The sequence below is a fragment of the Lycium barbarum genome, chromosome 7, assembly GCF_019175385.1.
Source record: "Lycium barbarum isolate Lr01 chromosome 7, ASM1917538v2, whole genome shotgun sequence".
Classification (NCBI taxonomy): Eukaryota; Viridiplantae; Streptophyta; class Magnoliopsida; order Solanales; family Solanaceae; genus Lycium; species Lycium barbarum.
This window is the reverse complement of record NC_083343.1, coordinates 9,617,929-9,690,017: the sequence shown is the minus strand read 5'-3', so window position 1 is coordinate 9,690,017 and position 72,089 is coordinate 9,617,929. Positions and strand designations below refer to the sequence as shown.

The following is a 72,089-nucleotide window of genomic DNA, read 5'->3' as shown; positions in this document are numbered from 1 at the left end:
CAAAAAAGTAGTGAAATTAAATATTGGGATTAAAACAGAAGAAATTGTACGCGTTAACGGATATAACGTGTGAAGGTATATGCGTAATATATTTGTGTTTAATTAATGTGGCATAGCTATGGAACATATAGTGCATCTTGATGTGGTATATTGTGGGAACGAATCGTCGTTGTACGAGAAGTCGTTTTTGTACGTACGTATATCTTTTGAAACTCAAGAATGATCAAATTCGATATTCGAGGAGGAATGTGACTTAAGCAGAGGCGAATTCAGGATTTGAAGCTTATGGGTTCTCAGCTGACAGTGTATGTTGTTAGTGGGTTCTCAGCTCAAATTTCTTATATATTTGAAGGGTTTCACATTATAAATACAAGGTTCGGATAAAAGTTGGGTTCCGGCGAACCCACACCCAATGGTGTGGATCCGCCCCTGGACATAAGGGGAAAAAATGTAACACGTCGTAATGTATTGTAGCTAGTTAAGAATCAGTTGAGGATAACACAGTGCTTGGAATGTGTTTATGGACGTACGATATGATATGGGACTTAATGGAGCAATAGAATAGATTAAAAAAATACTTAAAACTGACAAAATATATAGAATGTCTCAAGATCGGAGCTGCAACCATGTAGACCTTGAAAAAGTCCGGTTAGCTTAGCCTGGCCCGATGATTGTGCGTCGCACATCACCTCTGTAGCATAAAATTTATATGATTTCCTGTGATCATATTACATGTTTTCAGACTTTAAATGAACTATATGATTTCCTATCATCTTTCTTTCTCTTGTACTATGATATTAAGAAAGTCTCGCCCTACCTTTATAGGAGGTAGTCTATAAAACTTGTCAGGTATCTTGTTGTGTATTTAGCCCGCAAGGTCTTGTTTTAGTTTCCTTGAATGCAGATATTGCTAACTACATTCCAAGCAATGCCGATTAAGATTCGCCTTCAGCTCAGCATTTTCCCCTCTTCTCTTCTCTGTGGAGACTCAGACACAGTAGTATTTATTTTCTTTGCATTAGTTCTTTCGGGAAATGCCGGAGGAACATTTGCATGCAATATATCTTAGAGACTCATAATTTAGCCTTATTATGGATTTATAGTCTCAGTTCTTGGTACTTAGTGATTAGACTTGAATGATTTAGAGTTTATTATAAATGACGTTACTACAAGAAAGTATAGAAATGGCAACAAAAAATTTAATATTTAGAAACAATTTAGTTTTATTGTTGGCAAAGAACTTTTTTGTTGCCAAAGAATTTAATTTTGTTGTCATAGTATTGATTATTGTTGCAAAAAGTACTTTTGGCAATAAAAAAAAAAGTTGTTGCACGTTGTTGCAATAACAGCCGTTGGGAAAAGTCAATGCAACAACAACAAAAAAAAAATATTGCCAAAAGTACTTTTTACAACAATAATCAATATATGACAATAAAAATAATTTTGTTACCAAATATATTTTTTCTTGTAGCGTTGGTTTTTTTTTTTTTTTTTGAAACAGTTTTTTCATCATGTATTATTCAAGTCAAACGCGAGTACATCGGTAATGAGAGACAGAGGGATAGTATTCCACTCCATCGAACCAGACATAGAAGCAGATGCTCTAGTAAGACAATGAGCAACCTGATTCGCTAATTTCTTAACAGACGAACGTTGTACCGAATCGTTCCTTTAACCAAGTAAGAGTCTCCCGTACTCCTATGATCTCAGCCAATAAGGGGCTAGCAACACGGCCAATGAATATAGTTTTTCCAGCAATAAATTGTCCCAAGTGATCGCGTAGTACCATGCCTACTCCCACCAAACCTGTATGTATATCGTAAGAGGCATCAGTATTACATTTGATTGTGTCAAGTGGAGGCAGTTCCCACTTAGTATTCTTAGAATTCACTGCACCACCAGTAAGCGTCTCGTCCACCAAATTGGCATTCCTCCAGCTCCTTCTTTGCACGGTACAAAATTGCAGAGGGCGCACTTTGCTTGTTGTTCCAACATATATTATTTCTGGCTTCCCAAAGGCTCCACAAAATCATGACTGCTTCCTCCATTTTTGTTTTTAAATTCTTTTTTTTCTGTTCTTCAAACCACTGCACAAAATTTCCTATTAAACCATTCCAACCAAAATTTGATTGAATCCAACATAGCTTTGCACAGTGACATTCGACCAGACAATGTTTCACGGTCTCCGTCGCTTGCAAACATTGAGGGCAAACTGAACTAGCGACACATTTTTTCTTCGAAAGGTTCTCACATGTAGGTAGAATATTTCTCAAGCGTTGGCTTATTTGATTAAGTTGGACAATTCAATTTAGTTATCTGTGATTAAGAGTTAGCTTGAAGATCAGTTAGGGTCGGGTGTTAATCACGCCTTATCTTGTTTTGGGACGTGATTATCATTAACTATAGAATTGTATCTACAGTACCTTATACGATGACATTATTTTATATAAAAAAATTATTATGCATAAAACTTTAACTCGATTAGATGATTAGACTGTAGAAATAGTGGCTGTCAGTTGACTGGTCAATAATAAACACTAATGTGATAAATTAAACAACGTAGCTCTATTCCCGAACCTCCGTATGTTTTTTCTTTTTTACCTTTTCCCTTTCTTCTTTGTTCTTTCATAAACTTTAAACATTAATTCTCTTTGTCTTATTTCTTTAACTTCTTTTTTTCAGGTTACTTTTTCCTCCTTTTCTTATAATTTTCTGTTTGTTAGGGTCAAAGTCAAAGAAATGCTACTAGAGTACACAAATATATTGTACATGGTCCAATTTTCAAGCATTAGCACTAGAGGGTGACAAAGATCATCCTTAGACATGACAGTTTTACAATATTTTAAGTGCTTTTCAAACTTCAAAACTTAAATCTCTCTCAATACCAACATTACTAATTGTGCTAGCTAGGCATTGAATGAAAAACGACTGATTATTATTACTCCTTTAATATGCTAGTGGCATATCTTATTATGATAAAGTGAGCGTTGGTGATTATCTAAGTAAATGATTGTTGCTTATAGTTAGGTTTAAATGCAACACATCACATCATATATATATATATATATATATATATATATATATATATATGCAGGACAAAGGCATGCTGATGTGGCATCCTAAAAAAATAGGAATCATATTTATATTTTTTTTATTTTTTTGCTTTTTTACTCTTTTTTGCCTCTTTTTTATCTTAAGAAAATTCAAGGGTCACGTCTCTTTATTTGTCCATTTTTAACCTCCCTCTCTTAATTATATCTCTTCCTCTTTTCCTTTTTCAAGTAAAACTCCTTTTTACCACATCTTTCTCCTTTTCCTCGCTTCCTCCCACTAGCCAGCAGTAAAATTTTCGTTACGTCTTCAACATATTTATTTTTTCCTTCATTTTAATTTTGTTGAACTACTCAAGTTTCTACCTTTTAGTTGATTTGTTGTCCACTTAATCAAACAAGTTTTTCTTGTTACATTAGTATGTTCTTCTTAATTTTGCAGAATCCATCAAACGCGGATACGTCAACCAACTCTGGTGATGGTAACAACTTTGTGAAGAGATCGGGTCACAATGGAAGCGACGACACCGATCATGGCAGAAACAAAGTTTCCAATTTAAATGCAATAAGGAATTTGGAGTTCTTCCAAAATAGCGATCATCACATCACAGACGTATATGATCTATATGAAATACTGTATTAATAGGACACTTTGATGTTCCTATTCGTTCTAATATAATATTTGTAATTTAGAGCCACTCCAAGTTGGTTTTCGAAACCAATTTATTTAGTTTTAAAACTATACATGTACAAGTAATTGATTTTTATGGTTTAAGGTAAGTCATTATGCACTTCTTTTGACTTTCTCCGTGGGGAAGGAGAAGTGAAAAAAAGATGATATAACTATGTAGAGTTAGTAGATGAGTAATTATGTTAATAAACAAACCTGCACAAACTCGCGTTTTGCAAACTGCTTTCACTATTCCAGTAATCCAATATTTTAACTTTTGTTTCCCACCCGATGTCCCGTATTCGCATTGAGGGCCGACTAATCCGAATCCAAATCAGCACAGTAATACAATATTAATCATGCATTTTAAATGTTGAGTTAGCAACAATTAGATTTCTTCTACTCAAAGATAAGGAATTGTTTTCTAACTAGCATTTGCTTATGAAAATAATAATAATAATATGTTTTTACGCATATGATTGTTTTTGTTCCACTCTTTGTGTGAAACTACAACCGTCCTACCTTGGTAGGAGTAAGGTCTGCGTACACTCTACCCTTCCCAGACCCCACGTTGTGGGATTTCACTGGGTTGTTGTTGTTGTCGTCTTTGTGTGAAACTGCTTATATGAAAAGTGTTGGAGCTAACTTAAAAAAAATGAGTATGCATCATAGAATTAATATTTATATGTATATACCAGAAAAGTTATTTTTGTATCGATAAAATGTATAAGTAAAAAAAAATTCATAATTTAATCTATATGCATAGAATGAATTGTTATATGCACATACATGAAAAGTTATTTTTATATGAGTCATGTTTTTTCCAATTGAGAGGACTATTTCTTGAGAACTCTATCATTGTATACTTACAAAAAACATATGGGATGCTTCTATTTGGAATTTGTTTTTCATTAATTTGTATCACTTCTCTTATATATTAATTTTTCTCAATAAATTCGTATGCATATCTTGCATATATTTGTTACTTTCAATTTTTCGTTTGCATGTATTGAAAGAAGTGTCACGACTGCGCGAAGCGGGTGAATTTACTAGTCTAACTAATATGTTTCGTTGTTTGAAAATAAATTCTTAAACAATTATCAGTACTAACTGTCTAACAAAAATCAGTAATTAAATCATGTGAGATGACAGAACTAGAGCAGTCTCTATTATTTTCTTGAAAGTTTTATCATTTGAAAAAAGAAAGATATTTTGTTAATTCCTTCCCCATTTTTTTCTCTTCTTGACGGAACAAAAAACTATTTGATGCCAACTTCAAGTGGTACTGGTACAACCAGGGCTAAGCCACTGAAGCGGGGGCTTTAGGCCCCAAAAATTTGGGGGTCAATTTTTTTTCATCCGGTGTTCGGTACCTATACTGAATTTCCCGATTAATTATATCTCGAGACACACAAGGCCGATTAAAGAGGAAAGCACTCTCTAGCAAGATTATTTTATTTTGAGGCTCGAACCCAAGACTTCTAGTTAAGGGAGAATGAGGCCTAATTTTTACCTACAATTGACTTTATAGGTTAATCTTTCTTTTAAAAAATATTGAACAGAAAAAATAATGTCTCCCGCTAAAGTTGGCTTTAGATCAACAACCTTTGAGCCGTCCCCTGGGTACAACAACTTGCATGTAAACAAATCAAGCTAGAAAAAATAATCCATTCGAATTCCTAAACTCTTACTATTATTATGTCATGGTAGAAATTCGAAATCATGTTGTACAAAATAAAAAACCACATAATAACCTAGAGTCACGTGATGCCATTAAGACAAAACACCCCGACCAAGTAATTAATTAATCCCAAAAATTGTGTGTGTTTGTGTGTGTGAAAGAGGGGTGGTCATGAGCAGTGAGCCAAGAATATTAAAAAATTCTAATTGAAAGTGGTCAAAGTAAAATGTGAATAATTCTACTAAATTAATTCTAACACAAAGGAGACCTATGAGGAATGCCTTTTCTTCTACTCATGCTAGTAGCGATGTCCTCATCCGTTATGTTCTTATAGCTATTGAGTGTTCTTCCACACACGTATAATCCACTTCTCTTCTTCCTCACAAACTCAGTGCATGGGAAAACACTCATCATGTTGTTCTCCGATCCCGACGAGCCGGACATCGATGAGCCCCATGGCCCGTCACTGTCCACGATCGTTGAGTGGGCCGTCTCATCGTCGGCCATGTCCTGAGGGATAAAGAAGTCTGGGCTAAGTTGTAAAGTTGTGCATCTCCTTAGGAATGGAAAAACGTCTTGGTAGTGCTTTAGTACAAAATCCACCTGTTCATCATAAAATTCAAAATTTATCATCATACTACTGGAGAATTATCGTCACCAGACAAAATTTATATTATTTCTTATATTAGATTTAAATGGTTAAATTCCTATGATGCTTCTTTCTTAACCAATTTCATGAAAATTTATTTTACTTCATATTCTAGAGATAGTAATAAACACTTTTTCTCTTGATTGAATAAATAGATCATTTTGAGGCTTGTATTACATGGACCCAATTATTCTAACTTAGGAGGAATAAGAATTATGGTTGGGGATCAAAAATATGTAAAACATGTACAAGTTAAAGAGAAATTAATTACCTTGCACCCTAGAGAGCAATGGATAAAAGGTTCTTGAAGGCTTCTATCACAAGAAGTGCAATAGTTTCCAGATCCTTTGAATTGCCTGTTTTGAGGTCTTTTCTTGATGAAAATCACCTTAGCACTGTTTATTGTGTAGGCCTAGTTGAATTATGAACCAAATTATTAGAAAAATCCAAACATCATGAAATATGTGGAGCAAACCTATTTAAAGAAAATGATTCATATCTGTGTTGCTCGTTAAAGACAATTAAATAGATGATAGTATGCTTTCAGATGAACTGATCACATACTTTAATACTGTTAAATCAATCAATTACCTGAACATTTGAGCAATCTATGAGTTTCTCTAGGTCTTCAAGTCGAACAACATCATGGTAGACATAACGTCGAATTTGAATCAATCTGTGGAAACGATGAGCCATCACACAGTGAGGGCAAATACTTATGCAACAATCCAAACAACAAATATTCTTCTCGTTCTTCTTTGCACTCTCGTGAATTGAGCACGGGGCAAAGAATTTCTCTCTGAAGAGAGCTTCCAACCATGCTGGCTTCGGAATTCCCTAAAAATCAACATACAATAAGACAATTTAGGAACTAATGTACAAAGCTCTTGCTCAATGGGCTTTTGAAAGAGCTTAAGTTTGCAGTGATGACATAAAAAATAATATTTGCACAATCAGGTGATCACTTCCTTAATTACACCTAAATCTCAATGATAAACATTATTTGTAACTTGATAAGCACTAAACAATTCCTCTGTCCTGCTTCCTATTCTCTTTCTTTCACTATTTTCACCTAGCTCCCAAGCTTTGATTGCTTGGCCAGGATAGAATTGTCTAATGACTACTTTGTATGGTTGAAGTTACCTTATTTTTAGAAAAATAGAAAGATAACTAATATGCTAGAATAGGTTACTGTGTAAAACTTAAAACTTTTTTTCAAAGGAACTCAATTACATGAAGAGTGACAAGAAACATGATGAAAGTGGAATTGATGAATGAAATAGACGAAAAACTTACCATGATCACATAAAAACACTACCCTCAAGACGCACAAAGTACTAAAGAAGCTAAGCAATGAGATAATGGCTTGATTGGAGAAAGAGAGGGACTAGGGTATGGATGTTAGTGTATTTATGGAGAATCACAAGAGAGGAAAGGATATATTATTCCTCGGGCACCTACACAAGACATTTTGTCAAGAGGCTCACTTGCAAAATATATATATATAATCAGAGTCACAAGCAAAATTTTGAGTTTATGAATTCTAAATTCTAAAAAGAGATAACTTGTTCGGTTTTTAATAAATTATTTATACATATGAAGTGAATTTCTTTAACATAAATATAGGATTTTAACCAAAACTTTTGGGTTCTGTCAAAAACTATTTTGAGTTTATGAGTTCTGAATTCTAAAAAAGACAGCTTGTTGGGTTCTAAATAAATTATTTATACGTGAAAGTTTTTTAACACAAAAATAAAATTTTAATCAAAGTTACTAAATACTACTAAGTTGTAGTTTTCTCCCTAACTCTGCCCTGATATAAATAGATTACTATACAAAAAAAAAAAAAAAAAAAAAAACATATATATATAGAGAGAAAGAAAAGGAGAAATTAGATAAAGAGAAAAAGGGTAAGATATGAGGAGAACGTGGGCACTGTTCCCATGTCTCCCATAACATTTTCTTCCTACATAAACTAATTTTCTCTATCTCCTTGTGTTGAGAGCTTATACCCTAAACAAAAGGAGCTCTTCTTGAACAAGATGCCTTAATAAATTTAATTTTCATTTGTTTACAAATTTTAACTTTATTATAACTTCTACATACTTATTATGTCACTTAAAAGGTAAAATATTATTATTAACTTCGATAAATAGTAAGTAACCTGTTATAACATGCTAAATTATGCGAATGGTGTAAAAAGTTTTATAATATCGATATATGTAATCTTAATCTTTTTTACTATGCTTTTTGATTCACATATCTCGGTAAATAGGATTGGAGCTAGCTAGTTTCTTGTCTTCAACTAGGCAAGTCAATAAACAAATATTTGTTCAATTATTTACTGTAAATTTATTACTTAATTCACAGTTGTTGGTTCAAAATTTTTTTGACTAACACAAACTGGTTGACAGTTGCATGATTAATGTTTATTGAATCATACCTTGTGCAATTGTGGTGGAATCATAGCCACTCAAGGTGTCTTTGATATTATAAAAAAGTTACTGATGTTTATATATTAACAAAATAAAATTATTTTATATTATTGTGTCACCTAAAAGATAACTACAGGTAACAATTCATTCAAGATGAGATTAGGATCTGGAAAATAGGAGTTTAACTTCTATATAAGAACGATTAAATAGAATTTATTAGCCTAAAGCCAAATTTTAATAAAAGACCTTAAATTTTTTAAATATTATTTACATATGTGTACGCATAAGTGCAAAAAGTTAGTGTCTACGTGTTTTTTGTAGCTGTTTTGCAATGTAGTATTATGACATTTAACTTCGCAAAGTAATATTAACAAGCTAATAAGATGTTAACCATATGTTTATAATATGTTAACTTGGATTTTATTGTACAAAAATTTATTTACTAATATGAAGATTTGAGTAGTTTAATTCAAAGGTCTAAAATATTTCTATTGGTAAAAAGTGGACATCCTTTCTTTCATCATCTTTTTATATTTTTTTTACGTTTTCTTTTTTCTACAAACTTCAATTTTGTCTGAGCGAAAATTAAATCATAAAATTCACTATTAAGAATATTTTGAGCCTCAGAATTTTGGGGGCTTAAAGTAAAGGTTTTAGTCGTTTTACTAGCCTCCACGTTGAGACGCCCATGCTTCTGATAATGACAATAAAATATAACTACAAGTAACTACTCATATCAAGTTTGAAAATAAGGAGAGCACCCTGCTACAATATGTTAAATCACACTGAATTTACATTGTTCGTATATATAAACTAGTTTCAGAAAATAATAAAGTAGATCCTTTGCTATAAGAGATTAAAATATATGAATATTATAAATATTTATTCAGTCAGTATGTGTGTGTATATATGTATAAGTTATAATATCCTAGAAATTATTTTGTTTTTGGTACAAACGGCATATAAATTTGTCTCCAAACGAAAAATTTGATGCGGAACTCCAATTTACTTGGTAATGCTAAATGTTACACTTATTTTTATGATATATTCCACATCAAATTAACTGAATAAAAGCATTTGGATTTTTAACTTGTAATCTATGTTGCTCGAACTCTTTACAAATGTCGATGAGTAAGAATTGGATCCAAACAATGCATTTTTTGAGAATCCGACTGATGCGACAACATATTTGAAGAATCCGAGCAACATAGCTTGTAATTACTTGGTGAGAATTGGTCAATATTGATTCAAAGGAGAACTTGCTACGATTTTTAGAGTCTGTGCTTTTATATACTTTTTAATTAATAGTTTACATTATGTTGACTTTTTAACTGTCCAAAAAGTTCAAAAATAAATAAAATATATTTATGTATCTACTGTTCTAAGAATTCTCTCAACAAAGTAATTGTTCTGAAATCTATCAATTTTGGAAAAGCTCCAGAACGCTTCTTCCAATATCAAATTTTTAAGTGTCCATCCAAAATATCTACAAAAGATGTTAATTTAGTGTACTCCCTTTTTCGATTTACATCCTTCTATTCTTTGGAATCTTCTACTCTATGATTATGATGATTAATTATTAATTTTTGTAGCTGAAAATTTGTAACATTACCAAGACAGAAAATCAAGAAAATGCTCTTTTTATTTCCTTTTGTTATTCAATAAGTCATTTAGACAGTTGGAATTTATCTAGTCAATCTTAACTTGCTAATTATTTCCTTCATTTCACTTTGTTTGTAATGGTTTGTACTACGAAGGTGAAAAAAAAAAAAAAAAATTGTGCGAGTTCGTACATCGATTCTTCAAGTCTTTTAATATAGAACTTTGCATATTTATAAACTACATGAATTATATTATAAATAAAATAGTAAATAATTCAAAAAAAATAATTAAAAAAGCATTGTTAAAAAAAAAATACACTTTTACTCTCCAAATAACAGTATACTCACTGCGGCGACAAGAGCAAACTTTACCCTAAAATTACTCATTATTTTCTTAATGTTTTTGCCTCATTTATTTGACTTTAGTACCACTTTAGCACTCGTAAAGCCAAGACAAGACATTAGACATGTATGAGGAAACTGGGATTCTGGGAAACTAAAAACATGGCAAACAACAATCCTTAACTACTCCACTTATGAAAAAGAAATTAAATAAATTAAAATTTAATTAGCCTTTCTTTCAAACAAATATTCCCTCCGGTCCATTTTACTTGTCATGTTTATGTTTGGCATTCCCCTTAAAAAAGTTAACTAAAAAGGCAATTTGACTAAATTATCCTTATTTATTTAGATCTCAATTTAATTGTACTCTTTCTCACAACTTTAATTTTTTTCCACATTTATTTAGTAAAGATTAAGGTGAAAACTAATACTACTAATGAATTATATCTTGATTTTATAAAATAACCACTATTCCCTCTGTCTATTCTTAGTTGTCATGTATTAACTTGACACACCCCTTGAGAAGCCATAAATAGAATAACTATTTCACTATATAACCCCTAATTATTATTAACTCATCTAATGATTGAAATCAATCAAACATACTTTAAAAATTGTACAGCCACTAACAATTCCTTGAAGTTTTCAATTCAATAATTAATAATAAGGGTAAAATAGACATGAATTGGTAAATAGACTAATAGTTATGGGCTTAATTAGAGATTTTGTTGGGCAGACAAAAGACAACTCATTAAGCACTATAGCTAAATTAATGACCTGATTAATTAATGTGTACTCTCCTTTGCTAGTTTTGAGGAAAGCCCTTGTTTCTTGCACCCTTATGCTTTAACCCATAGGTGATCTTGGAATTTGAAACTTTGACACAAAATAAAACAAAAAAAAAAAAAAACTTATAATATTGATAATTGTACATTAGTCTGCTGTAACTTTTGTCTTTAATTTTTTTAGGCGTTTGTCTCCGATTAAGCCTGGTGATTAGTACCGCCTTAACCACGTGTAATGTTAAACCTTTCTAATACAACATCGTTTGTTTGAATATTATAGAACATATAAGATACATAACATGAAAAATCGATTCAAAAAAAATTTAGCTATTATAGTCAATCATTATTATACAAGATGATTGTTATAGAGAGATCTATTGTATTACAATCGTTATATGATAAAAATAATATGGCGCATCATTTTTAATTTTCTCTTGAAAGTTAAACATAACAGTTAGAAATGTTAACTGAATTCTGAAGACAGAAATGTGGCATTAGCTCAAGGATTGGTTAACATTTAATCTGAGCAGGGTGTGGGCATGAGAGGTGATAATATTAAAAATTTTGCTTAACGATTTAATCATCATGATGATCATCATTTGCAATTGTTAATTAGTTGTGCTTAACGGTTAACTAATATGTACTTTTGATTCTACGATATTTCTTCATTAATTGCTCTAAATTCTTTTTTTATGTGAAGATCATTGTAGGCATTGAAATTTAGTCAAACTTAAATTCACAAATTAATTGGGATCATATTCCAAATTCGAGATGTATTGGTCCAAACAAATATTATGGGCTAATATAATTGGATTAATTGATTTAATCCAATTGGTATGGATTTAATTGAAGGTCCAATTCAATTGGGCTAGTCTATCTTGTCGAATTTCACATGATGAGCCCACTCTATTAGCCCAAGGTCTATGTCACGTATCAAATGACGTGGCGTGCCAAGTCAAGTCAAGGACCAATAAAATCATGTCACGTGCATAAGTGACGCAGCATGCCAAGACAATGGAAGAACCAATCAAATGTCGCCAAGTGTTGAAATGACATGGTTCAACCAATCATATACAAACCCTAGCTCTCCCCTGCAACTATAAATAGGGGTCTTCACCAAGCCAAAAAGGAGGAAGAAGAAAAATACATAGGGAAGCTCTCAGCCGCAAGTCTTCCGCATACTAAGAAGTCTTCGCTCCAAGTGGCGAGCCGCAAGTTTCCATACCTCTACGTTTGTGATTAAAGCTCGGCTCCGCAATCGTAGTGAAGTCTCAACAACAAGTAATTCGTCCATTCAAGAACAAGCAAAGCCCTTGATTGACGGCCGTATCGTGAGGAGAAGAATCAGAGGATTACATCTTTTTATTTAAGATTTCATAAAGATTGTAACCCCCGCACAAATTCTTGAAATCAAATATTATTCTTTGTCGCTATTTTTCTTGTCTTGATTATTATTTTCAGGAACGAAAGATTAGTCGTTACAATCCTTTCCCATTCCACCAAATGCGAATACGCCCCCCTCATATTTAGCAATATTTTTAATTAATTACATACAACAACAACAACAACAAGCCCAGTATAATCTCACTATGTGGGGTCTGGAGAGGGTAGAGTGTACGCAGACCTAACCCCCACCTTGAAAGGTAGGGCGGCTATTTCCGAAAGACCCTCGGCTCAAGAGAGGAGAGAAAGAAAGACAAGACAAGACAAAAGGTTAGATATGCTAAACGTATCGAAAACAATATGAAATGAGTAGCATAATTACATAATGAGTAGCATTATTTTATACCCACTTCAGCTCCCCTGAATTTGCACTACATAGCAACCATTTGTTCTTATATTTTTATGGGAACAAAAGAAAAAGGAACCTCTTTTGAATGTATTTAATTAAGGGAAAAGGGCCTGATTTACCCCTCTACTTTGGGAAAAGGTTCATATTTACCCCTCGTTATACTATCAGGCCATTTATACCCCTACCGTTACAATAGTTGAAATATTTGCCCCTATTTTTAACGGAGGGGTAAATATGAACCTTTTCCAAAGTAGAGGGGTAAATCAGGCCCTAAAAAATAAAACACCCTAAAGTTTCCAAACAAAACTTACTTCGGGTACCTTTTCAACCCCTAAAATGACTATCCGAACGTCTACATATCCTTGATGTATTGAGCCTACATTATTGTACGCAGAACAAATATCAGGTTCTATATAAAATATTGACGTTTCGGAGTCTTGACACACCACTAATCATTGGTCAAAGTATGAAAAAAAAACTAAATTTTTTCAACCAAAACTTACTTCGGGTACCTTTTCAACCCCTAAAATGACGATCCGAACGTCTACGAATCCTTGATGTATTGAGCCTACATTATTGTACGCAGAAAAAAATATCAGGTTCTATATAAAATATTGACGTTTCGGAGTCTTGACACACCACTAATCATTGGTCAAAGTATGAATAAAAAACAAAAATTGGCCAACTTTATTTTTTGCAACACTTAGTGTTATTTTCCATACTTTGACTAATAATTAGTCGTGTGTCAAGGCTCCGAAACGTCAATATTTTATATAGTACCTGATATTTTTTTCTGCGTACAATAATGTAGGCTCAATACATCAAGGATTCGTAGACGTTCGGATCGTCATTTTAGGGGTTGAAAAGGTACCCGAAGTAAGTTTTGGTTGAAAAAATTTAGTTTTTTTTTTCATACTTTGACCAATGATTAGTGGTGTGTCAAGACTCCGAAATGTCAATATTTTATATAGAACCTGATATTTTTTCTGCGTACAATAATGTAGGCTCAATACATCAAGGATATGTAGACGTTCGGATAGTCATTTTAGGGGTTGAAAAGGTACCCGAAGTAAGTTTTGTTTGGAAACTTTAGGGTGTTTTATTTTTTAGGGCCTGATTTACCCCTCTACTTTGGAAAAGGTTCATATTTACCCCTCCGTTAAAAATAGGGGCAAATATTTCAACTATTGTAACGGTAGGGGTATAAATGGCCTGATAGTATAACGAGGGGTAAATATGAACCTTTTCCCAAAGTAGAGGGGTAAATTAGGCCCTTTTCCCTTTAATTAATATGCCTGAAGTCGTTTTTCATGGAAAATGTTTTTTTAATACAAATGTTTGCTTCTTTGTAAAGACACCTGAAAATCATGTTTCTGCTTCATTGTTGAGTTTTATCTAATCGAATTCTGCCATTTTTTACTCCTAATTTATTGCTAGAAAAACTTATCAAATTCTTACGAATATGTAACCATACAAAATATCCCTAACGACAGTGGCCTCATCCGCTGCATCTATTCAACACTCGATTATGCACCAAATTTCTTGGGGTAAAAGGAGAAATGCATGAAGGAGATGGAGGGTAAGCAAATAAGGTAAATTGGATAGGTACTTAGGGGTGTCAAATGAGTGGGCTGAGTTGAATTAAAATGGGTTGTGAAGTTATTTCGATTGATTAAATGGTTAAGTTTGGCTAAAAGCAGGTCATAACCACACCCCCCCCCCCCGCCCCACCCACACACACATACCCTTTCTTACTAAGTTTTGATTTTTTTGTTTGTTCTTTTATAATTTTTAAGTACCTAATAATTTTTTTCTTTATTATGTTTATATATATAACATATCAAACAAAAAAAAAAATTAAGAATATTTTGATAAGGTTTCTCATGGATCCATTTGTGCTACATATATCAGCTTAATATTTAGAGACGTTTGCACTTTTGTCCCTATTTTGTGCTGGTCTTTAATTTTTTCCCTTCAAATGGGGTGGTCTTTAATTTTTGCCCTTCAAAATGAAACTTATGCTCGCATCATAATATCCACAAGTTATGTCAGTGCCCTTAAAGAACTTATGTCTCACTAGGCATAAGTTCGATTTTGAAGGGTAAACCGCGCAATTACTAAATATTTAGATGGGTTGTGCCAATAGATGGACAGATTAATGATTCGTCCAAATTTAAGCGATTGAATGGATCATATTTTCGTGAGTTAATTTCGATACCTCTACATGTACTATACTGACGTAGAAAATAAAGAGCTATAGTTTTTTGTTTATATTCAATTTATCACAATTGAATAGTTAATGAGTTTAACTTATATATGGTACTGGTTGAACGAGGCCCGTGCTATGCCCGGGCCCAAACTCATGATATGAAAGCAGATAAATTTAATTAAAATATATAATTATGTCACATTTTTTATTGCGTAATTAATTTAATCTACTGGCACGTTAATCATGCCTTGTTGGTAAGTCTTCATAATAATTAAAGTTTCTAGTCCCATAATTGAATAATTTTTAAAGAATAAATTATGTATCATGAAGGAAGCCTGGAAGGGGAATTAGCAAATACAAAGGGACACAAGATTCGATATGCACTAAGAAAGCAAAACTTTGGAAGTTCAAAAAAATAAAGCGTGTGTTTGGTATGAAGGAAAATATTTTCCAAAAAAATATTTTTTTCAATTTTTCATTTTGGTTTGTAAAATTTTTGAACTTTTTTTTTTAAGGAAAATAAGTTCCTTAAAATGATGAAAATGACTTCCCTAGTAAAAGTAGGAAAATCAAGTTCCACGAATGGCCTGCACATTTATTGTGTCCTCCCGACCTTCCAATCACCTAATTTTCACACACCAGTGTAGCTCCCATCCCCAGCAACCACCACACCAACCTCCACCTCCCATAGTACTTATTTTACTTAGCCTTTTCACACCCCTTAAGAAAACACTAACTCCTAGGAAAAATAAGTATTTTGACTAAATTAACCTTAATTAACGGCTCTTGCCTATTTATTGCCTTGATTAAATAGTGCAAATCTGAATAAATAAAATTAATTCCTTCTTGATTTTGTAAGTGAACACTTATTTTGAAACAAAATAAAAAGACTAAGTGGGTGCTTATTTTGAATCGGAGGGAGCAAAAAATAATGCACGCCTCCGTTTCATTTTACTTTGCCCTTATTGACTTGGCACTTCCCTTAAGAAGCTATTTATTAGGGGTTTATTTTACTAATTGTCACGACCCCACCGGAGGACCGCGACGGGCACCCGGTGCTAACCTACCCGGGCACCTCTTATCATACTTTCACATTTACAACTAGGCAAAATACAACAAAACACCCCTAAACTATACCCAAAATGTCGATATCACACCTAAACTATACGAGCGACCTATTACACACCTTAACATCTTAAAAGTGATATTTTTTACCCCTCCAGAGCTAATGTGGCATAAATAAAATTTATAATTCAAAAATAGGCAAGTGAAGTCAAAATTAAAATATATTTTTTTAAATTATTCCTCCACCACCACTGCCCCCCCCCCCCCCCACAACCCCACCCCACGCCACCCCCATCTCTTCCAGCTTCAAACCACCGCCACCGCCACTGCCACCCCGCCCTCCCTTCTCCTCCACCTTCACGCCACCCTACACCCCCAAACCCTTTTTCTTCATTTCACCAACACCACCCTCCCCCCTCCCTCCCCACCGCCGTTCTCCTCCCCTTCCCCGGTCAAACTCCACCACTAAAACAACAATCCTCCATTGGTATACTTGTGAAATTTCCATTGATGTAACGTTGATAGCAAATCTGTTGCCATTTGCATCTAATCTACCTATAAAATAAAATGGGAAATATTGAAGAAGTTTGCATCAAATGGGAAATTTTCTTCATTGTTGTTAAACAACAATGAAGAAATTGCATGAACTGCCCTTCAAATGGGCAATGAAGAAATTGCACGCACTGCCCTTCAAATGGGAAACAATGAAGAAATTGCACGAACTGCCCTTTGGGGGGTGGCGGGAAGGTGGAGGAAAAGGGGGTGGCAGGAATGTGGAGGAGAAGGGGAGGGGTTGGGGGGATGGTTGAATAAAGAAGAGGAAGTTGCAAATATATATATATATATATATATATATATATATATATATATATATAATAATAATTTTAAAAAGAAAAAAGAAAAAGTACTGAAAATAATAAAATTTATTTTATTTCCACGTGGCACTGATGTGGCATGCGCGTGTGGAACACCACACGCTGTGAAAGTGGTATAATACCTTGCAGGGTGGTTTTAATATCACTTTTAAGATGTTAAGGTGTGTAATAGGTCGCTCGTATAGTTTAGGTGTGATATCGACATTTTGGGTATAGTTTAGGGGTGTTTTGATGTATTTTGCCTTACAACTAGGTGAGCCACATAACTAAATCATACTTTCCATCCATTATTCATACTAATTTCATTAGGCAACAATACATATATATCATCATCAATAACAATGCCCATATCGATGTACATAAGATGACGAGGCTAACAAAATGATATCCAAAATATAGGCCGACAAGGCCAAACACATCTAAACATATACACATGTCTACGAGCCTCTAAGGAGAGTATGTCATATCATATAGGCGGGACAGGACCCCGCTATGCCCATAAATATGTACACAAAAGAATAAATACCAAAAGCTGTAGCTCCGATTGAAATGGAGCTCCGCTATGTAGTCCCTGAGTAATAAAGCTATGGATCAAGCTTGTCTCCCTGACCACCTACGGGCATGACGCAGCGACCACAAATAAAAGGAAGTCAGTACGAAGAATGTACTGAGTATGTAAAGCATGATCAACATCATTATAGAAGCATAATAAGCAACATAAGAAATAGCATAAGATGGGAGATAGTAGTATCATCGTCATAAACACTTACTTGCTCTTCATAGGGACTTTCCATTTCTAATGCGTGATTGTGTAAATACATCCGTATCCGTTTCCGTACTCATTTTCATTTCGTATCCATTTTCGTATTCATATACATATTCATATTCATATACATATTCATATTCATGTACATATCATTTACATAGCATACCCCGACCATGAAGGTTCGATGTTTCACATACCTGGCCCTACCAAGGCTCAGGGTCATACATACCTGGCCTTACCAAGGCTCAAGGTTGTCCGTACCCAACTGCAGTGGTGCGCGCGCAATATATATATATATATATATATATATTTTACCCGGCCATATAAGCTCGGGTTTCATAATAGCCATACATAGGCACATATACATAAAAGCCCATAAGCATCTTTCATTACTATCGTCGTTCATTACATCTATCCCTAGAGGATTACTCATCATAGGAGGAATTTAGTACAATCGTAACATATCGAGAATCATGAGCTTAGTAGCTCTTAAAGATAGAATCATTTGGAGGACATCATAGGCTTATAGAAGATTAGATATTTGGCCAAGGAACCATGCCTTATGAAAGAAGGGTTAGCCTCACATACCTTTCCTTTCAACTATTCTATCACTTGCATGTTCTCCTTCAATGCTCACGTTTCTACCTTCATTAGAGTTATACTATCATTAGAAAATCGATAGCTTAGCATCCATGACTAAAGCTAGAGAAAATTGGACAACATTTCCTTTATTTACACGACTTCCTCCATATCATATATCGACTCCCAAACATCAATAATAACATTCACAACATCATAACAATGGTCTTTATTCACCTACATTATTCATATTCCTCAATTCACTTCGAGTCATCCATATCCATGGTCATAGCACACTATTACATTCACTCATATACAATGTTTATCCCATGTTCTCAATATCATTTATAACATGATTATAATCATAACATATCAAGAATCATTACTCAACCCAAGCTACTACTCACAAACATCACTATTCTCACATTCAAGACCCATTTTCTATATTCTTATACAATCCAAGTGTTTCAACTTCTCAATACCTTAAATAACATGGAAAGACCATAAAACTTACCTTAGATGGTGTAGGAATAAGCCTTGGGTGGAAATACTTCACTTGAGCCAAAACCCTAGTTCACCTCCAATGCAATTTCTTGACTTGGATGATCTCTAATGAGTTTCTTACACTTGGTTTTCTTAGTTTGATGAAGTTGATCATAAATTTCTCTTGAGTTCTCATGGATGAAGAGTGGAGAGGGTTCTAAAGAGTTCTTAAAGTGTTGGGTGAAAATGAAATGAAATAATGAACTTGGTCCCCTTTTTAATAATTTAAAAATCTGACCCGTCGGGAAAATATACGGACACTTATACGGTCCGTATAAACTTATAAGGTCCGTATAAGTGACCGTGAAATAGCCCTTTCAACATCTCGCTTCTGTGACCATTATACGGCACATTATACGGTCCGTTTAAGTGACCGTATAATCCTATCAGTGAGGGACCTTCACTGTGACAATTCTGCGGACCATTATACGGACCGTATAACATTATACGGACCGTATAATCGGCCGTGTAACCCATCTTTTCTCTGATCTTGTTCTCGTCACTTCGTTTGATCTCCAATCCTTATGGAACCTTCTTGATACTTGTTTAACACCTCATTAACGATCTAAGAGACGTTATAATTCTTCTCCAAGACACTATTAAATCATCATTAACTTGTTACTCGTAAATCCTTTTCGATACACATCGTATGCCTTGCCTTCTCTTGGCAAACTTTCTCCTCTTACTCCGAATGTCTTTGCAAATCTCAATTAGGGTCATCAAATGTCATTTCTCACTTATTGCAATACCGTATACTTCGTGTCCTTCGTTAGTCTATTCACTGTGCATCAACGGGGAATTTTTCGAGGTGTAACACTAATTTATCCTCATTAATTATGCTGTGAAAATATGAGTTTGACTACAATTACTTTATATGATCCTTAACGATAAGAGTAATATTGAATGAAAATAATAAATCTCTCTTAATTTTCTAAAATAGATAAGTAAAAAAAATCAATTTTTATAATAAGGGGCAAATAAAATAAGTAAGGGTACTCTGTCAATTCATTTTTACTTGTCTCTTATTTACTTGACACTTCCCTTAAAAAATCATTTATTAGGAGTAAAACATACTAAATTACCCTTACTAATTATGCTTTGGAAATCTAAGTTTGACTACTAATACTTATGTAGTTACTTAAAGATAAGAGCAATATAAGACGAAATTAATAAATTTTTCTTGATTTGCTAAAATAGACAAATAAAAAATTATTGTTAATATAAGAAACAAATAAGATGGAACGGAAGGAGTGATCTAAGATAAAAATTACTAGATATAGTATGTCAATCTAGTCCAATTACAAAGACCCAAACGGGAATTGTCATAAGAAAATAAATATGGGCGAAAATATTTAAGCAAAAAGAAACAACCACGTGTAAAGGCCTCATTGATCCAAAAATGATGTGTGGACTACAAAACTTCATTGTTCCCACTTATATATAGTTACAATATCAAGTCTATTATCTTTACCTATTCTAATTGATTATCTTCTTTCTTTTCAAAATTACAAATTCTAACTTTTGTGAAGGATGGCTTCTAGATATGTTTTGAGTAATTTGATAGTGTAAAAATAAAATACACTATGTAAGTATACAAGTTAAACTATAATTACCACGAAATAGAGGCGGATGTAGCTCGTGTGTTATAATGGGTTCAAATGGACCCTGTATTCAAAACATAGATACACATGCATACAACAACAACAACATACCTAGTGTAATTTCACAAGTGGTGTCTGAGAAAGGTAAAATTTACGCAGACCTAACCCCTACATTGAGAGATAGTGATGTTGTTTCCGATAGACCCTTGGCTCGGAATAAAGCAATAACAAACAGGTCAACTAGGAAAAAGGAACAATAACTACAGAACAGTATGCTAAGTGAAGAGCAAAAAACAATAAATAATGAACACACATATATTGCAATATAAATTTCAAGAAATATGCCATTCTGAACCTATAATATCAAAAATAAGATGAGTTCAGTGCTAAGTATTTAGAAATTTAACCCGTCAAATTAAATTTAAATATTGATCCGCATATGATACAAGTATAGTGGAAAAGTTTCTTCCAATTTAGTATTAGAAAAAAAAATCTCTAAGAGAAACCAAAACTTTTTCAACCAACAATATTGGTTGACTACCATTCTTGTCGACATAAGAACCGGTGATAATTCAATTGGATAAAGAACGCTTTTGAAAAAACTTTTTCGAGAATATATTTTGTATGTTGACTTAAAATGCGCCTGCGGAAAAGTTTGTGCATTTGCTTTCCTTTTTGGTTTTGGAAACACATAAATATGTCGAATTCTAAAGAGAAAATAACGCTCTTACAAAAAAAAATTAAAAATAAATAAATTATAACCAACCCAGTTTACAAGTGAATTGAATTCACATGTCAAAAGTGCAGCAGTGCACATGCTTCATTATGGGAGTTTTACACTACAAAACAATAAAGATCACAATTGAAACAAAAAAAAGTATGTACTTCTTATTCCAATTTACGTGACACCCTTTTCTTTTTAGTTTATTCTAAAAAGAATGTCAACTTTCTATAATTAGAAATAATTTAACTTTGAAATTCCCTTTTTGCTCTTAATGAAATGATTTATAGTCACACAAATATTTAAGGTTTGTTTAGACCACAAATTTCAAAAATTTGTCTTTTTTTCTTAAACCTTGTGCCGTGTCAAACAGTGTCTTATTAATAATTGAGACAGAGGGAGGATATATAATATATTAGTGCATAACAAGCCTATAATCAGTATACAATAGTGTATAATCAATATATACGTACATACATCGACGACAGTTATAAATTATTACGGTTGAAGGGGTGAATTTTTCTTCTCAGCCACTTAACTAAATGTTAGAAAGTGTTATTAGCAACAATCTTTATTTTTTATAACGAAAATATCACAGTTTCTGGCGATCCCTTTTTAAGCTTTGACAAGCCTTTTTCTTTTTCTTTGCCTTTTGCTTTCCACAATGTACGATTGCTGAATTTACACATAGGAAGGTACTAAAGTTACCACGTACTAAATCACAAAAGTTGTTAATCTCTTAACAAGACTTGCCTTCTAGGCAATACCTAGAATCCTAGAAGGACTTAACAGATAGAGATAACAATTGTGTGATTGACCCTTTAACCAATGGATAGGTACCTCTACTCTTAAGTCGAGGTCTCGGGTTCGAATTTTGACAATAGAAAAAATCCAGGTAGCATGCGCTTTTCCCTTTAATGGGTCCCTTTTAATAAGCCTTACGCAGGTCGAATCCTGATTAGGCGGATGATTCCCTTTTTGCCCCATCTTTTAGATTATGTTCAATGTTTAAACATTGTGCAAATATATAACCCTTGGGACTGATAAAAATTAGACCGTCATGTAACATTTTTAAAATTTTAGATTGTGACCTGACTTTTTCTCACAAGATTTTCAGTTTGCTTAAAAGGGATCTTTAGACTGCAGTAAAAAAGATCCATATCTTGCAATTATTTTTTTTTTAAAAAAAGGTCATTTACTGAATAGTTGTATTAAAAATGAACAACTAACAAAAGTTTTTGTGTTTAGTTAGGCCCCAAAATTAATACCTGATAATAGATGAGAAACCAAAAAAAAAAAAAAGAGACCCCTTCAACCTTTGAACCACTGAAATGGTATGTCACATATAAAGAGACTATGTTTTGATTTTTGGCTATATACAAACAAATAGTAAGATTCATTAATAGTAATTCATTAATAACGTATTCTTTCTTGCTTTAAAAAAATTGAACACTTGTCCCATCACTTCTAATTGCTGTGACAAGAAACAAAAGTGAAGAATAGGTAGATTACAGAGAAAAGGACCAAAATCATCCATAATGTTTGGGTTTGGATCAAAATCATACATATTCTTTCACATGGTGCACTAATAGTACATTATGTTTGCATAAGTGGTGCACTTTTAGTCACAATCCCAAATAAATTTGACGGAAAAGAACAAAAATGCCCCTGAACTTTTAGAAAAGGTATAAAAATACCCTTTATTCATCTATTTTGCTAAAACTACCCCTCAATTCAACTTTTTGGCTCATTTATTCCCCTTGACTAACGGACAACACTAATTTTTTTTAAAAAAATAAAAAAATAAATTGCACATGACATTTTATTACTGAAAAATTGATTTATTCTTTTAAAAAGAAATCTGAAAAATCGTTATTTGTAGAATAAGGAAAAATAATTCTACATGACAAAGGATTACTGATAAGTAAGTTTTTTTTTTAAAAAAAAAAAAGAATTATTAATATTTAAGCCCTTCGTAGTCATAAAATCTCACATGCAAAGGATCCAATGAACTGACTTCCACATATGTAATCCATAATTGTTCCATTTGCCCAATTGCCTCGTACTTTTCAAATATTCCTCTAAGCTATCTCTCAAACTCTTTGTTGCTGACACATAAACATGTTACTACCATATTTTTTAAGATTGTAATTTAAGTTTATGTATTTTATACACTAAACAGTATGACAATATATACTTTGTCACAATCCAAATTCATAACAGATATTGTCAGATTTGATCCAACATATAAATCTCATGAATTTATCTCTTGCTATGTCATACTTCAAGCCCAAAACATACATACCCTGTAAAATTTGTGTTATACCTTATGTATATAGCACTTCATTTTTTCCCGATATGATATATTCTTAAGGTAACATATGTGTGCCCTTCGTCATAAGATTCTGTATAGAAGTGTGATAACATACAGCTCCCTTAGAAATTCAGCTTCCTTGTTAAAGTTTGTTTCATCTTCGTACTGTGGGAGTTCGATCCCGACACCAAGCGCATTATACTTATTATCCGTTTCGATCTAACAAACCTTATTACTTTGTTCCTTCGACTATGCCTTATCGAGCTAGAAACATGGGCGCGTTCATATGAATTTGTGCTTTTTTATATATTATAATACTCACTTTATTCCCCTTATTCTGAGATGAAATTATTTGCTAAAGTGTCTTATGCACCCTTGTTTTAGAAGCTTGTCAGGTCAAAAGCCTATTGATCCTTCTTAAGACCATCATCGACTCGTCCGACGTATGTATATGGCATCGGAAAATTTCACCATCAAAGTACTTAAATATCATTTACAAGTAACTATTACAAATTTGGATGAGAAATCTTAACAAGCTTTAGGACAAGATTAGTCATTATTACTCTAACTTCCATCGAAACCACAAACAAACAAGAAGAAATTTTAATGATCATAGAGCCTTTCCAACAAGCCAAAAGAAAACAATTTTTTTTAAAATTGTTGAATAATATATGTTAAGTATAAGCGATATACACCAAGTATTATGAATTTCTACATTATCAATGATTATAATAAATTATTAGTTTCTCTTTGGATCATCATATTAGGCTATACAAAGCTATTACTTATTCTTATAATTTATAACAACACATACCTAGTACATTTTCACAGGTGAGATATGGGAGGCTGGATATACGCAGATCTTACCCCTATGTTTGTGGGTAGAAAGGTTGTTTTCGGTAAACCCTTGACTCAAGAAAAAAAGAACCTTTTCAGACCAATTTTGAAAGAAATGCATGAGTCAAAAGCTATGACGAAAATATGAAGGAAGGAAGAAAGAAAGAAAGAAATTACTGCCAGTAGAGGTAGTAAAAATAACCAAAGTCAAAGAAATAGTCGCAAAATATGAAAATCAAAGAAAGAAAGAAAGTACTGGAGGTGATAAAAAGGTCGACTACCTACTAGCCATCTATACCCTAATCCTCGACCTTCATACTTTCTGTCTAGAGTCATGTCCTCAGTGAGCTGAAAATGTGTCATGTCCCTTCTCATCACCTCTCCCCAATTCTTCCTTGGTCATTTATCTCTACCTCTCCTCAAACCTACCACTGCTAACCTCTTACATCTTCTCACTGGGGCATCTGTGCTCTTCTTCTTCACATGTTCGAACCATCATAGCCTCGCTTCCCGCATCTTGTCTCTCCTAGGATGTCCGTACATTCATCTAAGCATCTTCATCTCTACACCTTCATCTTATAAACGTGTGAAGTCTTGACTGGCCATCGTTATAACTAAGGGTGTACAAAGAAAATCGACAAACCGCACCAAACCGATAATTCAAATCAAACCGAGAAAAAACCCGACTAGTGGTTTGGTACTTGAACAAAAACCCCACCATAATTGGTTTGGTTTGGTTTTAACTAAAAAAAGCCAAATCGAGCGTAACCAAACCAATCCGACATTACATGTACACAATTTTTTAAATATATTTTATACATAAAAGATTTACTTATAATGTAATTTATAAATATTTCTTAAGCTTTTTCATAGTTTTTGTCTGTTAACATATTATTTCAAGTTTGGACTTAGAATTTTGAATGTTCCAATAAGTTTTATAGCCCATAGATGTTAGGAACTCAAAAGTAAGTCCAAACCAAAATCAAATCAATACTAATGCATATAAAAAAAGTAATTCAATCCTACCATTAGGAATGACAATAATATTGGATAGCTATTTTTTAGTTTTGCGTTGTTAATTTAGACAACAAAAATATATGCATAACTTATTTTTTTTCTTAGTCATATAATTGATACTTATTAGCCGTACTTATTTAAGCATGAATTAGGGTTTTTAGATGATGATCTTTTTCATTATGCCTTATTAATTAGCAATATTTATTTTATGCTATTTCATTATCTTTTTGGTTGAATATTTTATTACAATGTCATCACTCATTTCACATTTTTGTTTTTTTCTTAAGAAACACTTTAATTGTACAGTTGTATCTTACTAGGACTAAATAAATATTTGAAGTAAAAGTTATATTTTGTATGAAGATTTTTCCGGAAAAAAAAACACCCAAAGTCGAAAAACCCGACTTTTATTGGTGTGGTTTGATTTATCGATTTAAAAACTCTACATAATTGATTTGATTTGATATTTGAAAAACCCGAAATAATCCGGACCATGTACACCCCTACGCCCCTAGTTATAACTTATAAGTCAAACATAATTTAACTGTGTAATATTTTTTCACCTAATTGCATAGAAATAAAACTTTAAAATGATAATTTTCGGGTGGTCAAAGGTCAAAAATCCAGAAGTGCACGAGGGAAGGTATAGTAGTGGAACAAACAGGATGAATCAGCGTTTGAGCCGCACGAGGGGAGATCTCTGCTCTGCTCTGAGATAAAGCTTTATTTCTTCACTTTGTTCTGTTCAAAAAACCTTACTCTTATTATTCTATTGCCTTCTTCCACATGGGGTTGCTCTTTTTCTACCTTCTTTTTTTTAACCCCTTCCTCATATAATATTATTCTTGGCGGTGCAACATTAGTCAGGAAGAAAAAGAACAAGACACATTAAGAATGAAATATTTAACATTATGTTGTTCAACTAGTGGGTTTTCTTCTTCTTCTTTTTTTTTTTTCATTTTTTTTTAGGGGTGGAAAGGGTGGGGATTGGTGGGTGGGGCTCTTTTGATTTTTCACCCTATATTCGGTATCTATTTTAAAGTTCGGACCAATCCGATTTGTGCAGCGTAAGGCATATTAAGAGGCGTCCTGTCTAACAACTCTTAGTGGTGACAGGGTTAGTCTTCTAGCAGCGAATTTGACTAGTCATGATATATCGTGACGGCAATTTCAAGGCCAAAGTGCATAAATATTTGCTTTTGGTGCCGTCATTTAACTTATACCAGAAGTTAAACGAAATTGCAAGTTTAATCGCTTCAGACACAACTTCAGACATTCACGATTGCAATTGCGAAATTCACGTATGAAGTTTAGCAAACTGCGGACATTTTTGTCTGAAGTGTAACCTTGAGAATGCCAAACATCGGACGTTTTCACTTGAAGTTTGGTATTGCTTACCAAAGCTAAATTACGACATTTTTACACTAGGCAAGGCCAAACTTTAAACATTTTTACATGAGATTAGGGCATATATTTGGTTGAAAGCATGAAGTCCATGAGAATAAATATAACCCCGCCCCGCCCCATTACCATCTCTATTCGTGCTCGCCCACAGTGTCATTGCGGTCTCTAATTCGTCGACTGCAGGACAGGATGAATCCCCGAAACAGAACCTACATCCGGCAGTATACGATAGTACATTTATTTATAAATGCGTTATTGGGAAATGAAGATTGTGTAGCTAAAGCCTTAAACAGTTCCAGCAAGGGTCACACAGGCTAAAGCCTTAAACAGTTCCAGCAAGGGTCATTCAGGCAGACATACTTACAATATATGATGATACCATTATTTTACAGTGTGCAGATTCCTCAACAAACTAGCCAATAATCGATGACGTAGATATTTTTCTGCATCCAATCACATACTAATCAATTTTTTATAGTAGTGTTGTTCGAACTCAGCTCGAGCACACCTTAACTATTTCACTTGAGCACACCTCAACTATTTCACTTGATACATGTTATCTTTGCATCAGCATATGTACCGAGATAACTCTATACTCCAAAGCTTAAGCAACAGAGAAGAAATCAGTAAACGGTTTTTCTCTACTGGAACTTGAATCTCCCAAGATTTTCATCCAGTTCACTGACCGTTAGTCACACCTTGGGTGGATGTGCATACTAATCCTTACTTCTCCACAGACCAAAGATGTTTCTTCCTTCTTCTTCTTCTTCCCTCATTTTTTTTTTTTTTGAAGGAAAATAATTAGCATCATAATATAGATACTATCTGAATTAAGAAGCTGAATTCAGGACTATTAAAAATATAGAAGTAGATTCCAATAAACCTGTGATGGCAAGTACCATAAATGCATATTACATGTGCGCTGATAGTGTCCAGTTACATTGTCTTAAACAGCAGTATTATTCACAATAAAGAATGATCTTTAACTGCCGGAATCAACTTTACTATTATCTACAGGTTGAGATACATTGCACATCGAAATGAGTACAATTATATACCAAAACAGGGAAAATAATGTGCTTTAAACCAGCCAAAGATCAGCATTTTTGTGCGGAAAACATGATAAAAGAGCCCTGAACTTTACTGGTATAGTTGACAAGACCGCAGGTTGTCACCAAGTCTTCAATCTCCTCTTCAGTAAAAAAGTTGTAAGTTAGACTGGATTGTCCAGCACCCTGCGATCAAAAGGAAAGTCACTTTCATATCTCGACAAAAACAATCATCTATAAGATACGAGCCCTTTTCCACTATTATGAGTCTTGACCATAGATTTTTCCGGTTTGTCATGCTAACTGTTAGACTGGATAGATGACAATGCGTGTTTGGTATGGAGGAAAACATTTTTCATTCCAATTTTCTCATGTTTGATTGGTCAATATGTTTTGGAAAATATTTTATCTAGAAAAAACAAGTTCCTTAAAAATAAGGAGAATGACTTCCCTAATGGAAGTAGGGAAAACAAGTTCCATAAATGACATTTCATATTCATTGTCTTCTCCCGATCCATCCAATGCCCCGCCACCCTTGAACCCCCACGCTCCATCCCATCCCACCCCTATAGTGTTTTGCTACATTACATATAAATGCTCTTGCGAATAATTTTTTTTTTTTTTTGCTTAGTTACCCAGCACCAGAAAATAAGTAAGAAATCCACTTGCTTTCCAAGAAAACATTTTCCTTCATACCAAAACACACCCTATATTAGCACTTTTTGGTTAGTGTCTAGCAGCTTCTAATATAGGTAAGTGTTCTAGTGGGAAGAAAGCCGAATAATTTTATGTTGCATTACATGTTGCTCGGACTCTCCAAAAATGTTGCTGCACCCGTGTTGGATTCTCCAAAAATGCACTAGTTTTGGAGAATCCCACACGCACTCGTCTACATTTCTGAAGACTCTGCAACATCTATTATGTGTTTGTAACTAGTTTGTATTCTTTGACAAGTATAATCAATCAATTTCATGTGAAGTGTAAAATGGAGAAAATTGAGTCTAATCATAAAATGGAAAACAAAATTCACCTGCAGCAAAGCCTTCAATATCGTAGGAGCTGTAGGATTAACTCGAAGAAATGTAGTACCAACAAACACACCCCCACTACGCAAAATCCGGTTAATTTCAGCAATCTGACAGACAAACAGACGGCATCATTAGTTCAAAGCTCAACTTCATTCAATGATTTGGGAATGCCATAAAATCACTGAACTTTGGTAAGCAGCAAAAATTTAAGACTAAAGAAAGGAATCCAAATTTCAATATTACAACCAAAAGTCATTAAAGGGTCCACTGGCTCATCAAGAATAAGACATTGGCGTAAGCAAATACCACAACTATAGGTAGACATAGAAATGATTAAGCTGTTTACCCGGACCACATCACTTGCTCCTGGTTTAAGTTTCCCAAAACTAACTTGGTTATGAAATACTTATCATCAGCTAATACTCAGGACGTGGTGTACAAATTATGTAATTCCTCTTCCATTTCCTGCCCTTAAAATGAGCTCACGTTTCTATAAACATTTTCAGACTCTTAGGGCCTCAAGGTCAGTATCCTAAAAAGATAATCCCTTTACCCAAAATCAGTTTTTAAGTTGTAAATGGGTGCGTATAAGGGGGCATGAACTCTCGGGTTTTATGAAAATAGGTAAAAGTGACGCCATGAGTACAATTACTGTAAACTTGTACTACTATTTGTTTTATGAAAATAGGTATTATATTGGAAAGGCCCAAAAGACAAAGCTGGATGTTCAATTTTGGACCAATTGAGATTTTAATTTGGCAACAGCAGAAGCTAGAGGGCCATATATATTGCAGCTTCAACTGAAATAGATCTACCAATTCAATCCCAATTGACATGGTTAAGTAACCGTAAAGTTAATCCCAAGTACGAAAAACAAGCCCGAAGCGTAAAACTCATATCATCAATATTAAAGTACAAGGACATACAAGCTATTGGAATGAATGTAGAATTAACTAACAACATAACATAATGGAAACAAAGGATCCATACAGGCATACTAACTAGTTGGAATTAAAACTTAGTTTTGGAACACTTATACTAGCTCTAGCTTTTGCACGAGACCTTTTAGTCTAGTTCGAAACCTAATGTCAATGCAGGGTTAAGTGTGCGAGAAGCTCTAGTCAAATAAGACACCTAATTAACCTTATAATAATATTATTATTTTTAGGGCAAAGGTTCAAATTTGCCCGTGAACTATGCGAAAAACAAATTTGCCTTCCGTTGATAGTCGGGGTCAAATATGCCATTGCCATTACTAAAATTGGCTAAATTTGCACTTATTTTCAAACGGCGGAAGCTTAGCGCCAGGTGATGCCACGTGCCCCGCAATTAAAGATTTCTTTTTAAACGGAAGGCAAATTTGAACCTTTCGCATAGTTCAGGGGAAAATTTGACCCTTCTCTCTAATTTTGAGTTTTTAACTTTTTTTTTTTTTTCCTCCTTTCTCTTTCCCTGCCACTACCTCCACCACCAATTACCTTTCTTCCTCCTTTCTTCTTGTCTCTCCCCACCGCCATTGCTACTATCTTCTACTCCCTTTTCCTTTATCTTTCTCTCTTCCCACTACCCCACAACCACCTCCACCAGGAGGGGAGGCGCTAAACGTCGAACCTGCAACATATATACTATTTTAATGCAAGTGTATAGCTGCATAGGGGTCAAAGGATGGAGGAAGAACGAGCGACGGTAGTGGTGGGAAGAGAAAAAGGAGGAATAGAAAAAAAACAAGATTAGGGAGAAACATCAAATTTGCTCCTGAACTATGCGAAAGGTTCAAATTTACCCTCCGTTTAAATCAAAATTAATCCTTAATTGCGGGACAAGTGGCATCACCGGATGCTAGGCTTCCATCATTTGAAAATAAGAGCATATTTAGCCCATTTTAATAACGGAGAGGCCACATTTAACCCTACCTATTAATAGAGGGAAAAATGTGTTCTATTTCATATAGTTTAGGGGAAAATTTGACCCTTTGCCCTTATTATTATTTATACAACTTTTTTAAACTTACTTTTCACTTTTATTTTATTATGATGATATGATATGAGCTTAAATGAAGAAATAGTCATTCATATAGCAGACCTTAACTTGATTGGGACTGAGGTGTAGTTATTGTTGTATCGGAATAGAATGGAGTTATGGATCAGATAGAGCGGAATGGTATAAAGGACTGATATAGCTGAACTTGACTAGTTTGGGATTGTGCAGTAGTTTATCTATTAAGTCAAAGGTGATTTTTTCAAGAAAGATTAAAATTTAGACAACTTACTGCATTGGATGGAGATGGCCAGCAATGCAAGGCAGCACCTGCGTGTACAGCATCGACTGATCCTGAAAAGAAGGGTAATCTGGAAACATCTGCCCTTACAAGAGCTAGATTGCTGCAAATACAAAGAGAAGTTCAATTATATCTTTCTTGAAAGATAACTCCAAATTAATGAGAATTTCAATCAAAATAACTTACGAGCTTAAGATACTTTCATCAGTCTTGACGAAATCATAACACTGGCGAAGCATGTTTTCAGAAAAGTCAAGTGCAATGACTCTTGAATAGGCCCTAGATTTGGCAAATTTCCTGGAAAACAATCCGCTGCCACAGCTAACATCTACAAGAACTCCACCTTCAGCCACTTTAAAGTACTCTTGAGCCATATTAAACTGCATAAATATCAAAAGAACAATCATATTCTTAGTGACTTCCACCACTTGACCAACCCACCACCCCCATAATGTTTTCCAATTACATATAAATGATCTTGGGGCAATATTTTTTTGCTTACTTACCAAATCCTAGAAAATAAGTAAGAAAACCACTTATTTTTCAAGAAAACATTTCCCTTCCTACCAAACACACCCTAAGGGTGTGTTGGGTATGAAGGAAATTCAATTTTCTCATGTTCGTTTGGTTAAAATTCTTGGAAAACATTTTCTTTAGGAAAACAAGTTCCTTAAAAATGGGAAAAATGACTTCCCTAATAAAAGTAGGGAAAACAAGTCCACAATTAGCATTTCAACGACCACCCTACCACCCCCAACCACCAAACCCCAACAACTCCCACAGCCCCATGCAGCTCCCCCACCCACCACCCCATCCCCCACCCCCACTCCCGAATTTTCTACTTCATATTTAAATTTTACCTATATAAAAAATTTATAAAAATGGAAAGATTGCGTGGTTAAATTTGGTATGGGGTGGGTGGTGGGGGCTGGTTGTAGTTAGGGGGTGGGGGTGTTGGTGGGATGGATAAGAAAAAAAATTCCATTTTTTATAAAAGTAAAATAAAATATATGAAATAGAAAATTTGGGAGGGGGTAGGAGGGTTGGATAAAGCGGTGGTGTGGGGTAGGGGTAGGTGAAGATGAAGTGCGTTGGAGGGTGGTGGTTGGGTGGGGGTGGGATTTGGTTGGGGGGTGGGTGGTGGGGTTAGGGTGGGGTTGGTGGGGCGTGGGTGGTATCTTCCGAAAAATATTTTCTACCAACCAACCGAACATGAGAAAATAAGTAAGAAATTCACTTATTTTCCACTACCCAACCGAACATGAGAAAATAAGTAGAAATTCATTTATTTTCCAAAAAAACATTTTCCTTGGAAAACATTTTCCTCTATACCGAACATACCCTAAGTGTAGCATGTTTTATTTCATTAAGCCCCTAATATACTACAATATGGAGAAATTAATGGATAGGTGACAACCTCTTCTTTTTTTTTTTTGATGACATGGGAACCCGCAGCCGCTACCCTTTGGGTGCGCACAGGGTAAACCCAGCTCCTGTGCAATAGCTCGCAAACCACACAAGAAAGGTAACCCGCACTAGGCAAGCCCTGTGCGACTAGCTCGACCCAGAAGGCAAATCCCCTGCTATCGTAGGCAGGGGGTTTCGAACCTGAGACCTCCATTATGAAAGCCCCATGCTCAACCAACTGAGCCACCCTTGCGGGTTAGGTGACAACCTCTTTTACATCGAGGAAGGTGAAAAATTTAGTTAATGCTTAGTTATCCAACCAATAAATGTAAGATAAATCTAATCATAGTAATTAAAATTTACCTCTTCATCAGGACCAGGAAAACCACCTTGGTTAAAACTTTGACGCCAGCCTCTCTCATACAGGAATGAAACAACTGGACTCCTTGGAAAGGTAAGAGCGTCAGCAATTAGAAATAAATTTTTTGGAATATCTAAATAAATTTTTTGGAATATCTAAAAACAACACACGAATTCTGAAACGCCTCTATTACAAGCTTTAACTTGATATATCAGGAGCCCAACAAAAAGAAGTAGAATAAGGAGATAAACCGTTTTTTCATAAATCAATAAATTTTACTTCGGATATGATAGTTGTAAACTTGTAATAGAAATGGGGTGAAAATCAAATCAAGGCAAATATTGTGAACAGACTAGCCAGAAGGTGCTTCCAGTAATAGAGAAGAAAAGCATAACTCGACTAAAACAACCAAAGAAATGAAAATCAAAAGATAAAATGTTATAGATCAAGAGAAAGACAACAGCAGCAAGGGGCTAAGAACAAATAGACTTTTAGCTAGAAAATTAATTGCTAGAAACAAACAGCATATACAAACAACCAATTGAATAGAGAGGGTATGACGACTTAGAAACTGCTCCCTCCGTCCTAATTTATGTGACATTCTTTCCATTTTTGTCAGTCCCAAAAAAATGACAATAACATACCCAGTGTAATCCCACAAGGTGGGATCTAGGTAGGGTAGAGTGTACGGCAGACCTTACACCTGCCTCATGGAGGTAGAGAGGTTGTTTCCAAAAGATCCTCGGCTCAAGTAACGCATATCAAAACAGTTTTAGCCAAAAAAATCCAGCAGTAAAGCAGACATATCAAATAATAGAGAAATCATTACAAGAATGACATATTTCCATATTTTAGTAACAATTTAATTTCATCTTCCCATTTTACCCTAAATAAAATGATTTATAGCCACAGAAAGTTCTATGGCTTATTCTAGACCACAAGTTTCAAAAATCTTTCATTTTCTCTTAAACTTCACGCCCAGTCAAACACCTTCACTTTAATTGGGACGGAGAGAGTAACATTTTTTCCAAATACCAAATACTCCCTCCATTCCATTTTATGTGACACTATTTCCTTATTAGTTTGTTCCAAAAAGAATGGCACCTTCCTATAATTGGAAGTAAATTTAACATTAAACTTCCCATATTACGCTTAATGGCACGCTTTTATAGACAGCAAAAGTTTCATGGCATGTTTATAACCATAAGTTCCAAAAGTCTTTTGTAACACCCCGAACCTTTAACCTAAGCTTTGACCATGATCCTAGACTTAGAAAATCAGATAAAGAACGTGAAAATTGAAATTTCCCTGTTTAGTTATAAGATAGTGGTTTACACCCATGAATAGTGACCGTATTTCAGTATACGGCCCGTAATCCAAGTCGTAAACTGAAACCGAGGATTTCTGAGCATTCTGGAATTTGGCAATTTGATGTCAAATGGTTAAATACAGACCGTATTTCAAAATACGGCCCGTATTTCAAAACGTATTTGGAATTTGGGAAAACTTCCTTCAGGAAAGTTGTAGAGCTTTGAAATACTTTTCCAACGGTATATTATGGGGGTCAAACGGATATCTGTGCAAAGAGTTATGGCTATTTTACTGAAGAGAGGCAGTGCTGTCCGTATTTCAAAATACGGCCAGTATTTAACTGGGCCGAAAAAATTATTTTTCCAGAACAGTATATATTCGTCCATATCAGTTCAAATCATTATTTTTCATTCCTTCAAACTTCCTACCCTCTTCCGTCATCAAGAACACCAAAGTAAGCCTACTCTAATTATTCCAACTCAATTCTAATACCTATCCTTGTAATCTAAACAAGAAATTATCATTCTAAAACTAGGGTTTTCAAGAAAATCCATCTCAAGGTTCAAGAATTCAAGATTTTGGAAATTTTCTTCAAAGCTCAAGTCTTTAATTCAAGTTTTGGAGCGATTTAAGGTATGTAGAGTTACTATCTACGTGTGGGAACATCATTGTTCTTCCCCACGCCTCATAATCCATAAAATTATGATTCTCTACTAAAACTAGGATTTCTATACCATGCTCATAATAACCCTAGGTCCATGTCCATGTCCATGATTATATTATGTATGAATTGTTATAATTCCATCATTGAGTTCTTAATATTTCTTTATGATTATTGAGAATCCGTCCGTAATCTATGAAAACCCATATCTTGTATTCCATGAGTTCTTGCATGCATGTTTTTGACTAAGAATGATTGTTTCATGAATATCCTACATGTTTACAAGTTTTCATGCAACTGTATTATATAATTACTTTCATGCTATGATACTAGATACATACATACTAAATACAATTTATTTCATGAAACCATGTTTACAAGTTATTTCGTGAAATCATGATTACAAGACAAGTACAAGTTAATTCACGAAAATCATGGGCTTCTTAGCCAACTATATTATGTTCATGTTTTTGGGAGTTGCACGAATTACCGAGAAGGCTCAGATAGCCTGAAACTATGTAGCCACCATAGGACAAGGATCGCTCCGCCCAGTTAGGACGATACCTTAATTTTACACTGAATGGATCCATCAGGCACGATACCACCTCATACCCTGGCAAGGTATGGGGGCTCTGCTGGTCCGGCGAGGTACCAGACTCCACGTACCCACGTGGTGATATCACATGTCGGTTTATGAAATGCTCTCCCCACTTATCATATTTTACTTATGTTATATATATATATATATATATGTACTCATGCTCATGCTCATGTTCATGTCCAGGTTTTCAGTTTCAGTTCTTATCATGTTATTCCATGTCCCATGTTATTTCTTTCAGTTGCTTTACATACCAGTACATTCAATGTGCTGACGTCCCCTTTTATTGCCCGGGGGCCTGCATTTCACGATGCAGGTACGTATTTTACAGGACGTCGCATCTGCTTAGTAGGATTTGCTAGTATCAGCTCATTGGTGAGCCCCATCTCATTCGGGGTTTAGTCAGTTATCTTTATTTTACTAGTCATGCATTTAAAGGTATGCTGCGGGGCCTTGTCCCAGTAAGTATGTTTCCCAGTCAGACTCATGATAGAGGTTTCGTAGACTAGACAAGTCAGTTATGTTATGTCAGACATTCGGAGTCGTATAGTCATTTTGGCTCATTCATGTTATTTCCGCACTCATGTTTAAACAAGTATTTTTATTAAGTATTATGACTTACTATGTTTTATAAAGGCTCATCATGCATTCACGTTATATTCTGCTCATGTTATGCCTTATGATGATTCAGCAAGCCATGTGGTTCGCTCGGTCACATGCAGTAAGGCACCGAGTGCCGTGTTTCGCCCAGGCCATGGTTCGGGGCGTGACATCTTTCTTCTTCCTTTAAACTTTGTGCCTCTTAGTAAAGCTACACCACATAATTTGAAAAAGGAGGAAGTAGCTTTTATGGACAACCTATTGAGTGAGGGAGCATGGACTTGGATGCAAGTACAGATGTCCAGTAGAAGTGCATTGCACCGCAGGGTGTGGCCTAGTTGTCAATGAAGTCGGTTCAAAACTAAGAGGTCTTAGGTTCAAATCGAGCAAATACAAAAACACTACGTGATTTCTTCCCATTTGTCCTAGCCTTGGTGGACAGAGTTACTAGTACCTGTTGTTGGTGGGAGGTGGAAGGTATCCCATGGAATTAGTTGAGGTGTGCAAGCTAGCCCGGCACCACAGTTATCAAAAAAAAAAAAATGACAAGTTGCATTGAAAAAGTAGCAAGGGAGGTTTTAGGCTTATGGTGGTAGAAGTAGGAGGTGCACAGAGCTGTTAAAGCAAAAGAAGAGTAATAAAGGATGTCACCAATAGAGAAAATGAAGGAGCCTTTGAAGAGTATATGTGAGCTACGAGAGAAGCTAAAAAAGAGGCTGGCAAAGTTGTGGTAAAACTTTACAATGACTTGTACCAAAAGCTAAGGACACAAGAAGAGAACAAAGAAACGCTTGCCTAGTGCGGTTTACCTCTCCTGTGTGGTTTGCGAGCTATTGCACAGGAGCTGGGTTTACCTTGTGCGCACCCAAAGGGTAGCGGCTGCGGGTTCCCATGTCATCATAAAAAATAAAAAAAATAAAAAAAAAAAGAAGAGAACAAAGAAACGCATAAGCTATTATGACTGAGAGAAGAAGATTAGTAAAGATATGAATCAAGTTATGTGTATCAAAGAAGCTTTCTGTCCAGATTTGATAGGAGAAACGGGCAATAAAGAGGAGATGGCGTGCCATTTCGATAAATTTTCCAACAGAAATTACAAGGATAACTTTACAGATCTTCATCATTATGGATCAGATAGTTATTCTTATAGAATTCTTGGAAGTGCCTTGGAGAGATTGTAGTACCGTAAACCAAGCTATCCAATGTCATTTAACATGTGGAATGATGCCAAACAAGTGGAAAAAAAAGTACCTTGGTTCCAATATATTAGAACAAAAAAGATATTCAAAGTCGTGCAAAACTATCTTGGTATTAAAGTTGTTTGTATATATTCAAAAGACAAAAAAACAACTGAAGAAGTTTATCCCCGGTACGCTCAATTCGATTTTATTCTTTTTCTCCTAATGGATCGAGGGTCTATCGGAAACAACCTCTCTACCCATTTTAAAGATTACAGGATTTTTATTTCAAGCTCAAATGTAAATGTCTAACAGTCCAAGGTCCATGCCTAAAAATGGGATAGCTATTAAGTATGTAAAAGAAGTAAAGCTACACACCGATACCAATGCTTTTGCTTATCTGTGTGGTGTTTACCAGAACAAAACGATATGTAACAGAGGGGGTATGAAAAGATACTGACGTCAAACTAGAGTCAACATTTTTTAGGCAAATATTTTCAGAGCCCAAAAACTAATTGGCAATTAACAATCAATCAGTACCAATAAAACTGGAAATTATTTAATCAAGCAACTACATGAAATTTGAACAGCGCTATGATACCTGAATAGCTCAGTCCGAGTTGGCTTAGATTCTCTATATTCTTTTGTTCCGGAAGTCACAGTGAGATCAAGGTAGATATTTTTGCTTGAATATGACTTATTACATTTATCACATTTGAAGCCCGATCTGTAGATTGTTGGTCTGTAAGTGAATTAAATTGAAAGTCAAACAACGATTACGCCACACCTCGAATCACTGCAATTATGCATTTTCTATCTGAAAGACTAAACTTACACGTCATTCTAAAAAAAAAAAAAAAAAGGACTAAACTTACACGTTAAATCCTGAAGGGCCTTTTCTCATAAGTGGTTCATAACAAATTGGGCAAGCAAACAATTCAGCTTCTTTAGTATCCTGAGCTGGAGTTCTCAATTCCTGAACAAGACAGGAGAAAAGATTATACCATAAACTGAATAAGAAATGTTATGTATCACATAACCACATTTAGCTTTAAACTTTAAGGGGTCGTTTGATTGCTGGTTAGAGTTACGCGAATTGATTTGCAGGGTTTAGTTATTCATGGGTTAGCTATTCCATCTTCCACCCCCCATAAAATAATACATAAACTAGCTCATAACTTATACCTATTTTAATTATGTCGGATTGTAAACTGATAACCTCAAACCGTACTTGGTGTGCTGAATTTTATACAACAACATACCCAGTGTAGTCCCACAAGTGGGGTCTAAGAAGGGTAGTGTGAACGCAAACCGTAATCCTTTCTTGGTAGGCAGAGGATTGTTTCCGATAGACCCTTGGCTCAAAGAAAGCAAATCAAAGTAGTTCAGAAAGCATGACAAAGCATCCGGCATAAATGACAGTAATAACAGCAAAAAAATACAATAATCCCAGCACAGGAAACACCGATAGTAACAGAAATCAAAGAACAAGAGAATAATACTGGTACTGGAAACTAATTGAACAGTAAACTAAGAGACAAAGCTCAACCACCTCCTAACCTTCTACCCTAATCCATGTCCTCCATAAAACATGATAACTATTTTGATTTAATCATTTATACACATTTCTATTTTACCCAGCATCCAATTGCATTCAACACACTCATCAAAAAACTTAGCTCCCAAACATAAATTATAGTTACAATTAGCTAATAATTGCATTAATGTAGCAGCAAATAAGCCAAAAACCATTTCATGCATCATCAGTCTATGCATGGGCCGAGCCAAGGTATAAATTCCTCCGAAAATTACATTCCCTTCTATATAAGGTCAAAATTATTCTTTACGTATACACAGTAGGTGTTGTATCTCTTAGCTTCTTCGTGTGTTTACTTCTTTATATTTCAAATACTCTTAATCAAAATCCTGGTTTCCGCTAAGTCTATGGTCCGACAACTTAAGCAGAACCAGAAAAAATAATAATAAACAAGAACCCCACAAAAATTACTACTACTACAAACAAAAAAAAAAAAAAAAGGTGGAATTAACTACGAACTTTGTCAATCTGTCAATAAAATGCTCATAGCTAATCAGAATTATTCAAAGATCCATCGCTAATTCGTTGTTTAGCTACAGAATTTGCCCATCGCTAATTCCAGTTGTTTTAGTAGTGATATTACCAAACACCAATAGACCATCTAATGCTCAAAAAAGAGACCCATATTCATAAATTCAAGTTCCAATTTGTGGGTTTCCTCATGCTTACCCAAAAAAAAAGGGGGGAAATAACACTCTCTGTCTATTTGGAGAAAATATTTACCCGAAATGGCCAATATTTTTAATATTACCCGAACTAACCTTTTTATACATTATTATACATTTTTCACAAGGTTAATACATTGCCTACAGTATATCGTATGTATAAATAAATACTGTTGCAAAAAACAAATGGCTATGCGGGTGTAAATTAAAAATATGGCTACGTGGATATATTATTTTATGTTGGATTGTATATTATCAAAAAAAAATCAGAATATAATCAGTACTGTGAAAAAAAAGGTTTCAAACTTTTCCAATTCCAAGAATTACCTGTTCAACAGCAACAACAGAGCTAGCTTTGATTCTTGAAGTCAATCCACTTGAGTAACACCGTTTAGGAACACTAATTCTTGAATTCCAAGAAACCCCATTTTGTGTTGTTGGAATTGAAGAACGATGATGATTTAAAGAAAGTGAAGGAGAAGTGGCCATTTGATGTAATTTAGCTACACTTTATGAGGGGTTTCTTGTCTTTTTCTTGGATTAGATTGTTTGTGAGTGTAGAGATATATAAATAAGCCTATGTAAATAGGTGTTTTCACAATGGAGAGAAGAAAGGGAGGGAGTTTTTTATGATTTTGATTCATTTTTTTCTTCTTCTTTTGTTTTGAGGATGAATATTGGCCACATCATGTTAGATTTTAGTTCTAGCTTCCAGGTCCCTCAGCCTATTTTATAAGAAAACTAGTCAATTTACCCGCGCGCATCATATAAGCAAATCAAATTTGATCGAAAAATAAGAGAAAATCTTTTTGTGTATGTGGTTAAAAAAAATCTCAAGAAAATATTTACGCACTTTAGTCCATATTTGAGTCTGTTACTCATTTTAGCCCACATTAAACGCCTTTTATATACTATTACACTCTTTTATAAAAGATTGATGCATTATTGTATAGTGTTTTCACCTCAGACATAATATTGTTCTCCTGAACTTTAGCTAAAGCTGCTACGACACACTCTACCTTTTAGGTCTTATAACTCTTTCTAAAAAAATTTTAAAACGGAATAATTATCACTCTAAGTGCTGACGTGACAAGGAGAGTGTATTTCACTCTCTTTAGGAGAGTAAGAAACATAAAATCTGACACGTGTTATTTTTTAATTGGGTACATCTTTAATTATAATTAAAGCTTTAAACATTTACCTATTTTTTTTTTTTAAATGTGGAAAACTGACTAATCTTTTCTATATGTGAAAAAAAATCTAGTTTTCCAGATGTAATTTTAAAAAAACAGGTTTTCCACATGTTAAAAAAATAATTAGTTTTTCAATTTTTTTTTATAAAAAATCAGTTTTTTCACATTTTGACAAGAAAAAACACTTTTTTCAGATTTTTTTTTTAAAAAAAACAATTCAGATTTAATTTAAAAATAAGAGTGCCCTAAAATAAGATGTGTCGTAGCAACTGCGTCAATCCATTTATTGGGCTACGTGGTGTAATATTTTATGAAATCCACGTTGTGTTGGAATAAAAGAACGATGATGATTCAAAGAAAGTGAAGGAGAAGCAGTAGTAGAAGTGGCCATTTGATAAATTCAGCTAAACTTGATGAGGGGTTTCTTGTCTTTTCTTTTGATTTGATTGTCTGTGAGTGTTGTAGAGGTATATAAACAAGCCTATGTAAATGGGTGTTTTCACAATGGAGAGAAGAAAGGGAGGGAATTTTTGATGATTTTGATTCATTTTTTGGTTCACTAGAAGTAGACTCTTTTGATTGAGGAGGAATATTGGCCACATCACGTTGATTTTAGTTTTACTTCAGAAAATATTGTGCTTTGTCCACGTGTCCAGCATGCAGGTCCCATGGCCTATTTTATTTGTCGGAATATATCGATAGCCTCTTAAATTTATCGATAAATTTCGTTCATACATATGTTTCGATTAAGCAGATGAATAGATAATAAAATGTTTTTGTAAAATATATCTGGATCAAATTTGGAAAAACTTTGTGCGAGTTTTCAAATATGGGTTAACCACTTAACATATGTTATTGCTTTTAATTATACACATTACTCTCAATAAGCCGTAAAATACAGGCTTATTCAAAGAAAGTGAAGGAGAAGTAGTAGAAGTGGCTATTAATGAAAATTTAGCTTAATCTAATGAGGTGTTTCTTCTTGTCTTTTTCTTTGATTAGATTCTTTTTCTTGGCATACCATATCAAACGTATGATTAATAGTAAATATCTTAAAAAATTGACCCGATTCAGAATCGTGGTAATAGCCACATGAGCTTAGTTCGAGGGGAAGACCCATAAATCGTAGTGATGAGCTCCATCCTGCCCCAACCAGCTAACAGTCACCTCGACCCGTCCCATTGCCATCTCTATTCGTCAAGCAGGACGCGATGAATTACAAGAACAGAACCCACATTCGGCAGCGCGCGGTACCAGAGTTAGCTATATGCCTTATTGGGAAATGGAGATTATGTAGCTAAAGCCTGCAACAGTTCCAGCAATGTTCACTCAGACAAACTTATTTATATATGGTTGGTTCCATTATTTCAGTGTGCTGATTCCTCAGCAAACTTACCAGTAACGGATGACATAGAGATTCTTCTGCATCCAATTACATACTAATCATTTTATATAACGATAGTAACAAGATCACCTTGATCACATCTCAACTATTTTAGCAGGTATCCCCTATCTCCCATCAACACATGTACCTTGATAATTTTCTACACCAAAGACTGGCGCCATGAATAAGCAATAAACTTTAATAAGGACATTAAAAAAAAAAAAAAATTGTAACCTCCAGCAATTTTTGAACACTACAAGGGCAATATATATATATATATATTACCTTATTTGCGTAGTACAATTTTTCAACAAAGGGTATTCATTTGAACCTCCTTCCTTGGTTATGACTCCGCCACTGGCTTAGGCAAACTGGAAAGAAATCATTTACCGTTTTCTATATCTACTGAAACTTGGATCCTGATGTCCCTGACCATGATTTTCACCCACTTCATTGACTGCGGACCACACCGTTGGGTGCAATCACACACTAATCATTTTTCTTTAAATGATAAGGATAATCACATACTAATAATTTCTTCCCCGCAGACGAAAGATGTTTCTTCCTTTTCTTTTTCTTGTGCTGAAGGAAAATGATTTAGTATCGAAATATGGATACTGTCAAGAGTTACGAAGCTGAATTCAGGACTAATAAAAATATACAAGTAGATTCCAATATACAAGGTAAGGGCAAGTACTAAATGCATATTACATGTGCTGATAGTGTCCAGTTACATTGTCTTCAACAGCAGTATTATTCACAATAAAGAATGGTCTTTTAACTGCCTGAATCAACGTTACTATTATCTACAGGTTGAGATACATTGCACATCGAAGTGAGTAACATATTAAAACAGGGAAAGTAACACGCTTTAAACCAGCCAAAGATCGTTTTTGTGCGGAAAACATGATAAAAGAGCCCAGAACTTTACTGGTATATACAAGACCGCAGCTTGTCACCAAGTCTTCAATCTCCTCTTCAGTAAAAAAGTTGTAAGTTGGACTGGATTGTCCAGCACTCTGCGATCAAAAGGAAATTTACTTTCATATCTCGACAAAAACGATCATCTATAAGATAGGAGCCCTTTTCCACTATCATGAGTCTCGACCATAGATTTTTTCGGCTTGTCATGTTGATGGTTAGACTAGATAGATAACAATACGTGTGTTTGATATGGAGTAAAACATTTTTCATTCCAATTTTCTCATGTTTGATTGGTCAAAAGTTTTGAAAAACATTTTCTCTAGGAAAACAAGTTCCTTAAAAATGAGGAAAATGACTTCCCTAACGGAAGTAGGGAAAACAAGTTCCATAAATGACGTTCCAAGTTCATTGTCTTCTTCCGACCCATCCAATGCCCCGCCACCCTTGAACCCCCACTCCCTATCCCATCCCACCCCTATAGTGTTTTGCTAGATTACATATTACTCTTGGTAATAATATTTTTTTTTCCTTCATACCAAACACACCCTCTATTGGCACTTTTTGGTTAGTTTCTAGCAACTTCTAATATAGGTAAGTGTTCTAGTGGGAAGAAAGCCGAATAATTTTATGTTGCATTACATGTTGCTCGGACTCTCCAAAAATGTTGTTGCACCCGTGTTGGATTCTCCAAAAATGCACTACTTTTGGAGAATACCACTCGCATCCGTCGACATTTTTGAAGAGTCTGCGACATCTATTATGTGTTTGTAACTAGTTTGTATTCTTGGACAAGTATAATCAATCAATTTCTCATGTGAAGTGTAAAATGGAGAAAATTGAGTCTAATCATAAAATGGAAAACAAAATTCACCTGCAGCAAAGCCCTCAATATCGTAGGAGCAGTAGGATTAACTCGAAGAAATGTAGTACCAACAAACACACCCCCGCTACGCAAAATCCGGTTAATTTCAGCAATCTGAAAGACAAACAGACGGCATCATTAGTTCAAAGCTCGACTTCATTCAATGATTTGAGAAATGCCATAAAATCACTGAACTTCGGTAAGCAGCAAACATTTAAGACTAAAGACAGGAATCCAAATTTCAATATTACAACTAAAAGTAGCATGCAATAAAGGGTCCACTAGCTCATCAAGAATAAGACATTGGTGTAAGCAAATACCACAACTATAGGTAGACAGAGAAATGATTAAGCTGTTTACCCGGACCACATTACTTGCTCCTGGTTAAGTTTCCTGACACTATCTTGGTTACCAAATATTTATCATCAGCTAATGTTCAAGACGTGGTGTACAAAATTATGTAAATCTTCTTCCATCTCCTGCCCTTAAAATGACCTCACATTTCTACAAAACCTTCCTTTCAGATGCTTAGGGGCTCGGGATCGGCATCCTAAAATGGTACTCCTCTTTGCTCAAAATCAGTTTTTAAGTTGTAAATGGGTGTGTATAAGGGGGCACAAACACTCTGGTTTTTACGTATCAGAAAAGGGAAAGATTTGTTCATCCACATTAAAAATGACCCCATGAGTACAATTACTGTACACAGAAAAGGGAATGTTGTTGTTGTTAGTTAACATATGAAAATAGGTATTATATTGGGAAGGCCCAAGAGGTGAAGCTGGACGTCGATTTTGGACCAATTGACAAACTAATTTGGCAACAGAAGAAGCTAAAGGGCCATTTATATTGCAGCTTCAACTGAAATAGATCTACCACTTATTTCTCAATTTACATGGTTTAGTAACCGTAAAGTCAATCCCAAGACGGAGAAACTGGCCCAAAGTGTAAGACTCATATCATCAATTTTTTTGGTAAAGAGACTCATATCATCAATTTTACAAGTGCAAGGACCTACAAGCTATCAGAATCAATGTAGAATTAACTAACAACATAACACAGTGGAAGCTAACTCTATGAGGAGTGAAAGCCACTTGAGCTCCCCACACCCCCCCCCCCCCCCCCCCCCAAAAAAAAAACCCCTCGCTCCACTCATTTTTGAACTTCTAGTCAGACCTAGCATACAGGCAATACTAACTAGTAGAATTAAAACTTAGTTTTGGGTACCCTTGTACTAGCTCAAGCGTTTGCACGAGTCCTTTTAGTTTGGTTAGAAACCTAAATGTCAATGCAGGGGCAAGTGTGTGACTAAGAGAGCCCTAATCTAATAAGACATCTAATTAACCTAAAAAGACAAATTATATACATTCTACCACTATTGGAATAGAATGGGTCGGATAGAGCAGAATGGATATAGAGGATTGACATAGCTGAACTTGACTAGTTTGGGATTGAACAGTAGCTCGTTGATTAATAGCCTGTTTGGCCAAGCTTCCTGGAATTCCTCCAACAAGAACTAGTGTAATCCCACAAGTTGGGTCAGGGAAAGGTAGAGTGTGGCAGACCTTACCCCTACCTCGTGGAGATAGAGAATTCCAAAAATGCTATTTTCAAAAATATTTTGGACCCGTTTGGCCATAAGAATTTCACTTTTTCCCGGAAAACGTTTTCACTTTATTTGAAAATCAACGTTTGGCAATGGAAAATTCCAAATACAACTTGTTGTATTTGGAATTTTAAAAACACCTAAAAACCTGTTTTCACTTTTTTCACTTTCAGTACATTCAAACTACCAAATATTCTTTGCAAGCACAACTTCATCTTCAACTCCAACTTCAAAATTCTAAATAAAGTGAAAAATATTTGGTTTTCATGGCCAAACACCTACTTATTTTAGAAAGTTGAGGTGTTTGGCCAAGAATTACGAGATTTATATTACTACATGTTTCTTTAGCCTCGGTTACCTATTATCTCGTTGTTTTTTCTGCTTATTGCTACTGCCTCTTTTTCATCTTGCCTTGAGCCGAGGGTCTTTCGGAAGCCTCTCTACCTTCCAAGGTAGGGGTAAGGTCTACCTATGCTCTACCCTCCCTAGACCCCACTTGTGGGATTACACTGGGTCTGTTGTTGTTGTTGATGTGTTTGGCCAAGCTTTTAGGTGAAACTAAATGCTTTTAAGTAATAGCATAAGCTGTTTTTCAGAAGCTAAAAAAAGTAGTTTTTCCTGTAAAGCACTTTTAGAACCTTGGCCAAGCACAAATTACTGCTCTAATATTGGCAAAAGTGTTTTCCAAATTGATTAGCCAAACACAAACTACTACTTTCCAAAAGTACTTTTTTCGAAACACACTTTTCACAGATTCTGGAAGCTTGGCAAACAGGCTATAAGTCAAAGATGATTTTTCCAGGAAATATTAAAATTTAGACAACTTACTGCATTAGACGGAGATGGCCAGCAATGCAAGGCAGCACCTGCGTGTACAGCATCAACTGATCCAGAAAAGAAAGGTAATCTGGAAACATCTGCCCTTACAAGAGCTAGATTGCTGCAATTTTTCATAAAAAACGAAGTTCAATTATATCCTTCTTGAAAGACAACTCCCAGTTAATGAGAATTTCAATGACTTGATATCTTATATTAGGCAGCAAAATCGCTTACGAGCTTGAGATACTTTCATCAGTCTTGATGAAATCATAACACTGGCGAAGCATGTTTTCAGAAAAGTCAAGTGCAACGACTCTCGAGTAGGCCCCAGATTTGGCAAATTTCCTGGAAAACAATCCGCTACCACAGCTAACATCTACAAGAATTCCACCTTCAGCCGCTTTAAAGTACTCTTGAGCCATATTGAACTGCATAAATATCAAAACAACAATCATAAGCTTAGTGACCTTAACATATCAAGATGGACTTCAAAATTTTCAGGATATAGATGAATTTACTGGTTAAGTGTATCGTGTTTTATTTCATAAAGCCCCTGATATGCTCCAACATGGAGAAATTATTGGATAGGTGACAACCTCTTTTATATGTAGGAAGGTCAAAAACTTGTAATGGTTACTATTAAGATTAATTTTTAGTTATCCAACCCATAAAACTATTAAGATAAATCTAATCAGAGAAATAAAATAATATTACCTCTTCATCAGGACCAGGAAAACCAATTCGGTTAAAACTTTGACGCCAGCCTCTCTCATACAAGAATGAAACAACTGGACTCCTTAGAAAGGTAAGAGCACCAGCAATCAGAAATAAATATGTCAAAAATCTAAAAACATCAGACAAATTCTGAATATAACATGAAGAGAACTCTCAGCTTTTCAACTGGAAAGTGACTTAAATGAAAATAGCAGAAAAGATTAGTCTAACAAAAGAGAAAAGGCCACCAGTTTGAAGCAAGAATAAGGAGATTTTTCATAAATCAGCAAATTTTACTACTTAGATATGATAGTTATAATAGAAAAATGGGATGAAAATTAAATCAAGGCAAATATTGTGAATAGTCTAGCCAGAAGGCACTTCCAGTAATAGAGAAGAAAAGCATAACTCGACAAAAACAACCCAAAGAAAAAAAAATGAAAATCAAAAGATAAAATGTTATAGACCAAGAGAAAGACAACAGCAGCAAGGGTATGAGGACTTAGAAACTAACATTTTTCCAAAAACCAAATACTTCCTTTGTTTCATTTTATGTGATACTATTTCCTTATTACTCTATTCCAAAAAGTATGGCACCTTCCTATAATCGGAAACAAATTTAACATCAAACTTTCCATATTACCCTTAATGGCAATGCTTTTATAGCTGCATAAATCTCATGGCATGTTTAAAAACCACAAGTCCCGGAAGTCTTTCTTCTTCTTTTAAACTTTGTGTCTAGTAAAGCTACACCACATAAATTGAAAGAGGAAGTAGAACTTATGGACAACCTAATGAGAGACAAGTTGCATTGAGAAAGTAGCAAGGATAATTCTATATAGGCGTGTTTGAAAGGGTTAAGATCTCAACACAAGAATTTTGGTGGTAGTAGGAGGAGGTGCAAGGAGCTGTTAAAGCAAAAGAAGAGTAATAAAGGATTTCACCAACAGAAAAAAAAGTAGTGGTCTTTGAAGAGTATAAGTGAGCTATGAGAAAAGCTAAGAAAGCGACTAGCAAAGTTGTTGGTAAAGCTTTAGATGGCTTGTACCAAAACCGAAGGACAAGATTAAGAGAACAAAGAAATGTATAAGCTATTATGACTGAGAGAGATGAATAGTAAAGAAGTGAATCAAGTTATGTATATCAAAGAAGCTTTCTCACCAGCTTCTGTTAACCACTGGTTATGCTAGCCCCACATGGACGACCCAATATCCAACATTGTTTCACTTTCATAGTTTCCACTTCAGTTGTTATTTTAAAGATTACAAGATTTTGATTTCAAGCATTAAATGTAAATGTCTAACAGTCTAAGGTCCATGCCTAAAAATGGGATAGCTATTAAGTATGTAAAAGAAGTACAGCTACAGCCCAATACGTATACTTTTGCTTTTCTGTGTGGTGTCACAAGAACAAAACGATACTTATGTGAGGGAGGACGGATGAAAAGATACTGTCTTCAAACTAGAGTCGACATCTTTAGGCAAATAATTTCAGAGCCCTAAAACTAATCGGATATTAACAACCGGTACCAGGAAAACTGGAAATAACTTAATCAAGCAAAGACGAAAATGGCAAAAATGTTCCCTTGTGTTTGGGAGTAGGTTAAAATAGTCCCTAAGGTATGCTCTGAACAGCTTTGGTCCTTTAACTTTGCCAAATATTAACACTTTTCCGTAAGGTATGCTCTGACAGTTTTGGTCCTTTAAGTTTGCCAAATATTAACACTTTTTGGTCTTCGTCAAATATTTAACAAACTGTCTGTTAGACATGACGGAAACTGTGGAGAAAAAAAAGTAGCAGGAACTCACATTTGGAGGTTCGTTTTTTTGCGGCTTCTACTATTTTTGGTCTTTTTCTAGAGTGTAGTGTAGTTTTTTAGGTGCACATTCAGCTTTTTTTGGTCAAGTTTGGTGTCCAGTACAATTTTTTATATTGCAGTTTCTAGGATTTGATGGGAGTTTCCTAGTGTTTTTGATTTTTTCTTTTCCAAAGATCCCGTCAAATCTAACGGACAGAGTTGTAAAATATTTGACGGAGACCAAAAGTGTTAACTTTTGGCAAACTTAAAGGATCAAAATTGTTCAAACCATACTTTAGGGACTATTTTGAACCTACTCCCAAACATGACGGACCATTTTTATCATTTTCTCAAGCAAAGACATGAAACTTGAAACATCACTATGATACCTGAATATCTCAGTCCGAATTGGCTTAGATTCACTGTATTCTTTTGTTCCGGAAGTAATAGTGAGATCAAGGTAGGTATTTTTGCTTGAATATGACTTGTTACACTTATCGCAATAGAAGCCCGATCTGTAGATTGCAGGTCTGCAAGTGAATTAAATTGAAAGTCAAACAACAGTTAGGCCACACCTCGAATCACTGTTATTATTATGCATTTTCTATCTGAAAGACCAAACTTACACGTTAAAGCCTGAAGGACCTTTTCTCATAAGTGGTTCATAACAAATTGGGCAAGCAAACAATTCAGCTTCTGTGGCATCCTGAACTGGAGTTCTCAATTCCTGAATAAGACAGGAGAAAATATTATACATAAAACTGAAAACAAAAGGTAATGCATCACTTAACCACAAAAAGTGTTAAACTTTAAGAGAATGACAAGAGTCGAGAATGAAGTAAGGCAAATATGCGGCAAAAACTCATGATTGTAACATTTGATCATGATCCTATGCATTAACGAGGAAGAGCAACGAAATACAGCTATGACCAGCTTTCTTGATCTAATAATTCAGCCATAAAACACTAGGTGATTTCTTCTCATATGTCCAAGCCGCCTTGTTGGATAGAGTTACCCAAAACTTGTGTTGGTGGGTAGCAGGTACTCCATGAAATTAGTCGAGGTGCGTTCATGCGGACTCGGACACCATAATTATCAAAAAAGAAAAAGATATTTCAATTTAATCGTTTATGCACATTTCAATTTTACCCAACAGCCAATTGCATTCAACACATTCATCATAAAAACTTAGCTCCCAAACTTATATTATAGTTACAATTAGCTAATAATTGCAGGAATATAGCAGCAATAAACCAAATATCAATTCGTGCATCATCAGTCTATGTAACGACAACTTAAGCAGAACAGAGAAACCAAAAAAAAAAAAAAAAAAGCCATAGTTCATAAACAGACCCTCAAACTTGGCCTCAACTAGCAAGTATGTCCTCCAACTTTGAGTATGCACAAGTAAGCACCTCAACTTGTATAAAGTTGAACACGTAAACACAAATGCTGACTTGGCACTGATGTGGCACATACATTTTGGAGGTGCCACATCCGTGCCACGTCAACATTTGTGTTTTTGTGCACCTCAACTTGTATAAAGTTGAACACGTAAACACAAATGCTGACTTGGCACTGATGTGGCACATACATTTTGGAGGTGCCACATCCGTGCCACGTCAACATTTGTGTTTACGTGTTCAACTTTATACAAGTTGAGGTGCCTACTTATGCACACCAAAAGTTGAAGGGCATACTTGCCACCTGCTAGCTGAGGCTTCAGCCAAGTTTGAGGGTTTGTTTATGTAGCAAGAACCCCACAAAAATAACAAACACCAATAGAACATCTGATGCTCAAAACAGATTCATGGTGATAAATTCAAACTATGGTTAGATTTTTTGGATTGCTTCATGTTACGGAGTTAATTTCTCAAACGGTCACTCAACTAATTGCTGTAATTATTTCATAAAGTCACTTTTCTTTATTTTTGTAACAGAAAGTCACACTACTGTCAGTCCACCTGCAGAGTCACTCAACCAATTTAGGTGATATTTCCGGTATAAAAACTTTTTAAGCCAACCTTTAAAACATAAAAAGCTTCCATTTTAATTAAGCATTAAATTGACTCACTCCACGTCAGCAACATCACTTGAATTGGTTAAGTGGTTGACCTTTCTTATGCAAAATACAAAAAGTGACTTTTTAAAATAATTACCATTCATTGAGTGACTGTCTGAGAAATCAACTCATGTTTACGCAAAAAAAAAACATCAAAATATAATTTGCACAGTGAAAGAAAAAAAAGTTTAAAACTTTGCCAATTCCAAGAATTACCGGTTCAACAGCAACAACAGAGCTAGCTTTGATTCTTGAAGTATACCCACTTGAGTAAAACCGTTTAGGAACACAAATTCTTGAATTCCAAGAAACCCCATTTTGTGTTGTTGGAATTGAAGAACGATGATGATTTAAAGAAAGTGAAGGAGAAGTGGCCATTTGATGTAATTTAGCTAAACTCTATGAGGGGTTTCTTGTCTTTTTCTTGGATTAGATTGTTTGTGAGTGTAGAGATATATAAATAAGCCTATGTAAATAGGTGTTTTCACAATGGAGAGAAGAAAGGGAGGCAATTTTTTATGATTTTGATTCATTTTTGTGTCTGTTTGAGGATGAATATTGGCTACATCATGTTAGATTTTAGTTTTAGTTTGCTCGCATGAGCCGTTTGGACATGATTTAAAATCATGGTTTGAAATTATGGGATAAAATCATGATTTGAAATTATAGTTGGATATGCAATTTGAATTTTGTTAAGTTGTAATTTTTTTATAGGCATAAAAACTCTACAAATTGTGAAAACTATTAAAATATTATCAGTTCTCATAGAATCTTATCAAATAAGCAAGTTATAGTTCATAACAAAATTAATACGCTACTAGAAGGTCTTTCTAAAAAATAAAATATCAATTGATCAAACTTTAGTTAAATAAAAAAGAAAATTTAACATAAATAGTAATGCAACTACTCTTTAATATAATCCTTTCACATGATAGATATAAATAAAAGTTGGTAAATGATTGGTGGGAAATAATTGTTAAAAATATCTACCAACTTATCGATCTTTTTTTTACAAAATATAAAATTATGTGTCAAGTTTTATATTTAAAAATTTTGAAACTATAGTTTGAAATCCTAAATTATGCCTTTTTGGAGATTTGAGATTTCAAACCATGAGATGAAATGCATGTCTAAATGTTGATTTCATCTCAATATTTCAAATCACGATTTCAAATCGCATGTCCAAACGCCTACTTAAACCTCTGTGCTTCATAATATTGGCTTTGTCCACGTGTCTAGCCTATAGGTCCCATGGCCTATTTTATTTGTCTGCGGAACATATTGATAGTCTCTTAAATTTGTCATTAAATTTTTTTCAAACACGAATTACAGCGTGTTTCGATTGAGCAGATGAATAGATAATAGAATGTTTTTATAAAATATTTCTGGCTCAAATTTGAAAAAACTTTGTGTGAATTCTCAAACATGAGTTAACGACTTAAAATATGTTATCTCTTTTAATTATACACATTAATCTCAACATATCTCCTCATGGCCTTTCGCCTCTGAAAGGGTCCTTTCTCAATGCCTGAGCATCTATTAAGCTACCTCACATAAAGGATGACATGGGCTAGTTGACGTAAAATACAGGCTTATTCAAATATAAAGTGAAGGAGAAGTAGTAGCAGTAGTCATTGATGTAATTCAGCTAAAACTAATGAGGGTTTCTTGTCTTTTTCTTGGATTAGATTGTCAGTGAGTTGTGTAGAGAGGTATAAACAAGCTTATGTAAATGGGCGTTTTCACAAGGAAGAAGAAAGGGAGGAATTTTTTTTATGATTTTGATTCATTTTTTTCTCAACCTCTTTTGTTTGAGGTTGAATTTTGGCCACATCACGCTGATTTTTATTCTTAAACCTCTGCACTTCAGAAAATATTGGGCATTGTCCACATGTCCAGCTGCCCATGTTCTTGAGACATTTGAACTACTGTATGTTAGAAATTGGGAGCACATGAACCCATGATAAATTTTTCTAATAAGACACATATCAGGCACGTACATCGTGTTTGCATCATACTTGTGCAATTATTCTTATCTATAAATAGCTCATTATAAGACTTTATTGCTATAAATTAACTTACTCGTCTCATATACTTCTATTCTATGTGTAACTTTAAGTATAAAGTAACTTTAAGAAATTGATCCTCTCCGATCAACTGCAATTCACGATTATTCTTATCAAAATAACATGAGAATTTGAGAATTAGCGCAATAAAGAAGGAAAATTAGTTTCTCAGATAGTTCAATCACTACATCTAAACATGATTCTAACAAAACGCATGTATTCAGATATGTTTTCTTGATTAAATTAACGTAATGCTGGATGATGTCTAGTCAAAATCATTAAGTTCCCCCATCCAGGGGTGCCAATAAATTTCAAAAAAATTGACTAAACCGATCGGACCGTACCGAATCAATTTTTAAGTTTCTTTTAATAAAACCGAGGAGTTTTATATAAATTTATAACTGTACCGAATAATTAGGTTGATTTTTAATTTTATAAAAAATAAACTGAAAAATACCGAACCATACTAAATAAGTTTATATGTGTAAAACATATTCTACATATTAAGTTTAAAAATAATAAATATAAAACAATTTGTCTAGGGTTCGGGATGATGAAAACGACTACAAGCCAGCAACATAATTAATACCTAAAGTTTCAATTCTGAAACCTATTATACTATTCCTATTGAAATTAAATTAATTCCAGCATCTCGAGTAGTAACGGGCTTGTAAGCTAAAAAGTTTTCCAACGATCTTGGATAGAAAACTACAAAGTATTAGATATCGTTCCTCTTGTATGATTTTAAATTTCTCTTATTGGATACTTAATCTTAGTAGACTTGGTTCTTGAGTCTCATGTTGATTGATTTTTTGCCCCCTCGTGTGATCTAAATTATACTTTTTGTCTTTGCTTAACATTGTTTTATATTATCGTAAAATAGTAGGATCAATCTTTGTTCTTATCGTTTTTCATATTTTCTTGATTCATCATTTTTTAAACAGTAAAAATATCTAGAGAATTTTTACCAAAGTCCTATAGAAGTATGTAGACACCGTGTCTATAACGTTTTCTACTGACTATAACATGATGTTCTTTTTTAAAAAAAAATCAAAAATTAATCGAACCATACCTATATTAAAAAGAAACTGAGATGATGTGACGGTTTCCAAAAATCTAATTTCGATTCTACAAAATAAAATAATTAAAAAATTAATATGATAGAAATTTTATAAAACAACCCTCTGTAATGTTAACACCCCTACCGATCTCGGAGTCATGTGGGGGGGGGGGGGGGGGGGGGGGGTTCAATCAGATATGTTTCACTATCTAAAATCGGTTGGGACATGTGGACAAACCCCAAACATTTTTGAAGTATAGAGAGGTTTTAGAGTAAAAAAACTAAAATCAAACGTGATGTGGCTAATATTCCTCCTCAAACAAAAGAGACTACTTCTAGTGAACCAAAAAATGAATCAAAATCATCAAAAATTTCATAAAATGGCCACTACTACTACTTCTCATCAGTTTTAGCTGAATTACATAAAATGGCCACTACTACTACTTCTCCTTCACTTTCTTTAAATCATCATCGTTCTTTAATTCCAACAAAACAAAATGGGGTTTCTTGGAATTCAAGAATTAGTGTTCCTAAACGGTTTTACTCAAGTGGGTTGACTTCAAGAATCAAAGTGAGCTCTGCTGTTGCTTTAGAACCGGTAATTCTTGAAATTCGGAAAATTTGAAACATTTTTTTCATACTACTCCCTCCGTTGTGTTTTAGGCTTTTCATTTTGTTTTAAAATAAGTGCTGCTTTGGGATTTCAAGAAGAAATTGATAATATTCTTTCAAACTGACCCTTATTTACATAATCAAGAATCATTAAGTATCTTTTCTAGGAAAGAAGTAACTTAGAAAGAGTGAAAATTTGATCAGGTGTAAGTTAGTAAAAACACTCCTAATTAGGAGTGAACAATTTCTTAAGGGCCGTACATAAGCTAAAAACACCACTTATTATGAAACGGAGGAAGTACTGATTATATTCTGATGTTAATTGTGTAAACATGAGGCAAATCAAAAGTTGGAACTTGAATTTATCAACATGAGTCTCTTTTTGAGCATCAGATGTTCTATTGGTGTTTGTTATTCACTACTCTCTCCGTCCCAATTTAAGTGTCTTACTTTTCTTTTTGGTCTATCGCAAAGAGAGTGTCCTTTCTATATTAAGTAGTAAGTTGAGAATTCAAACATCCTACATGGCAAATTTAAAACCACAAGATTTAAAAGTCTCTTTTTATTCCTTAAACTTTGTGTCCAGTCAAACTAAAACACTTAAATTGGGATGGAGGGAGTACTAAAAAAAAAGGAATTAGCGATGGACAAATTGTGTGGCTAAACAGCAAAATGGATTAGCGATGGATTTTCGAATAGTTCTGTTTGCTACGAGCATTTTAGCGACAGATTAACAATAAAATTCATAGCTAATTCCAGTTTGATTTTAGTTGGGTTCTCTGTTCTGCTTAAGTTGTCGGAGCATAGACACAGTGGCAAAGCTAGAGTCGGAGCATAGACTCAGTGGCAAAGCTAGACTTTTCATTAAGAATATTCAAAATATAAAGAAGTAAACACACGAAAAAAGCTAAGGGATACAACATCTACTATATATACATAAAGAATAATTTTAACTTTATATATACAATGTATCTTTAGACGAATTGATACCTTGACTCCGTGCAATGCATAGACTGATGATGCACGAAATGATTTTTGGCTTATTGCTGCTATATTGATGCAATTATTAGCTAATCGGAAGTTCATAACAATATTTTAAAATTGGGAGCTAAGTTTTCACGACGAGCGTATTGAATGCAATTGGATGATTGGTAAAATTGCAATGTGTATAAACGATTAAATTGAAATATGTATCTTGTTCTATGGATGAACTCGTATTAAATTTAGAGAGTGGTCATAGCTATATTTATTTGCTCTTCCTCGTTGATGCATAGGATCGTGATCAAATGTTACAATCATAAGCTTTTTTTCTGCGTAATTGCCTTTTTCTGTGACTCACCTATTTTCTGGTGTTTGGTAAATAAGCAAAAACTATTATCTCAAAAGCATTTGTATATAATATAGACAAACACTACTGGGGTTGGCATGGGGGGTTGGGGGTGTTGCGGGTGGTAGGGACAGGGGCTATGGAGGTGGATGTGTTGGAGGAATGGAGGGAGAGTATTAGACAATTAGTGTAGAATGCCACTTATGGAGCTTGTTTTCCCTACTTCCACTAGGGAACTCATTTTCCTCATTTTTAAGTTTCCAGAAATTCTGACCATGAGAAAATTGGAAAACATTTTTCGTTTTCCTCCATAACAAACACACCCTTAATGTGGTTAAGTGATGCAATTACCTTTTGTTTTCAGTTTATAATCATTTCTCCTGTCTTGTTCAGGAATTGAGAACTCCAGCTCAGGATGCTACAGAAGCTGAATTTTTTGCTTGCCCAATTTGTTACGAACTACTTATGAGAAAAGGCCCTTCAGGATTTAACGTGTAAGTTTAGTCTTTCAGATAGAAAATGCATAGTAACAGTGATTCGAGGTGTGGCCTAATTTTTGTTTGACTTTGAATATAATTCACTTGCAGACCAGCAATCTACAGATCGGGCTTCAAATGTGATAAGTGTAACAAGTCATATTCAAGCAAAAATATCTACCTTGATCTCACTGTTACCTCCGGAACAAAAGAATACAGTGAATCTAAGCCAACTCGGACTGAGCTATTCAGGTATAGTAGCACTGTTTCAAGATTCATGTCATTGCTTGATTAAATTATATTATCTAAAAAAATTATATTCAGTTCTTCTAGCATTTATTTTTTGTTTCTGATTTGTTTTTCTTAGGCTCTAATGTTTCGTCTAAAAATGTTGACTCGAGTTTGAAGTCCTTAACTTTTCATCCTCTTGCATAAGTACTGCCTTGTTTTTTAGACACCACAATCTATCACAAAATTATGTTTGTTTATGATGTAACTCACTTCTTTTACCTAGTTGATAGGTATCCTATTTTTTTTGCCATGGACCTCGGACATATACTTGTAATTACTTAAAGTCAAAATCCTGGAATGTTTAAAATAGTAAGGAAAGTGGAAATTATGGAAGGAAAACTCATTGATTCCAGTTATGTTATGCAGCTTATTGTACATACCAGGTGCGAGTATGTAGTGTTGCATGTCCAACCCATTTGGCGTGTGGATGTTAACGTAAAATATCTGTCTAGGAACCATTGTAGTTAGCTGCATAATATTTGCTGCCCCCCCCCCCCCCCCAAAAAAAACCCCCCCCCCCCCCCCACACAACCAAAATTCAACCTAAAAGTTGCATTATAGATATATTTTTGTTCTACAAAGTTCTTCTCCTTTCCTTCTATCCAGAAAAAAAAAGGATGAAAATGAGATTTAGCATCAACATCTGACAAACTTTCAGAAACAAGTTTTTGACGAACTTACAAGTTCTATGTCAGTTCATGCTTAGTGTCTACTAAGAATCATTTGATCAATCTATCAACCACTAAACTATGTCTCAATCCTGAACTAGTTGTGGTTAACTATATGAATCTTCTACATCCATTTGCTCTGTTCGGGTCCATGCTAATACTATGTAATTTGTCTTTTAAATGCAAATTAGGGGTTGTCTAAGATTAAAGGTTCCTTAAATTTCGCTTTTCCGACGATGACATACAAATCTTTGACCATATTAAATAGAGTCATGACTATTAATGTTACAACTACAGTTAAACTTTAATCTCTACTTGTTGGTTTATGCCTAGCTATATGATTCTTTGCTTTCACAATATTCTATCTGTAGCTAACTGCATAAGTCGTAAGTTTTTTGAGATAACTTTCTTGTGTAAGGGTTTACTTCGTCCCTTAGTATTTTTGAGTGTCATACTATTGCACTTATGAGTCTGTGCATGTGGAGGTCTTTTGGGACACCACAAAACATCTCAGATGTTTTCTCTTATATTATCATTCATGTGTGATGGTACACCTTCTGTTTTTTTTTGTTTTTATTTTTATTTTTAATAACCGTGGTGTCCGGGCCAGCTTGCGCGCATCTCAACTAATTCCACGGGATACCTGCCACCTCCCACCAGCAACAGGTACAAGGTAACTCAGTCCACCAAGACTAAAACAAGAAAAGTAAAGGATAGATAGATTGACACAAAAGAAGACACTAATTGGCAACTAAAGCTCTTTAATTAGCTAAAACCTCCAATTAGCATACAACTAAGCACCTAATCTCTTAGGATGACCTCAAGAGAATATAAGTTCCCAAGCAACCAATCCTTTCAAAAATTCACACAATCAATGGCTTCAACAAGCCCTCAAACTCTCAATAGAGTATCAAAATATCATTCATCAAAATAGTCTAAGTCTAATGAAATGTTTATCCTACTACTTATACTAGGAAAATAAGGAAGACATCTAACTATTACAATTATACCCTTAATGAAGTAAAGGCCTTGTTTGGTTGGTCTTCCTTTGTGAAATGATGGCTTTGCATTTAAGTAATAGCCCCTCTTTGCACGCATAACCATCCTCTTCACTTATTTGGCCATCTTGTTGCTCCTCTTTCTCCACTTCATCCTCCCATGCAATCATCCACACTTGGAATCCCCGAGAAGGTTCTCGAAATGTCCTTGAGGCAACTCGGATTGCATCATCTCTGCTGGGATTTGAACTTGACACCTCATGGTGTTTAACCCACTTCATTGACCATTAGGCCACACCTTTGGTTGCGTTACACCTTCTGTTACATGTGATTATTTTTGTTCTTATCCGATCTTGTATAACCTCACATCAATCTTAATGTTTGTGTTCTAAGATACTCATCTTGTAGATATGTTAGGTTGTTGGGGACCAACATTCACTCCCATATCTCACAACTTTTCTAAAGGACTTTTCTTTCCTTTTGTTGGTATCATGTTATACTATAGCACTACCGTGGTGCTCCTCCATTTTAGCCATCCTTTTTAATTTCTCTGTTACATATTTATCTATCATGTCTTCCTCTTGAAAGATTAAGTCTGGATACTGAATTGCCTACATTTAGATACCACAAATTCGTCTAATCTGATTCCACCTTCTTTGTTTTTATTAGGGTAAACTTGTGATGTGTAGATTTTTACTTCTACTTATCTTGATAACCTAACTTTTTAGAGTACTTGATAGAACCTATGAGTTCACCGTTAGCTAGTTCACAACCTGACAGTTTGCTCAAAACAGTCTGGGGGACCTGGTCCCTGAACTGTTTTCACAGATAATAATGGAAAGTAAATAAGGCAAGATATTTACGTGGAAAACTCCTTGCTCAGGGGATTAAAAATCACGACCTACCCCAGTAGGATTTCCAACTTCACTAAGCTGAGCAACTTCAAATTACAACCTATTGCAACCTATGAATTAAACTCTCCCTAACCCTTACAATACACACATTGTAAGCACCTTTACAATAACTCTATTGCAAAGCTCCAAGTCTTGACTACCTCTAGCCAACGACCCAACTGATGCTTAGCTAACTCTAGCCAAGAAAACAAAGTTATAAAGATTGAAATCTGTCCTACTATGATGCTTCTTGACAAGCAATGTAGGAATACAAGTTAAGAGCATAAAACAAGACTCAACTATCCTAGGACTTCAGATGTCTTCAGTGGCAGGAACTGGTCCCTCTGATTTTTGAGATCTTCTTCTTGTGGACACCTTGAGAAAGGTAGCCGCCACACTCGAGAGAGATATAGCTTTTTAGACTTGCAAGTGTTAGGTCAAATAATGCCCTAACATGTTGTATAAATATGAGACCAAACAGATCTAGAGCATGTGAGAAACATGTGACCATGAGTGGTAACTTTCCAAGAGCTTTTAGTTCCTAGCACACATACAGCTGTGCTGCTGCAGTTCTACCAAAACAGTGCAGCAGCTTTACAGCTGTGAACTACCGTGCACTACTCTCATGGGACCTGATGGAGGACCTGGTCCTTGGATCGTTTGTCAATCAACAAAACTATGAAATGCTATGACTCATCAGTACTTTTCCAAAGTTTCAACTATTGGTTAATCGCCTTACTAATTTCATCCATTGACATAATATAATTTCCAAATTGCATGCATCATAGATCCTAATCATGTGTACAATTAGTTCATTCATAATTAGGGTAAACAAGTATTTATTCAACGCAGATCCAATACTTGGCACAACCCATTTCAGGTCAACTAAGTTAAAAAATAGCATTGAGAAAGTAGATTAGAACCAGAGTATTTTTTCCACTTGTTGGCACCTATTCCATCCCTTAATTTAACATTTGATAGCTTGGTTTTGCTGTACTACAACCTTTCTAGGGCACTTTTCAAACCTTTATGGGGATACCATCTGCAACATAATGGTGAAGATCTGTAAAGTTGTCTTCGTAATTTGTGTTGAAAATTGATTGAAATAGCATACAACAACAACATACCCCGTGTAATCCCACAAGTGGGGTGTAGGGAGGGTAGAGTGTACGCAGACCTTACCCCTACCTTGGGAGGTAGTGAGGTTGTTTCCGATAAAAATCGAATTATTAGCATCTCTTCTCTTTTATCTCAATGTCTCCTATCATCTTGTTACGGAGCCCTTTAATAGACTTGTCTTGGTTTAAGTCTTGACCTTTCTTCTCTCTTGTACAAATCCTCTAAAGTTTTGATCATGGCTTAGCTAATCACTCTCTTATCTTCTCTCTTAGCTGGCTCATACTCTACACAGGCTTCTCCATTTTTCCATTGTTGGTAACTTCCTATATATTGCTCTTCTTTTGGTTCAACAGCTTTTTGTACCTCGACATTTTACCACTATGATTCAGCATCGACAAATCTTAGAACATCACATGCTATTTTCTCAATTCATCTTTTATTTCCTCCTTGAGTCCCTCGCTCCGCTGGTTCAATTGATTGTGTCTGTAAACAACTTATGTGAACTTATTTCATTTTTAGTCAATTCTAAAAAGAATGACCCTTTCTAAATTTAGAAACAATTTAACGCCAACTTCCCGTTATTCCATTAATGAGCTTTTATAGCCATATAAAGGTTATGGCAGGTTTAAGACCGCCAGTTTCAAAAGCCTACAACCACACAAATGTTATGGCATGTTTAAGACCACATGTCTCAAAAATCTTCCTTTCCTTTTTTTAACTACGTGCCCCATCGAATAGGTATTGGGTTTGTGGCAAGTAATTTGTTAGGTTATAGTCTATTTGACAATGACCGCTTATCTCCTTTGTCTTTCTCTTGGTTTATAGCATTTTATCCCTTCATTTTCATTCTTTTTGATTGTTTTGCTTAATGTTTTATAAAGAAATGGTTTATTTAATTTGTGGCCTTCTCTGTTTTGTTAGATTGAGCATTTCTTCTTTTTTTCGTTTAAGTAGATTTCCAAATAAAGTGCTGAAAATTCTCTTGATCTGTTTTCGAGCTGTTTTTTCACCCTGCTTCTTTTTTGTTGGACCCCTGATGCATCTAGTTAAAGCTTGTAACAAAGGACCCTTAGGCTTCATCTGATATCTTTTGATTTTCTAGTTGTTTATTTCTAATTGCTGGTGCTCTTACCTTTTCTAGGAGTCCAGTTGTTTCATTCTTGTATGAGAGAGGCTGGCGTCAAGCATTTAACCGAAGTGGTTTTCCTGGTCCTGACGAAGAGGTAAATTTTTTTGATTGCTCACATTAGTTTTACCGTAGTAGCTTTATGGATTGGATAACTAAATATCAATCTGAAAATAGCTGGATATAAGTTCTTTCATCTCCATTACATAAATAACACTTGTCACTTACCTATTAGCTTTTCCATGATGGAGAATTTTTGGGCATGAGAGGTTTAAGGTGTTGGCCACTTAATCGATGCCTTTTCTCTCATAAGGATTGTATCATATCCATAGACAAGTATTTTACTTCTTTTGTCCCAATTTAGTTTGATTAATTTAGAGATTAAGAAAATGTAGTTGTAATGGTACTGATAGAGTAAGAATTTTAAAGTAATTATGCAAAATTGTGAAACTAGGATTAATATTCGAATAGTTTTTGAAAATTTTGCCCCCAGTACCTTGGTCTAGAGGTAAGACTGCAACGTGCCAATGCATGATGTGTGGGTTAGACACATATTTGATATCACTGACTCGAACTCTCGCACAGACTAAAAGAAGGGAAATTATCCTGGCCCCATTATCCACCATGCTTCGAAGTGTGTGCCATTGGTTTTTAAGAAAATTTAGGTGGAAGCTTTTAGTTTTCTTATTATATTTTTTTTAAAAGGAATTTGTGATGGATTAAACTAGAAATAGTTGAAGCAATTACATGGAGTAAATGTGCTGCTGGTTTTGGCGTATCAGTCCTAATTACTAATTTCAAGGTATAGATGACTATCTACGTGTGGATTTACTCCTCTCCCAGTAAAGATGCTTTGATTTTTTTCCTGCTATAAATTAGCCAGTGAATTAGTTTATTTCCTGAAAAAATTGGAACTCCATCTTGTGAAGTCGCGGTGTAAAGTCACCAAGCATATGGTGATTTCTGGAATGGTGAAGGAGCATATCCTGGACACGTTTCACACTGGTAGAACTATAGTTGCTTCTTGATGTATAAACCGGTGTTTTAAAAGGCAGTTTTGGGACTCGCCTCGGGGCGGGGCATTGGCAAAATGCCTCGGGGCTTACGTGTGGGGCTTAGTCGCCTTAAGCGCCTAACTGTACGCCCTAAACATGCCTAACGCTCAACGTTCGGGGCTCGCCTAAGAGTTCTTACATAATTTATGTGTCAAATTGCTCAATTAACATTATTGATCCTCATAATTCTTTATTAAATGAATGATGCTTAATAGTTTCTTTCATCTGTAGAAATAAGACAATTGAGAGTAACTCAAATAATAAACCGTAGTATTGCATATTTACTATTTGCGAACACTGTGAGAGTGAATATCACTTAACATTTCTTTTAAAAATACATAGCCGAATTTTACATCTTTACTTGTCATTGGTCTTCACGTATTTGTCATATGTCTCAAAATTATCATAGTTTATTATTTTGCTAGTTGAAAGTAATTTTTTATTTATTTATAGAGGAGTGATGTTTTAATTATAATATGATAAAGTTTATTTATTATTTTCTTTTAGGGAGGTAAATTGCATAGTATGATAGTAGTATGCTTTAAGAAATTGTGATTCTTTAATTGTTTGAAAGTTAAGATGTTAGAGTTGGTTTGTATCTCATTATAAGTTTTAAATCATTGCATTAATTATACTTGTAAAATCATGTTAGAAGTTTGTTTTCTATAAGCTTCTTTAATCATGTTTTTAATTTTTTAAAACTATCAATATTTTTTTTTTTTTTTTTTATAATTTGTGTGTTATTATACTATTTTACTACATTATAAATTAAAAATTGAAATATCCATGGGGCTTACACCCCGTGCCTCGGGGCTTACGCCTCGCCCCGTACTAAGTAAAACGCCCCGCCTCACCCCCGGCCTTTTAAAACACTGGTATAAACTAACCGAAAACAGCTTACCATGCTATACTATGACCACCTAATATGTCAATATATGATAACAAAAGAATTTATTCATTGATTCAAAATATGTCAAACCCAATCGATCCCATTACGTGGGATACCCCCGGTACGGATGTGAAGAGGAGATGCGGATGCCCCTGTGCGGAGGTGTGAGAGGTTTGCTATGGATGGTTTTAGGAGAGGTAGAGGTAGGCCGAAGAAGTATTGGAAAGAGGTAATTAGACAGGACATGGCGCAGTTTCATCTCACCGAGGACATGACCATAGATAGGAGGTTAAGGAGGACACGGATCGGGGTAGAAGGGTAGTATGTAGTTAAGTGTAGTCAACGCTTCATATCACTCTTGTAGTTTCTTATCCTTTGATTTCTATTATTATCTGTTGTGTCTTATACTTTGATTGTCGTATGATTTTGTGGTAGTTACGTTATTGTTCCTTCTTTCCAAACTGCTTTGTCGTGCTTTATTTAGTATTTTGTCAGGCTTCTTTACTTCTGTTATTCGTTTTCCGGACTACTTGGATTTGCTTTTTTTTTCTGAGCCGAGGGTCTATCGGAAACAGCCTATCTACCTCCCATGGTAGGGATAAGGTCTGCGTACACTCTACCCTCCCCAAACCCCACTTGTGGGATTACACTGAGTATGTTGTTGTACATGGGATACCCCCTTGACTATATTACCTAAACATCAAGGAAAAGAGTGAACCTAGTAATTTACTCACTGCTGCGTGATTGTCCAATGCAGTTTAAGATGGCTCAAGAGTACTTTAAAGTTGCTGAAGGTGGTGTTCTTGTTGATATTAGCTGCGGTAGTGGGTTGTTTTCCAGGAAATTTGCCAAATGTGGGGCCTACTCAAGAGTCGTTGCACTTGACTTTTCTGAAAACATGCTTCGCCAGTGTTATGATTTCATCAAGAATGATGAGAGCATCATAAGCTCGTAAGTGGTTTTCTGTCTAATATAGGATATCAAGTCACTGAAATCTTGTTAGTTTAGAAATTGTCTTTTAAGACAGGAAAGATTTGAATGTCTTTTTCTATAAAAAATTGCAGCAATCTAGCTCTTGTAAGGGCAGATGTTTCCAGATTGCCTTTCTTCTCTGGATCAATTGATGCTGTACACGCAGGTGCTGCCTTGCATTGCTGGCCATCTCCGTCCAATGCAGTAAGTTGTTTAAATTTTAATCTTTCCTTGAAAAATCACCTTTATTATGTTCTGTTAGTTTATTCTACATTGATTTCAATAGCTTGTCAGACCTTGTTCTTGTAATATTGATACTATTGAGTCTTACACTTTGGGCCAGTTTTTCCAACTTGGGATTGACTTTACGGTGACTTAATCATGTAAATTGGGAAATAATTAGTAGATCTATTTCAGCGGAAGCTGCAACACAGATAACCCTTTATCTTCTGGTATACAATTTTACCGTAATTATTCTCATGGGCTCACTTTTTCGCCGCATGAACATACTTTGTCATTTTCTGATCCATAATAACCATTGAGTTTTTTTCCTTAAAGCCCATTTAACACTTAACGACATATTTATTAACAATTCCGTTATTAATGTCACCAAGTGCAAACAGGACAACTGATTCGGGGCCAAGAAAGCACTATTTTAGGATACCAACCCCGAGCCCCTAAAAATCTGAAAAGGAAACTTTTTCTAGAAACACGAGCTCATTTTAAGGGCAGAAAATGGAAGTGGATAAATATTTAGAGTGAAACAGCTTAATCATTTCCATGTCTACCTATAGTTGTGGTATTTCTGACAGCAATATCTGATTGTTGATGACCTAGTGGACTTTTTCATTGCATGCTGCTTTTGGTTGTAACATTTATTTGGTTGTGATTACTTCTTTACTAATTCATAAACCTATAATTTGGATTGCTGCCGCATAGTTTTATTTGAATTCTTTGCTGCTTACTAAAGTTTGGCGATTTATGGAATTTTCAAGTTCAATGAATGAAGTTAAATTTACAATTGATGATGCTGTTATTGTTCGCCAGATTGCTGAAATCAACCGGATTTTGCGTAGCGGGGGTGTATTCGTTGGCACTACATTTCTTCGAGTCAATCCTTCTGCTCCTACGATATTTAGAGCTTTGGAGCAGGTAAACACTTATTTCCATCTCTTGATTATACTCTAAATTTTCTCCATTTTAGTGACGCATGAAATTGGTTGATTATAGTGGTCAAAGAATAGTTACCAACACATAAGACAACATAAGATTCTTAGACTTTCTTCCTTTAACTATATTAGAAACTGCTGAACAATAACTGAAGAACGCCAATCAAGCCAATCTAACCGTCACTACTAAAAAATCACTATTTTCCCATTGAAAAATGTTCAGTGGCTATTCCCACGGATATTTTGATTGAATCAGTGAGAAAAGAAAAAATAGTAATGTTTTCACACAAAAAATTAGGAAGTTTCTCAGCTTTTCAATATGAACCTGTTTCCCACCATGCGGTTTCCCAGTGAGCTGGTTCGGGCGGGAATGAGATGGGAATATCATGTTTTATGACACAAATTTTCACTGATGAGAAAAACCTCTGTTTCTAGTAGTGAGTCAACATGAAAGAAAGATGAAAAATCTATGGTCAGGAAAATATAGGAAAACGGTTTGTATCTGACAGATAGATAATTGTTTCTGTCAGGGAGATATGAAAATAAATTTCCTTTTGATTGCAGAGTGCTACACGGACCTACAGCTATTTCACTCAAGAGGAGATTGAAGACTTGGTGACAACCTGCGGTCTCATCAACTATACCAGTAAAGTTCAGGGCTCTTTTATCATGTTTTCCGCACAAAAATGCTGATCTTTGGCTGGTTTAAAGTGTGTTACTACGATGTGCAATGTATCTCAACCTGTAGATAATAGTAAAGTTGATTCAGGCAGTTCAAGAACATTCTTTATTGTGAATAATACTGCTGGTAAAGACAATGTAACTGAACACGCGAGTGGCGTATCAGCACATGTAATATGCATTTAGTTCTTGTCCCACCTGGTTTATTGGAATATACTTGTATATTTTTACTAGTCGTGAATTGAGCTTTGTAATTCAGACAGTGCATATGTTTTGATACTTGATAAGTTGTGCTATGACTTTTAGTGTTTTGATGATTTGACAAACATGTATAAAGATCCGGATACACTAACAGGGGAGCATGTTGGTTGAGTTCCTTCATCTTGTGGTTTCATGAAAGATCAAGTTAGAGACCTGATAAGGGATCAGATCTCTGTCCACTCAAAGTTCAACATTACAATTGTAAAGCTGCGGGCACAATATAGCAATACAGCACTGCTGCTTGACCAAATGGTCCAAAGCCTATGCCCTGTCACTCGCACCTTGACTCTCCTCTTATATACGCAACATATCCCAAGTGAAACATCATTCTTGCACAAATCAGAAAATCGCTCCATTCTAAGTGCAAGTCTCCAACTCTCAAGGTGTTCCTCAAAAACAAAGTCTCAACAAGTCGAAGGACCAGATCCCAGAACTGAAGGTGCTTTAAGTCCTTAGGTTGTTGAGTCTTTGTTTTGTTGTTCTATAATTGGTAAACCTACTCTTCACTAAAAGGAAGCTAGTTGTAGGTGTTCTAAATTCTCAAGGTTGCTTCCACAAGCTCTTGAGTGGTGCACTAGGCTAAAGTTAGTCTAGGTGTATTAGTTTGTTTGGCTAGAGGTAGTCAAGTGTGAAGGTTATAATAGGGTGTATTGTAAGGGTGAGGGGTTATGTGAGTTAATTCCTAGCTTACAATCAGTTGTAATCTGAGTTACTTGGTGTAGTGGAGTTGAAATCCTACTGGAGTAGGTCGTGATTTTTAATCCCTTGAGTAATGAGTTTTCCACGTAATTAACTTGCTTTCTTTACTTTCGCACTACATCAGGGAACTGGTAAACAACCCGGTTCCTCATATACTGTTTAGTGGACGCACAACCTCTAACAATTGGTATCAGAGTGGGTGCTTTCTAAAAGGTTAACACCTAGAAGGTATCGTTCTCATGGATGCCTCATCAAACAATGAAGGGGAATCTAGCTCATGGCAGTCAAACTTCAAGAGAGAATGCAGTAAGACAAATGAGTACAGGGACAACTCTTCATGCAGATCTGCAAGAGACATCTGGAATGCTTACAAAACATACGAGTTTTTTGAAATGAAGGATGGTGAATCTATCCAAGATATGCATGATAGATTTACCTCAATCAGAGATAAACTTAAATCTCAAGGGGAAATCTTGGAGACAAAGGTTTTGATTCGCAAATAGCTGAATACTCTCTCAAACTCTTGGCTAAATGAGATAAATGTTATTACTGAAACCAAGGACCTTCAAAATCTAACCATTGATGAACTCATTAGTAGTCTCAAGGAACATGAGGTCACAAAAATGTTAGGTCTAAAACAAGAGGAGGCATGTGAAAGCAGAGATCTGATCAAGCATGATCAAACCAAAATGGATGTCGAAGCTAAGCTAAAAAAGAATGGGGAACCTAGACAAAGAACCTGCTCCTCAACTACACCGATAAGCATAAACGGCAGACAATAATGTGAGTCTCAAAGACTCAGCAGCCTCAATTGTGCTCAAAATGAAGGTCCAGCTGAACAGAAATAAAAAAGGGAGCTTAGTCTGTATCAGAAAGTAGAAAATGCATCTGAAGCAAAGGGAAAAGACTTAACCATCACTATTTTTCACCCAAGGGACCAAACTTGACGATGGTCCCTAAAAGGGGTCAGTAGTTCCATCAAGGCTTGGGTGAGAAAAGGGTCTTCATGAGCATAAGATTTCTTCTCTCACTCAAGAGTTGTCCAGAAGAGGGTTTACACAAAATGGCAGCGTTCAAAGACAGCAAAAGCATACATGACATTGCAAAACTAAAAAAAGGAGGTCGAACCCCTGGTTGTCAAGAGACCTGGTCTCTCTGAATAAGGTTAGTAGTATTTTTAACACATACTCAATTAACAATTGCTTGAAGGGTCATGTTATTAATTAATATTCACCTTCTTTTCAAACTGCTCAAAACAAAATGTCCTAAGTCTCTAGAATCGACTCAAGCCCATGAGAAAAGATCCCTTCAGCCAATGAGAATTAGTTCCTTCTACTTCTTTTTCAAACTCAAGACTCATACTCTCTCCTTACTCACTTCTAAAATCAATCATACCTGAACTCTCTCTCTTCCCTCTTTCGCACTATCTTCCTCTGGGTAAACTGTACTCTCGCTCCATAATCATGAAAATGTCTCAAAATGAGTCTTGTTCACCTATTACTCTCGAAACTGACTCTACTATCTCATTGTCCAAAGAACCGATTTGTGCAGACCAAATGTCCTCCGACCCATTTTCTAACATTTTAAGCTCTTCTAACCAAAAGCTCAACCTGCCTCCCCCACAAAATCCTACCATGGAAGATCCTAAGTCTTGTCCAAATGAGAAAGGAAATGAAAGGTCTGACTCAGAAAATGTTTATCAGTCTACCTCTCAATTTCTTCGCACTACGGAAGAATTAAGTGAAAAGGATGACGGGACAGAGGTATCTAGTAAACCTGAAGATGCTGGACAGATAAATGTTAAAGGATAAGGTGATGCTAGTGAAACCAACAAAAGTAATATGTGTAACACTGACAGCATTGGTGATGAAGCGACGACTGAAAAGGAAAATGTTTTCAAAGATGCTCCCTCAAGCTCAGGCAATCTTTCTCTATTCAGTGATGACAAAAGGTCAGAGGATGAGTGTATAGCCACTAATGAAGATTGTGTAAATAAAATCACAAATAATATGGATATCAACAATATTGATATACCAACTAAGGCAGTGGGCACAACATATCTGGTGTTAGCAGAATTACAAGAGATGTATGACGAACCTGGTCCCTCAGAAGTAGAAAAGGCTGGCGACTCCCAGCAAAGAGGGGTAACGATTCATGTACCCTTGGGAAAACGATTCGTGTACCCTTGGGAAAGCTTTCTTCTGAAAAGAAACTTAGTTCTCTGGGTCATGATCAAGATGGCATCTCCATTGATGAGTTTTTATCGAGTGTTGTCCCTAAGAAAAGAACTCGCTCTGAGAAACAGGGTGACAACTTTGCTCCAAAGCCCACCGCTTTTAGGACACCTGTCATAAGACAACGAAGCAGGGGCAGACTTGATGAAACTCGAAAGATCACCAAGGCAAATAGCTCAAGAAAAGGAAGTCAAAGGTCAGCTAGAAAAGAAAATCAGAAAAAGTTGATTGATGAAGAAGAGGGTAAAACGGTACCAAATGTAGGAGGAGAAAAAGAACAGATTCTCTCTGAAAAGAGAATTACCAAAAGTAGCAGAAAAGGAAAGGAGAAAAGCTTGACTATGGAGTCTGTCGAAACTAATGAAGATGAAGAATATGAAGAAGAGAGTGTGCCCCAACACACCAAGAAAAGGAAGGCATGTGGTAGGAAGGCACTAGTTTCCTCCAAGAAAAGAAAACAGAGCAAGGACGAAAAGAAGAGAAGGGAGGACAATACAAGGAGTCAGAAAGTACTGCTGGGAAGAGTTATTGATCCTGAAATAATTGAAAGAAGTGAAATGAAATAACTGATGGAAATCATTCAATTCCAAGAATGGGAGCATCTGCTCGTCTCTCCAGCTCTCTATGTCTTTATAAATGAGGTCACAAAATTATATTGCAATCTTGCATGCACCAACGACTCATCTCTAACTTGCTATGCAAATGAAGTTGTGTTTGAACTGGATGAAAAAGCACTTGGTCAAATCCTCGGAGTTCCCACAGTAGGGATAAAGACAGTTGGAGGAAAGGCCTCTGAAGGTTTCAAAAGTACGATAGCAAGGACGGAGGGAGCAGGGACAAGTGAGACGATGTTCAATAAACAACTAAAGGGTCAATTTCAGCTTCTTTTTGAGTTTGTAAACAAAGTGGTGCTTCCTAGATCTGAGGGAAGGTGCACTGCTTCGACCACGGACCTGGTCCGTATAGAGCTGCTAGCCAGTTTCACTTCTATCAGCCTGCCTACTGTAATGATTGAACACATGATTAAGGTGATCAACGAAAAGGAACGCAAGCATGGGTTACCACATGGCTTCTTCCTGACAAAAGTCTTCGATCATTTCAAAGTCCCAATAGGCAAGGCCACCAAAGGAGATCGCAAGCGCATAATTATAATATCCACGCTAGAGGAGTGTGAATGTGTGCCAAAGAAAAATGGAACGGGTAACAAATCAATCATCTCCAGCATTATTGAAGCCCAAGAAAAGGCCACTGCAGACATCGCACTCCTACAAGCAAAAAATGCCTTGCTCAAAGCTCAGTCGGTGAGACAAGCAGAAGAACCCGACACAAGTAATGAACTGGTAGCGTCACTAAAAGCTGAGAACTGCCGATTGAAAGAACAAAATGAGGAGCTGTGAGATCAGATTGTCAAGAATCATAGGGCTTCAAATGACCGAATTGATCTGCTCATACAAGTCCTTAAGAAAAGTTGATTTGTCCTGTCTTGCCAATTCCCCTCTCAGTGCATCCCCCTTCCTGTCCAGCCTTGTCCTCATTATACTCCTCTTTACCTGTTCCTAATGACGTTGATACTCTTGCTCTTGATTATTTTCGTTTATGCTGTTCGGACTGCTAATCCTTCTGTTTATTCAATTATGGTTCAGCATTTTACTTTTCGATGATGCAAGAAGGGGGAAGATAGTTTAGATAGAGACTATTGTGATTGGAATCGTAATATATGCTGGTGTGATTAGAAACCGATGTGATTAGAAACTATTGTGATTGGAATCATAATATATGGTGCTGCAAGATTGGTCTATGTCGCAGAGGGAACAAGTGGGATCTGATACTCAGGGGGAACATCGTGTAAAAGTTTGTCATCATCAAAAAGGGGGAAATTGATAAGTTGTGCCATGACTTTTAGTGTTTTGATGATTTGACAAACATGTATAAGATCCGGATACGCTAACAGGGGAGCATGTTGGTTGAGTTCCTTCATCTAATGGTTTCATGAGAGATCAAGTGAGAGACCTGATAAGGGATCAGATCTTTGTCCACTCAAAGGAAGCTAGTTGTAGGTGTTCTAAATTCTCAAGGTTGCTTCCACAAGCTCTTAAGTGGTACACTAGGCTAAAGTTAGTCTAGGTGTATTAGTTTGCTTGGCTAAAGGTAGTCAAGTGTGAAGGTTACAATAGGGTGTATTGTAAGGATGAGTTGTTATGGGAGTTAATTCCTAGCTTACAATCGGTTGTAATATGAGTTGCTCGGTGTAGTGGAGTTGAAATCCTACTGGAGTAGGTCGTGGTTTTTAATCCCTTGAGCAAGGAGTTTTCCATGTAAATATCTTGCCTTCTTTACTTCCGCACTGCATCAAGAAACTGGTAAACAACCAGGTCCCTTACATACTGTTTGGTGGACGCACAACTTCTAACAATAGTAAATCAATTTTTCCTTCAACAAGAACCACAAGAAAAAAGAAGGAAAGG

The 72,089-nt window shown here is 35.1% G+C and overlaps 4 protein-coding genes across 4 annotated transcripts; 1 reads left to right on the top strand and 3 right to left on the bottom strand.

Annotated features, from left to right (window-relative positions):
* Positions 1-5,386: 5,386 nt before the first annotated feature.
* Positions 5,387-7,570, bottom strand: LOC132602115 (protein RGF1 INDUCIBLE TRANSCRIPTION FACTOR 1-like). Its single transcript, XM_060315124.1, has 4 exons — positions 7,347-7,570; positions 6,642-6,887; positions 6,322-6,462; positions 5,387-6,004 (listed from the first exon to the last, which is right to left on the bottom strand). The coding sequence occupies exons 1-4, from the start codon at positions 7,347-7,349 to the stop codon at positions 5,654-5,656; spliced, it is 741 nt and encodes a 246-aa protein (XP_060171107.1). The 5' UTR covers positions 7,350-7,570; the 3' UTR covers positions 5,387-5,653.
* A 20,219-nt stretch (positions 7,571-27,789) lies between these two features.
* Positions 27,790-40,383, bottom strand: LOC132603087 (uncharacterized methyltransferase At2g41040, chloroplastic-like). Its single transcript, XM_060315972.1, has 8 exons — positions 39,997-40,383; positions 38,283-38,383; positions 38,009-38,149; positions 33,062-33,143; positions 31,478-31,671; positions 31,283-31,394; positions 29,016-29,120; positions 27,790-28,171 (listed from the first exon to the last, which is right to left on the bottom strand). The coding sequence occupies exons 1-8, from the start codon at positions 40,156-40,158 to the stop codon at positions 28,034-28,036; spliced, it is 1,035 nt and encodes a 344-aa protein (XP_060171955.1). The 5' UTR covers positions 40,159-40,383; the 3' UTR covers positions 27,790-28,033.
* A 2,503-nt stretch (positions 40,384-42,886) lies between these two features.
* On the bottom strand, positions 42,887-51,584 carry LOC132603086 (uncharacterized methyltransferase At2g41040, chloroplastic-like). The gene is made up of 8 exons (XM_060315971.1): positions 51,245-51,584; positions 49,593-49,693; positions 49,356-49,496; positions 47,169-47,250; positions 46,689-46,882; positions 46,464-46,575; positions 44,042-44,146; positions 42,887-43,265 (listed from the first exon to the last, which is right to left on the bottom strand). Exons 1-8 carry the CDS (start codon positions 51,404-51,406, stop codon positions 43,053-43,055), a joined length of 1,110 nt encoding a protein of 369 aa, XP_060171954.1. The 5' UTR covers positions 51,407-51,584; the 3' UTR covers positions 42,887-43,052.
* A 2,823-nt stretch (positions 51,585-54,407) lies between these two features.
* On the top strand, positions 54,408-66,729 carry LOC132603085 (uncharacterized methyltransferase At2g41040, chloroplastic). Its single transcript, XM_060315970.1, has 8 exons — positions 54,408-54,752; positions 56,487-56,587; positions 56,681-56,821; positions 61,680-61,761; positions 64,366-64,559; positions 64,673-64,784; positions 65,628-65,732; positions 66,314-66,729. Exons 1-8 carry the CDS (start codon positions 54,582-54,584, stop codon positions 66,440-66,442), a joined length of 1,035 nt encoding a protein of 344 aa, XP_060171953.1. The 5' UTR covers positions 54,408-54,581; the 3' UTR covers positions 66,443-66,729.
* The last annotated feature ends 5,360 nt before the right edge of the window (positions 66,730-72,089 follow it).

Bases quoted from the DNA above. Each gene is read 5' to 3' on its own strand.
- LOC132602115 (XM_060315124.1), bottom strand. The intron at 6,463-6,641 runs GTAATTGATTGA...TAATTCAACTAG, and splicing joins TAGATTGCTCAAATGTTCAG to GCCTACACAATAAACAGTGC. The intron at 6,005-6,321 runs GTAATTAATTTC...TATGATGAACAG, and splicing joins ATTGCTCTCTAGGGTGCAAG to GTGGATTTTGTACTAAAGCA.
- LOC132603087 (XM_060315972.1), bottom strand. From the start codon at position 40,158: ATGGCCACTTCTCCTTCACTTTCTTTAAATCATCATCGTTCTTCAATT. The intron at 38,150-38,282 runs GTAAGTTTAGTC...ATTCACTTACAG, and splicing joins GGCCCTTCAGGATTTAACGT to ACCAACAATCTACAGATCGG. The intron at 31,672-33,061 runs GTAAATTTTAAT...ATATTTATGCAG, and splicing joins TTCCTGGTCCTGATGAAGAG to TTTAATATGGCTCAAGAGTA.
- LOC132603086 (XM_060315971.1), bottom strand. From the start codon at position 51,406: ATGGCCACTTCTCCTTCACTTTCTTTAAATCATCATCGTTCTTCAATT. The intron at 46,576-46,688 runs GTAAGCGATTTT...GAAAAATTGCAG, and splicing joins GATGAAAGTATCTCAAGCTC to CAATCTAGCTCTTGTAAGGG. The intron at 43,266-44,041 runs GTGAATTTTGTT...TTTTGATCGCAG, and splicing joins TATTGAGGGCTTTGCTGCAG to AGTGCTGGACAATCCAGTCC.
- LOC132603085 (XM_060315970.1), top strand. From the start codon at position 54,582: ATGGCCACTACTACTACTTCTCCTTCACTTTCTTTAAATCATCATCGT. The intron at 56,822-61,679 runs GTATAGTAGCAC...TACCTTTTCTAG, and splicing joins ACTCGGACTGAGCTATTCAG to GAGTCCAGTTGTTTCATTCT. The intron at 64,785-65,627 runs GTAAGTTGTTTA...ATTGTTCGCCAG, and splicing joins GGCCATCTCCGTCCAATGCA to ATTGCTGAAATCAACCGGAT.